The sequence below is a fragment of the Castanea sativa genome, chromosome 7, assembly GCF_040712315.1.
Source record: "Castanea sativa cultivar Marrone di Chiusa Pesio chromosome 7, ASM4071231v1".
NCBI classification, from domain to species: Eukaryota; Viridiplantae; Streptophyta; class Magnoliopsida; order Fagales; family Fagaceae; genus Castanea; species Castanea sativa.
Genome location: NC_134019.1, coordinates 13,449,275 through 13,520,339, shown reverse-complemented (window position 1 = coordinate 13,520,339; position 71,065 = coordinate 13,449,275). Strand labels below are relative to the sequence as shown.

At 34.5% G+C, this 71,065-nt stretch overlaps 7 protein-coding genes and 1 pseudogene across 19 annotated transcripts in view; 4 read left to right on the top strand and 4 right to left on the bottom strand.

Annotated features, from left to right (window-relative positions):
• LOC142642076 (chaperonin 60 subunit alpha 2, chloroplastic) overlaps positions 1–3,485 on the bottom strand; it is a 9,563-nt gene extending 6,078 nt beyond the window's left edge. Inside the window, exons 1-5 of one of the 3 annotated variants that reach the window (XM_075816429.1) lie at positions 3,326–3,485; positions 3,073–3,247; positions 1,152–1,273; positions 842–1,049; positions 534–679 (exon numbers count right to left, since the gene is read on the bottom strand). In XM_075816429.1, the coding sequence (XP_075672544.1) occupies positions 534–679; positions 842–1,049; positions 1,152–1,273; positions 3,073–3,247; positions 3,326–3,379 (705 nt within the window). In that variant the 5' untranslated portion in view covers positions 3,380–3,485. Of the gene's footprint in view, positions 1–533; positions 680–841; positions 1,050–1,141; positions 1,274–3,072; positions 3,248–3,325 lie in introns of those variants that run through there. The other 2 variants (XM_075816430.1, XM_075816431.1) reach the window with 2 other exon arrangements.
• Positions 3,486–5,633: 2,148 nt separating this feature from the next.
• LOC142642810 (zinc finger BED domain-containing protein RICESLEEPER 2-like) lies at positions 5,634–8,312 on the top strand (annotated as a pseudogene).
• Positions 8,313–17,481: 9,169 nt separating this feature from the next.
• On the bottom strand, positions 17,482–18,195 carry LOC142643995 (uncharacterized). Its single transcript, XM_075818690.1, has one exon. The coding sequence runs from the start codon at positions 18,193–18,195 to the stop codon at positions 17,482–17,484; it is 714 nt and encodes a 237-aa protein (XP_075674805.1).
• A 3,258-nt stretch (positions 18,196–21,453) lies between these two features.
• LOC142643994 ((-)-germacrene D synthase-like) lies at positions 21,454–22,014 on the top strand. Its single transcript, XM_075818689.1, has 2 exons — positions 21,454–21,582; positions 21,772–22,014. Exons 1-2 carry the CDS (start codon positions 21,454–21,456, stop codon positions 22,012–22,014), a joined length of 372 nt encoding a protein of 123 aa, XP_075674804.1.
• Positions 22,015–22,061: 47 nt separating this feature from the next.
• On the top strand, positions 22,062–25,921 carry LOC142643788 ((-)-germacrene D synthase-like). Of its 2 annotated transcripts, XM_075818501.1 has the most exons (5): positions 22,062–22,715; positions 22,813–23,031; positions 24,351–24,489; positions 24,584–24,832; positions 25,495–25,921. In XM_075818501.1, exons 1-5 carry the CDS (start codon positions 22,261–22,263, stop codon positions 25,786–25,788), a joined length of 1,356 nt encoding a protein of 451 aa, XP_075674616.1. In that variant the 5' UTR covers positions 22,062–22,260; the 3' UTR covers positions 25,789–25,921. The 2 variants fall into 2 exon arrangements, with proteins under 2 accessions (XP_075674616.1, XP_075674617.1); XM_075818502.1 differs by lacking the exon at positions 22,813–23,031.
• A 6,250-nt stretch (positions 25,922–32,171) lies between these two features.
• On the top strand, positions 32,172–43,878 carry LOC142643156 (uncharacterized). Of its 10 annotated transcripts, none has more exons than XM_075817701.1 (13): positions 32,172–32,422; positions 32,822–35,817; positions 35,908–35,994; positions 38,020–38,330; positions 38,431–38,784; positions 39,180–39,549; positions 40,060–40,169; positions 40,423–40,547; positions 40,773–40,863; positions 41,395–41,508; positions 41,584–41,737; positions 41,832–41,963; positions 43,335–43,878. In XM_075817701.1, exons 2-7 carry the CDS (start codon positions 32,845–32,847, stop codon positions 40,156–40,158), a joined length of 4,194 nt encoding a protein of 1,397 aa, XP_075673816.1. In that variant the 5' UTR covers positions 32,172–32,422; positions 32,822–32,844; the 3' UTR covers positions 40,159–40,169; positions 40,423–40,547; positions 40,773–40,863; positions 41,395–41,508; positions 41,584–41,737; positions 41,832–41,963; positions 43,335–43,878. The 10 variants fall into 10 exon arrangements, with proteins under 10 accessions (XP_075673816.1, XP_075673813.1, XP_075673818.1 ...); XM_075817698.1 differs by having other exon boundaries at positions 32,693–35,817; XM_075817703.1 differs by adding an exon at positions 40,945–40,975 and having other exon boundaries at positions 32,172–35,817.
• Positions 43,879–62,956: 19,078 nt separating this feature from the next.
• Positions 62,957–65,106, bottom strand: LOC142643992 (glycine cleavage system H protein 2, mitochondrial-like). The gene is made up of 2 exons (XM_075818688.1): positions 64,834–65,106; positions 62,957–63,399 (listed from the first exon to the last, which is right to left on the bottom strand). The coding sequence occupies exons 1-2, from the start codon at positions 65,104–65,106 to the stop codon at positions 63,274–63,276; spliced, it is 399 nt and encodes a 132-aa protein (XP_075674803.1). The 3' UTR covers positions 62,957–63,273.
• Positions 64,945–70,861, bottom strand: LOC142643470 (glycine cleavage system H protein 2, mitochondrial-like). Its single transcript, XM_075818116.1, has 3 exons — positions 69,632–70,861; positions 66,928–67,185; positions 64,945–65,085 (listed from the first exon to the last, which is right to left on the bottom strand). The coding sequence occupies exons 1-2, from the start codon at positions 69,708–69,710 to the stop codon at positions 66,956–66,958; spliced, it is 309 nt and encodes a 102-aa protein (XP_075674231.1). The 5' UTR covers positions 69,711–70,861; the 3' UTR covers positions 64,945–65,085; positions 66,928–66,955.
• Between the last annotated feature and the right edge of the window lie 204 nt (positions 70,862–71,065).

Below are 71,065 nucleotides of genomic sequence, written 5' to 3'. Positions count from 1 at the left end.
GGGTTGTGTCATCTCTTGGTTTTGAGGGTGGCCGAAGGGTGGTGTCAGTTATATGCACGTAGTCCTTGTTCAGTTTATGATACATTCTGTTGCTAAGAAAATGTAGAAATGAAAAGAAATACAAATTAACATGATTAAAAGTAGTAGTATCTACTTGTGAGCTGAGGAATGAATACAACAATTTTTCAATTGTATCTATTTGTGTCATGACTCTACAGAATTGGGACTTTCTGAACTGGGTACAACCTTTTATGAGTTTTATCTATCTGTGCCTTAAGGAATGAACTTACAATGATTAAGACTATAACCTTGATGTTGGTTTTCTTTAGTCTGTTTATTTTCAACAAAAAAAAAAAAAAAACCAAACAGTGGGTAATTAGGTCATTGCTGGTTTATAAAGTTTATTTTCATTCTAAAATTATGGTTCATTTCAAATTACATTCTGGCCCATTTTCTTTCCTTTCAAATTAAATTTTCCTTACTTTGAGATGGTCTTGAATCTTTTCAATTAAAAATCATCTTTAATGACCTACCTTCATTCCTTCTTCTATTATTACAGAGGTCTCAAATGATGAAGATGACTCAATAGAGATAACTCCATCAGGGCCAATCTTTTCTATAGCTTCAGCAATTAAGTTCCCAACAAATTCATCATTTCCAGAAGAAATTGTGGCCACAGCTGCAATGTGGCAAAAGACACTTTCAAGATTTTGTTTTTGACAAGTAATTATAATTTTTTATTAAAAAAAGTGCAAAGAGGGGCACAAACCTAATTCACAAGACATGCTCTAGATATTTCTGACTCTGATTTTTATTAGCAAAATGCAAAGGAAAGCAATACCTTTCATATCATCTCTTCCTCTTACTGGCACACTTTTCTTCTTCAAGACCTTGACCAATTCTTTCACAGTCTTATCCATTCCTTTCTTCAAAGAAACCGGGTTAGCCCCGAAAGCAACTGCTAGCATCCCAGATTTGATCATTGCTCGAGCCAAAACAATTGCAGTAGTTGTACCATCACCAGCCAAATCATTCATTTTAGTTGCAACCTGCAAGCAGGATATGAAGATTTACATATCTATGATTGCTTTTGTCTCGAAAAACATCAATACAACAACAGGGGAGAGAATTATCTAGCAACCATGAATGACCTCTTGGATTAGCATTGCTCCTGCATTCTCAATTGCATCTGAAAGCTCTATGGATCGAGCAATTGTAACGCCATCATTAATTACTTTAAGCGATCCAGACTCAGAAAGAATAACATTACGGCCTGCATATTTTCTTTTAAAATCAATACCTCTATCAAATTAGCAGCATAAAATTTAATAATTTGATTAAAAAATACTTATATTCTCTTCTGAGTATTTCAGTATGTGTTACATCTAGCATATTATACCTTTTTTAAAGTGTCAGAGAAGTCATAAAGGCTTATGCCGTAACACAACCAACCCCATAAATTGAAAAATAGAAGTCCTCAAGTATAACTATTTTACATAGCCAAAGTGAGGCCACCCTAGCTGGCTGAAGCTTATTAAGAAAAAAAGTAAATAAATACCTCTTCATAAATAAATTAATATCTCTTCAAGCAAAGCTTCAGTTACAAGCCTTCAAGGCTTCAACAGATCTTATGCCATATTCATGACGAACAGAGCTAGCTTCCCCTTCAACAGCCTCTTTACTTTGTTATTATTTTTTTTTTTAATAGACATGCCCCTGACACCATGAAAAGCCAAGACCTCATACCTACAATCTTACTAATTTAGGCTTCAACCAGTCCCCATCAATGGCATTAACACAAGTTACACAATTAAAGGAATATTTTGGGGTTCTTCCTTATAATTATGGTGTTAGAAGCATTTAAAAATAATCTCAATCCACCATCTAGCTCACTTGAGAAGGATATAATCAGGATTCCACTTGAAAATTATCTTCTCTATTTGAGGCTTCAATGGGCCAAGGCCCTTAAATAATATCCTTAAGTCTTGACATTGACAGACCCCAATTTGCAAGTCCCATAACAGCTACAGTTCAAGTATATGTACTTGATCTCATTAATATTCAGCTGCAATGTGCAAAAACCAGGCTGAGCCTGTTTTATTTTGCTTCCTAACCTTCACAGGGATGGCAATCCCCACCCCCACCACCCCCCCACCCCCCAAAAAAAAAAAACATGCAACAATTCTCAATATTCAAATTCACCTACTCCAATAAACACTCTGCCATTCAGTGAGAATGAATCTCATGATAAAATTTCGTCCTAGATTCAAAAAGTTTGTGAAGAAAATTTTCATGATAGAAAATAGCAAATACACATAAATTCAGGCAGCATTGCTATTCTGAACTCTTCCCAAATGGTATAGAATTTTTCTCAAACTCCATATAGTCTTAGAAAAACTCACATCTTTACCACCCCCCCCCCCTCCCCCCATCCTCCCTAGGGGAAAAGAAAAGGGGAGAGAAAAATTAAAATGATAATATAAATAAAATTTAGTACAACTTCTCAGACTAAATTGAATATACACATTAGAAGTGTAAGCTAAACCACAATCTCATGCAAATGCGAAATAAATAAAATTTGCAGTGAACTTGCAAATTAAAGTCTTGCAAAGTGGCACTGCAATCTTCCATTAGCCTAATTTTGTAGGGTGGCTCAACTACACCATGCACTGAAAATTTTCACAACCTGATAAGACAAAGTCAAATCTCTAGCTGGCTCAATTCACTGAAATAGATTAAATTAATTTAATGTGTAGCCTCCAGCACATTTCTAATTACTACTACCACTACATAAACAAAACAAATTAAACTTTGCAAACTATTACCAAATAACAATCATCCAATTGAAACTACTGTATGCATTGCCAATGATATAGCAAGAATCACCAACAAGATATTTTTTAACCCGTTGGCTTATTATTGATCCCTTCATCAATATAAGCATGGATAGAAAATGAAATAATCCCTCTTGTTCTCAATAACTAAAGTATAAAGAGAGTAAGAGACAGTATATAATGGTAGCAACCTAAAAAAAGCTATCAAAGGAAACAGAAATGAAGAATACCCACATACCTCTAGGTCCTAAGGTGAGAGAAACAGCATCAGCCAGCTTATCAATCCCATCTTGCAAGGCCTCCCTGCATTCTTTACCAAAAGATACCCTCTTTGGGCCTGCCTTAACAGCAATACTCCTCACAAAATTTGTACTTCTCCACAACCCAGTTGCCCTTTGGTTCCAATATAGGCTCTGCAACAATAACCCATTACTTCAAACACAAAATAATACAAAGAGAAAGACATACACACAGAGAGAGAGACTACTTACAGAAAAGACAGGTTTTTGATGGAAGAGCTGAAGGGAAGAGAAGGAAACAGACATATCCCTATAATAGTTGAAGAAGAAGAAGAAGAAGAAGAAGAAATGGTTTTGCTTTGGGCTTTTGTTTTGGAATTAGAAGCAGAACAAGGACAGACAGGTTTCTGAGGATTTTCAAAGGTTTTGGGTTTGAGGGGTTTTAGTATTACGACTCGGACCAGTTAACGTGACTCAACTCAACTCAACTGAGTCAACTCATGAACTAGCTGCATCATTGGAGCGGGTTTGGGCTCATAGACCCGATTACATTTTTGGGCTATCCTACAGAGCCTAGCCCAAACCAGCCTTTCACTTTTCCTCCAAATTATGGATTTATTTTTTTAATCTCATTCTCGGTAAGTTATAAAATTCAGCAATCAACTATCGATCGATAATAGAAAAATTAGTGAATTATTTTTCTAACCATCTCGATCGATATCTAATTTTCTAACAAATAAATCTAATTTTCTTGAATATATATGCTATATAATGTATTCCAATTATCTTAATTGGTATAATTTCATGTTTTTTAATAAAAAATTTAGGGATGAATCTCGCCTACACACAAAAAAAAAAAAAAAAAAAAAAACCTCATTAGTATGTTGAATTAACGATAAAAAAACAATAATCATGAAGCAGTTATCATATGTTCTAATCCTTTTGTATCTATATAAAAAATTATTCACTATACAGATAATAGAAAATGTCAAATAAAATCCGGTCTAAATAATGAAAAACAAAAGTACAAGAATGAATTTTTAAACAATATGCTAGAAGACTGTTGAGATAACCATTTGTTGTATGCGCCACCAAATAATTATGAGACAAATATCCTCAAGACTGGACAATTATTTATATCGCGTAACAAACATTTTCAAGAAATAATTAGGAATGGCAATTTAGATCCGACCTGCGGATACCCGGTTTAGCCCGACCCTAATAGGCCGAGTTTTACTCGGTCCGATAAAGAATAGGGTCGGATATGGGTTTAAAAAAAAACCCGAAGCGGGTCTGGGTCGGGTCCAGGTTTTATCAAAAAAAATCCAGACCCGACCCGAACCCGACCCAGATAAATACCCGGTTAAATACCCGATATATTAAATTACTAAAATACCCCTTATATATATATATATATATATATATATATATATATATATATATATATATATATATATTTTCTGATTTTGTATCGTAACCCTAAGTCTCTACTCTCTACTCACTACACACACATAGCCGCCTCTCTTACACTCAGCCCCTTCGCCTCTTGCCTCAACACAGCCCTGCCCTCTCACCTCAGCCCCCAGCCCTCTCGCCTCGCGGCCTAGGCTCAGCCCGGAGCTCTCGCCTCGCGGCCTCACCTCAGCCCGCAGCTCTCGCCTCGCTGCCTTGCCTTGGCCGAAATTCAACTTGGCCAAAAGGTACTGCACCCAAAACTCAACTTGGCCATAATTCTATCTGAGTCAAAACTATTTGTAGATCCTATTTATTTTTATTTTTCCAGCTTCAAAATAATAAGAATTCTAAATTAATCTTTGTACCGAAAAAAATTTGAATATTTAATTTGATTTATTTTTTGAGGAATCAAACGCAGTGTAACTTTCACTGCCAAATCTTGAAATTGTATCCATTTTCTTCTTATCAATTGCTTCATAGCTTCGTTTTGAGTAGTTATTGATTTTTGAAATACTTAGCTAAATTTAGCTGCTAAATAATGTAATATAAAATTAGCTAGTCAATCTTAGGTGGAAAAGTATGAAAATTTATTGGGTAATTGATGTTTTAGTGAAAGGGGGTGTTAAATTTGTTTGCATGGTTTTTGAAATTGCATATCTCTTCAATGTATACGCGATCGTGTTGAATTTTTATATGATAAGTCTATATGTGGGCTCATTGTATGAAATTTTATTTTGTAATAGATGTTTAGTGAAAGGGGATGTTAAATTTGTTTGCACAGTTTGTGAAATTGAATATCTCTTCAATGTATAAGCGACTGTATTGGATTTTATATGTTAGTTCTATATGTGGGCTCATTGTATGAATTTTTATTGTGTAATAGTAGATGATTAGTCAAAAAATTATACAAAGAAATCTAATGAAAATTGATATTATAGTGCTTAATATTTGCTGGAGTGAATACTTTTGGGTTTGGAATTTCCATGTTGGGTTTTGGTAATTTTGAATTTTGTGGTTAAACAGTTTGTTGAATTTGAAATATGGGGTATATGGGTTTTGGGTAATTCATGTCACATGATTTTGTGTTTGTTGTGAATGCAGAGCCTAAAACGGAGATGGAAAACACAAACAAATCTAGTTCTTCCTCGCCGAGCGGCTCTCCCTTGAGAAACAAATCTAGTTCTTCCTCGCCAAGCGGCTCTCCCTTGAGAACCGAACGTTTTCCCTTGCCAGCTATGTGACCTCCTTCACCATTTTCACGTTCACCCTCGCCATTGTCGCCTGGCAGCTCACCCTCAGGATCACCATCACCTTTATGCCCATTAAACAACGAGTAAGCGTTTGGAATTTGTAGTTAATCATGTTTAATTATGTTTGGGTTGATAGAATTTGTGAATCTGTGTATTTATGAATTTGTGCATATTAATCAATGAGTATGTGTAATAATAAATTTAAGTATATTTGTTGTGATTCTAACTCCTAAACTTTTGAACCAATTAGAAGTCCAAAATCCCCAACGGTGGACTTAGGAGAAGACTTAGAGTTAGAGGAACAAGAAGGGGTAGAGGGAGAGGGAAAACGAGAGCAAGAGCCTACAAATGAGGACTTGGAGTTAGATACAACTAGAAAAAGAAAGACTACCTCAGATGTTTGGGATCATTTTACAAGGAAGAAAGTTGATGGAAAAATTAAAGCCCAATGTCATCATTGTAGCAAACTTTACTTGGATGATTCTAGCCAAGGTACAACCCATTTACGTAATCATTTAGCAAGATGTCCACGGTTGAAGTTTAAAGATATAAGGGATATGCGACAACAAGTGTTAATTAAACAACAAAATAAGGTGGATGGAACTATGAGTTTAAATGCTTATCAATTTGATCAAGGCAAAGTGAGGAATAATCTTGCTCGTATGGTCATCCTACATGAATACCCCCTTTCAATAGTTGACCACATTGGGTTTAGAGAATTTGTGATTTCTCTTCAACCGTTGCTTAAACTTGTCACAAGAAATACTTTGAAGAGTGACATTCTTAAAATCTATGATAATGAGAGGGAGAAAGCTTTGAAGATGACGGACAAGAATGGAAGTAGGATGGCAATTACAACTGATATGTGGACTTCAAGTAACAAAAAGAGAGGGTTTATGGTCATTACGGCTCATTTTATTGATCATACTTGGACGTTGCAAAGCCAAGTTTTAAGGTAATTTTTTATCTATAAATTGAATGTTAAAGACTTTACATTTAGAATGTTTATTGAGTTATGTTATAATTATTCCTATTATTTTTTTAGGTTTGTTTATGTTCCTTCTCCACACACAAAAGATGTCCTTGTTGATTGTTTTTTAGAGTGGAATATTGATAGGAAGTTGTCCACAATAACCGTTGATAATTGTAGTACTAATGATGCTATGATAAGACTTCTCTTGAATAAGCTTGATACTAGTTCTCTTATGTTGGGTGGGTCTATGTTGCATATGAGGTGTGCTACACATATTTTGAATTTAATTGTTCAAGATGGGTTATCTCTTATTGGTGATAGTATTGAAAGGATTCGTGATAGTGTGATTTATTGGACTGGATCACCAAAAAGGAGGCAAAAATTTGAAGAAAATGCACGTCAATTGCGTGTTCAATGCACCAAAGAGTTAGTCTTAGATTGTAAAACTCGTTGGAATTCAACTTACTTAATACTTTCTACTGCATTGATTTATAAAGATGTTTTTCCGCGTTTGGCTAAACGTGAAACATCTTATTCTTCTTTGCCATATGATCATGGTTGGGAGTTAGCCAAAGATATTTGTGGGAAGTTGGAGTTGTTTCATAGTGTGACTGAGTTTTTTTCTAGTTGTAAGTACCCCACAACTAATATGTATTTTACTTTGGTGTGTGAGTTGAAAATTGCATTGAATGAATGGAGTTTGTCTTCAAATGAGATGATAGCTACAATGGCAAAAAGCATGCTTGCTAAATTTAATTCTTATTGGGTTAATGTTAGTGTTGTTATGACTGTTGCTGCTATCTTAGATCCAAGATATAAGATGAAGTTATTGGAGTTTTATTATCCTAACATTTATGGTGATAATTCAAATTTGGAGATTGAAAAAATAAAGAATCTTTGTTATGATTTGCTTGATGAGTATGGAGATCTAGATAAGTCCCCTGCAAATAATGAAGGAAGTTCTCATATTCCTGCAAGTAGTGCTTCAAGCCCTGCGGCTCAAATGAAGTTTAGGTTGAGTGGGTCAATGTCATGTTATGATTTGTTTGTGAACAATAGTTCAAAGAAACATGAGAGTGCTAGAATGGAATTTGATTATTTCATTAATGAGGGAGTGTTGAAGAGAAGTGAAGATTTTGATATTTTGGGATGGTGGAAAAGTAATGGTCTCAAGTATTCTACTTTACAAAGGATTGCAAGAGATATTTTAGCCATTCCTGTCACAACTGTTGCTTTAGAATCTGCCTTTAGCACTAGTGGGAGGCTTTTAAGTCCACACCGTAGTAGGCTACATCCGAAGACTATAGAAGCAATAATGTGTGCTCAGAATTGGTTATGGAGTGAAATCAACGGTTAGTAATTGTCTAATTTTTATTTATAAAATCAAAATTGTATTTTTATATTTGCTTGTTACAAATTGATGAAGTTTATTCCATTTTTTTAATTCATTGTTGTTTTAGGTTCTTCAACTATGTCTAGTGATTGTGATCTTCAAACAATTCTTGATGATGGGGAGCCTAATGAAGAGAATGGGAGTTGTGTCACAGTTGTGGACGATTAAACATTTTGTAATAATTTAGTAGCCCTTTTAATTTCTTAGACTTGTTAGATTAATTTTTTGGTTTGTAAGTATTATAAACCTTTTGTAATTTCTTAGTCTTTTTAATTTGTTGATTTGTGGAGAATAAGACATTTTGTAATTTCTTAAACTTGTGAGATTTATTTTGTAGTTTTTTAAGTAATTTATTGATTTAAAATCTTAGTTGTGATTTATTGATTTGGCTACCATATAATGTGGCCTAAATGCCATATAACACGGCAAATTTTGGCTGCCATATAAGATGATTTTGGGTGCCATATAAATGGAGGTAAATGATTTGGCTACCATATAACAAGGAAAATTTTGGCATTTGGGCCATGTTAAATGACTTGAATGGGCTTGAATTTAGGGAAAAAAATTTAATGGGCTTCAAATTTTTTTTTTGGTTGGGCCAAATTTGGGCCCAATAAGTTAAACGGGGCCCGTGGGGCCCACGGGGAGGGTCTAGGCCCCGGGAAAAAAACCCGATTATTATTCGGGCCAAGTTCGGGTTTCGGGTCTTAGCCCGCAGGTCGGGTCCGGGTATGCAAAAACCCGACCCGAACCCGACCCGTTGCCATTCCTAGGAATAATCAAAATTATGTACTGATGATGTCTGAACACCGTGAGGCACCTAACACATTAAGAGTATTCACATCAGTTTGTGTATAATAGAAAAGAATGTGTAGAATTTATGCAGTTTTGCTTAAAAATAACTTATATCAGTTCGTGTATAATTGTGTAAATTTACAAGTTTGCTACAGTAACTATGTAAATTTACATTAACACTATTTATTTTGCATTTAGTAGTTTATTATTTCTTTATGTATCTCAAGAATGAAGGAATATAGTGGATAGTGGTTGTTGTGTGTGGATAAAGAGAAATAATTAAAAAATATTAAGGAAAATTGATATTTTAATAAAATGTAGTTTAAAATAGACCATCTGATGTGAGGTGTTTTGAAAAGTGAATATGTAAAATAGAAAAAGCAAGTTCTTATGCCAAAATAAACTGAAATTTTTACACAAGTTGATGCGAATGCTCTTAACGAGTAACTAAACCCTTGAAACTTTTTTATAGTTCAAGACATGATTTTATTTAATTTAAGCTTAGAGGAACTACATTTATAGTAATAAAAAAAAACCATCATTGTTTTAAAAAATTCACATAACCAATCACATTTTTAGAAATCCCAATAATTGTTGATGATTCCACACTCTCTCATACACTCATACCCCCACACACATGTACCGTGAGCATAGCCAATGCAAGTGACACAACCATGAGATGCACCATGAGAAAGAGGGATCGTCATCCTATCTTTCCCACAAACACTGTCTCACCTTAAGGGTGTGTTTGTTTGGAGGTGAAATAGGATAGATGAAAAACTTTAGAGAGAAAATGGGAAGAAAAACTTTTTTGAGTGTATTTAGTTCGGTGGAGAGGAAGGAAAATAAATGATAGGACCCGGGTGTTATCTACCTGGGCTCACTAAAAATTTTTCTCCCAAAAATGGAGAGAAAATTGCAGGGAAAAATTGGGTTGTTTAATGGAAAAAAATGCCCATGTCCAATTCCTTTCCCTTTTTTTTTTTTTTTTTTTTTTTTTCTTTTTTTCTTTTGTGCTGGGCACATTGCCTCTTTTTTTTTCATAGACATTGCTTCTTTTTCTTTTTTTTGATTTCATGTGGGTGGACACGTTGCCTCTATTCACGTTGCCTATGTATCAACTTGCTTTTGATTTTTTTTTTTTTATAAAATTTATTCTACAATGATTAAAAAAAAGTTTTTTATCCTCTCAAGGAGAAATCCTGTTTCTGTGCATCCTTAAAGGAGAGGAAGCAATTGAATGATCTTGGAAAGTGTTATTTTAAATGTACCCAATGTTAAATTTATTCAAAATGAATTATTGACTGTGTTAAAATTTAAATGTTTGATATGAGTACCTTTTCAAATCCACCCTTCTAACTATCGACTTACTGGGAAAAAAGAGAGTATTTTTTAAGAAAGAAATACACACCAAAGAGGGGATAATGTTTTAACACAAAGACATATCGTGAACTTCACTCAAAAGACAAACTTATAATGGAAAGTACCACATGATACACTCTATTAAAAAAATATAGGATAATTACCTCTCTTTATTTATTTATTTATTTTTATTTTATTTTTCCTTTGAGAAACTAAGCAACTTGACTTAAGCAGAAAAGATTTTTTGAATGAAGGGAGGGGATACAATTTTTTTTCAATTTTTTTTACACAATTTTCTAAGTGGTAAGTTATATTGGAATAACATTACTTATAAATTGGTCCACCACTAATACAACTTTTATTATGTATCAATTACAACAAACCACGTTAACTGTCGTGAAAAAATTTATGTCTCATCAATTGTGCTCCACTTCATGCTCTACCAATAAAACTTGGACAACTGACCTCTCTCATTAAATGAGATAATTCTGACTTTAACAATCACGTTACTCATGTTACTGGCGTTAACGTTAGAATCCCATTCTTTTTTTCTTTTTTTTCTTCCGCAACTTTTGTTTCTACTCTCTATTTCCAGCTTTTGGTTTTTTTTTTTTTGGTCTCTTCTCCATGTGGCGGACGTTAACAAGAAAGAGACTTTGAGTTTTGTCTCTTGCTCTAGCTTTTGTTTTTGATTTGGACTCTTCCCTTTTCTTTTTTTGGTAAACTTTGGACTCTTGCTACAGCTTTCTCCCAAAGTTTTAGTCCACTACCACAGAGGTACCTTATCTCAAATGAAACACAAAACCAAAACATATCAGTCCAAGCATTCTCAGCAAATATCCATTAATCCAATCAGTCCTTATCAAATAGAGTTTGATAAAATAATAAAATTTGGAATTCAAATAAAATGTTATCCGTATATTCAAATCAAATTGTAATCTCTACAATAAGATATATACAAGAGAGCTTCTATGGAGGAGCTCCCTATCCCATTCACTCATTTAAGAATTTCAATAAACATTTAAGAATTTCAACAAAAGGTACCTTTGTGGTAGTGGACTAAAACTTTGAGAGAAAGCTATAGTAAGAGTCCAAAGTTTACCAAAAAAAAAAAGGGAAGAGTCTAAATCAAAAACAAAAGTTGCAACAAGAGACAAAACTCAAAGTCCCTTTCTTGTTACTGTTAACCACATGGAGAAGAGAAAAAAAAAAACAAAAAACAAAAGTTGGAAACAGAGAGAAGAAACAAAAGCTGCGGAAGGAAAAAAAAGAAAGGGATTCTAACGCCAGTAATGAGTAACGTGAGTGTCAAAGTCAGAGTTATCTCATTTATTGAGAGAGGCCAGCTGTCCAAGTTTTATTGGTGGAGCCTGAAGTGGAGCACAATTGAAGAGACAAAAGATTTGAACTCCCTTTCTCATTCTTTCATTTCCCTCTCTCTCTTGTCTTCTTTTCTCTTGTTTGTTTTCTACTCTTCAGACCCAAAATCATGTGGACATGAACGCCATCACCAAGCCACCATGGCCGGACCCACTGTCACAGGCCCCACCGCAAGCCACCATCAAGGCCACCACAAGCCACCGACCAAGCCACTAAACCGATCCCTTTTCTCACCAACCCAAACTACCGCCGCCGCCGCCATCGATCTCTTCTCTCTCATCAAACTCGGATACCCAACACTCATATGCTTCAACTCTCAGCTAAGTTTCTGTGTTTTGTGGGTTACTGGGTTTCAATTTGTGGGTGTAGATATTTGGATGTATGATTGTTGACCTGCTTTTTTTGGATTAGAGGGTGTCAATCTATGGTTGTCAGTATCAATCTGTGGCTGTGGACATCGATCTACCGATGCACCGCATCAAACCGAGTCCAAGAACCGCACTGCTGGAGGTCGGAGAACTGACCTCCGGCGGTGATGAGCAGAGCTGTTTACCTTGACATACGATGCGATTGTGCGTAGTTGCTTACTGATCTGGGGTTTTAAGAAAACAACTGTTTGGGTATGTTCTTCGTGGTGGTGGTGGTAGCAGGTGGTTGCAGAATTGTTTTGGATTTTGGGTTTTTGTTTTTATTTGGGTTTTGGATATATTATTTTATTGTGCAAAAATATTATTCTAATGTGTTGAATTGTAAAATTAAAGTTAGGATGCTGGAGAATTGTAAAATGATATTGTATAATTGATAAAGTAATTTTTTGGGATGGTAAAATAGAATAGGATATGATAATGGGTTGCGGATGCTAGACATGAATCTTAAAAAAAATTAAATTAAAAAAATCATAAGATCAGCAAACGTATTGGTTTCCAGCTGTTTAGTAGAATGCTAAAGGCTGTTTTTTATTATTTTTTAAAAAAATAGTGAGTGGTTGATAAGGTGTTGGTAACTTAACAATACAAGAGTAATATTTCTACTGTTTCTAGAATTTTTATATATATATATATGAAGTAAAGGATTCTTTTTGTACATACAAGAGGTGCTTTGACTTTCATATTTATTGTACATTTTACTGTTTACAACTATCCAAAATGTGAATTTTGTTTATAGAAAAATTATAAATAAATATTTTAATCCAATTTTATTTAAATATTAAATTTAATTCATTATTTTATATAATAGTAATAATATATATATATATATATATATATATATTATTTTAAGGAACTCTGAAACACTCTGAAACAATACGCCAAAATAGGCCGATACCGAAATATTCCGTTCTACTAGATAAACTGAAACGGGTTCCGAAACGAAATTAATAATATTGGGGGGATAGGAAAGGCCTTGCCAACTTGAAAGGGATCAAAGATGAACATCCACCTCAAATTATGTGACTAACAGATAAGGGTGGTATCACACCCACCAACCTCCACCTTAAATTATTTGGCTAACAGATAAGGGTGCTATCCAACCCACCAACTTGACAAGACTAACCTAAACTAATGCCCAATTTTTTACAACGCATAAAATATGTATGCACAATCTTTAACCCAACCCAACTAGGGTTTGGTTGATTTCTACTTTCTACACGTGATGGATTGAGTTGAGTTAAGAATTTTACCAACCTAACCCATACATACCCCTATTAACAAGGACTTGAGTAGGGCTTTCCAAGCAAACCAAGAACCCACCAGAACCGACCAACCCGATTGGAACCAACCCGTCACAACCCGATCCGACAGCTCCTATGGTCGGATGCGGGTCTCGAGCTTCAAAACCCGACGCCGGCAGTTTGGTTTTGGTACCCTTCCTTCAAAACCCGTTCAACCCGACCCGCCCGAAGAGAGAACGATCTGCTAAGATTTCAAGCTTTTCGACGAGTTTCCCAGCACGATTTGGCAGATTTCGGCGACTGAAACACCAGATCCAACGACTAAAATACTAGATTTAGGGGAAAAAGCATCAGATTTGGAAAAATCTCTGCCAAATCCAGCTACATTGCACTAGATCTTGGACGGATTGGGAGAGATCTCGCCGTTTATTTACTTTTTTGGTCCTCTCCAGCGGGTTTCGGCCTCACCCGAAACCGCCGCTCACCTGACGAGAAACCGACCCTAACACGGGTCGGTTGCGGGTTTGGCGCCTCCCCACCCGAACTCCGACGGGTTGGTTGCAGGTTGGGCACAAACTCGACCCGCCCGACCCATGGACAGCCCTAGTCTTGAGGTGGTGGTTTTTTTTTTTTTTACGTTGTTTTAACCTTGGACAACTAAGCCTCAAAAATTTAATTTATGCTTTATATATGTGTGTGTGTGTGTAAAATCTTTTCTCCCTTGTCCTCTCCCTCTTCTTCCCTTTCTCTTGTATGTACAATGATGAGAAATCAACTATAATAAAAAATACACTTGTTAATAATTTATTGGTTTAATTTGTATGCCAAATTTATTGTAGTCATACATATTATTCTTGATATTTGTGTACAATTTAACTTAATTTAATAAAATATTAAATGCACCTTAACTTATGCTTTTAGAGAACTTGATAATAATAGCATTTTTCTCAAATAAATGTCATAAAAAGTGGACATCTCTTTTGATAAATTACTGAATGTAGAATGAAAACAAGAATTGAACTTAAGATTCCCTTGTTTTGATACTAGGTCGAATTACACATTGTTCCAAAAGTTTAAATTATTAGAAAATAATGAATTCAATAATTTAACAATACATATAACTAATATCTTTTACATCCAAATTCCTGTACTAACTTAGTTTAATATGAAATTTATGTAAACCCTCCTCTCATATGTCATTAAGATGACACCAGAAAGGAGAAAACTATGATTCTCAACTCAAAGATAGAAGAGAAAAGGGAAGGGGCTGACTCCAATATATGTTTGTTCATTTTGCTTAAAATTTTTTAAAAATTCTCTTCCTTGTTCCGTATCGACCACAATTTTATTGCCATAAGTTTTGCTCACATGCTTCAGGAAAGTCAGAAAATACAACTGTATCGTTATCGTTAAAAAATTGTCCATGCCGGGAGCAAGGTTCCAATTCTTAATAAGTACGAGCCTTGGTTGTAATATAAGGACATATAAGCGCATAAGCTTTTTCCTTCATGCTAGAGTTTGAAGGACAAGAGGCATCCATTAAAGGCTTAAGCCAACTACTCCTTATCTACACCCCCAAAATGTTGTGATAGCTAGTCACCTGTGGAAGTGTACATACCTGTCATCTCTGATTTACTTAAATTGGGAGGCCATCTGTCCTTTTGTGCATGGGTTTTTTGTCTATGCACACGTATAGGGCCATGACCTTTCAATTTGTGTGAAAAAATCTTTCAAGTTCCATATCGACCACAATTTTATTGCCATAAGTTACATATTCTCACATAATTCTAAAATGTTAGAAAAATATCGTTATAAAGCTTTATAGTTGTGGACCATGATGTGGTTAATGCAAGATACCTATTAAGGTGGATGAAAAAAATTTCAAGAGAGAGAAAATGACTAAATTTTTGTTTTGTTTTGTTTTGTTTTTTGTTTTTGTTTTTGTTTTTTTTTTTAAGGAAAAGAAATTAAAGAGAGATTGAAACTCATAAGAACATTGTTACCATTTATTTTTGTCGTTAACTTGATATAGTTGTTCTGATTACCAGATGAGAATTAGGTTATAGTTTTCCTTTCTTTTCCAATATTAATATTGAGGCAAAGCTTGAGTTTGACGGGTTCTGAGTGGGAACAAAATACAACTTGATAATCTGAAAGGAAAATATTGTGGGAAGGTAATTAATTAGAGCAAAAAAAAAAAAAAATCCATGCAGGGAGGTTCTAAGTAGTAAGTACGTGCCTCAGTTATAACTTATAAATATCAGTACATATAAGCGCATAGTTCTTTCATTCATGCTAATGTTTAAAGATTTTAAATTCTATAAGAATGTAATGTAAAACTAAAATTTAATACCCTTCAATCCAAACATGTAACGTCATCTTATCACATATTAAAAAATAAGCACAACCACATTTAATCAATTCTAATATCCATTTGAAAATCCAAATCCACCATGTTATCTTGACAACTCATATCAAGATTAGTTTAGATTGCAACTCAAATTTAAATTCACTTATCAAGTAATCAATGGACCATATGCTATGGATTGGGTCAAACCAGTGGCAGAGCCAGGAATTTAGGTCAAGGGGCGAAGATTAAAAGACAAGATTGGAAGTAAAAAATTAATCAATATTAATAACAAAATAAGTAAACAACTATATGATAATGTAATTGTCATACAGAATCTAACATAAAATGTAAATTTTAATATATTTTTTCACACCTAGCTTATTTTACTCAATTGCCATCGACGATTTTTCATATTTTGAAACCACTGCATAATTTCTTCACACTTAAGCCGAATCAATTTCTCATTATTGAATGCTGAAAATAAGTTATCTGGGTTCAAACATGCAACACAAAGTAATAATTTATAATTTTCAAAACGACTATTAAGTTCCTAAAATTGCATATCTATAACAGTATAAAAAAGCTCCACTTGATAATGATGTGAATTTTTTATGGTTTGAGCTTTTTGTCGTGGCCAAGGTTGATATAAATCATCCATATCAGGAACATCAATATTATTTTTTGCACAAAATGCAGAAACCTCCTCTAGCATAGAGTTCCACTCATCATCTCTCATGACCTATAAATGTTGCTTTGAAATGTCAACCAACTTCATAGCATTCACAATATCTTGATCTTTTCTTTGTAATGCTTGTGACAACTCATTAGTTATGCCAAGCACACCTTTCATCAAATGTAAATCAAACATGAACTCAAATGTTTGGAGTAAACCAATTAAGATATTTGCTTATGCTCTCTGATCAGAATCTAAACCAACTTCTATAATAGTTTCTGTTAGGTTCTAAGTACTTTGGAACTAATGTATTAGAACTCTAATATGTATTGTTGGCAAACCATGTTCAAAACAGGTGTCTAGTTATGTTTTAGACTTGCTCAAAGTATGTGATTTATGTAAAGTTGGAATCAAGTTAACTGCAGAAGTTACTATGCATTTCTGCCTGACTCGATCGATTGAGAATTAGACTCGACCGATTGAAAGTCGTGCATAATGTTTTTTCTGCAGAATTTCCAACTCAGCCCTAAGCCCATATGACGTGTAGGGTTTTATGTTTTGCCCTAGATATAAAAGGTAAACCCTAATCACATTTTTGAGGTTGCTCATATTGTTGTTTGTGTGAATCTCTTGTGAGATCGGAGAGGTGCTTGCCTTCACACAAGCTTGGGATTATCAAGAAGAAGATTTCTTCGAGAACTTGTTGATCATTCAGTTGCTGCCATAAAAGCTTAAAGATACACAAGCGAGAGTGCTTGTACTTGCTGGAGAATCCAAGAAAGAAGGAGTCCGTGGTCTCGGAGCTTGCATGTGGTCGTGTCAGTAAGTTTCTACTGGTGGGTAGCAATAGGATGTTAGTGGTCTAAGTCGCTATTGTACAACTTCGATTCTTTCATAGTGGATTCAAGTTTACCTTAAGGATAGCTAGGTTAAATCCTCCCCAGGTTTTTTACTGGTATAGTTTTCCTGGGTCATCATATCTTTATGTTTTTATTTTCCGCACTTTGCATTGATATGATTATATGATTGTGTTAACCTAGATCTGGAATTTGGACTAAGTAATAACTTTGCTTTTTAACTAGGTTAATCCAATTGTGGTTTAAGGGGTCTAAATAAACTCTACAGTTTTAATCACATCAATTACAAAAGAAAACATGTGAATAAAATTAACAAGTGCACCATAATGAGAACTCCAACGTGTATCTCCAGGTTTTTTTAGATTCATTTCTTGATTCAAGCCATGACCATTTGAAATTTCATTATTTTTTAGTGCTTCTATAACTTCAGCATTACATTTTTTGCGAAGAATATCATGACATTTGCATGATGCTCCAACAATATTGAATACCTTTGCAACCAAGTTAAAAAAAGTTGCAATCTGGATGTGATTATTTGCTACTGCAACTAGTGTTAGTTGAAACTGATGTGTAAAGCAATTGACATAATAGGCAGAAGGATTATCTTTCAAAATAAGAGTTTTTAGTCCATTTATCTCACCTTGCATGTTGCTTGCCCCATCGTAGCCTTGTCCCCACAATCTACTAATGCTTAAGCTATGTTTATTAAATACTTCCTCAATTGCACTCTTTAGTGTCACTGATGATGTATTATTAACATGTGTAATGCCTAAAAAATGCTCATTCACAGGTTCCAATTTGTTCACATAGCGCAAAGTAGTTGCCAATTGTTCTTTAGTAGACATATCACGTGATTCATCAACTGTAATAGCAAATAGCGAGTCTCCAATATTTTTAATAATAGCATTTATTGTCTCAACGACTACGACATTTGCTATTTCTTTTTGGATATCAAGAGAGGTCATTTGATCATTTTCAGGAGCATTTTCAAGGACTGCCTTATCAATTTCTTCATTGTGATTTGCAAGAAACCATAATAATTCATGAAAATTTCCTTGATTATTGGAGTCTTTAGATTCATCGTGGCCACGGAATGCTAATCCTTGTCGTTGTAGAAAACAAATACAATCCACGAATGCATTCAAACAAGTTCAATATTCCATTTTCTCAACATCCGATTGCTTGTTTATAACTGTTTGAATGCTTTGTCTCTAGTTTAACAAAGCTTCACATTTTCTTTGAGCTATATTATGTGCACTGTTGTGATCCCCAACGTGATTCTGTAATTTCTCCATTTTTTTCCAATTTTTGAATCCTTTAGTAACAAATGAGTCTCCCCCTCCTTGATCACCAGTATCAGGTCTAAATAGATAACAATATAGACAATATGCAGCATCTTTCATAATGCTATATTCCAACCAACTAGGATATTCTTTGTTTGCATTATATATACTCTTTTTTTTCGTGTAGGTTTAGCAAAGTTGTTATTTTTTATTTTTATTTTTAATCATTACCAAGTGGGACTCACGATTTTAGTGAATAATGTGAATTCATTGAATAGTAGACTTCTACAGGCGGCTTGGTATAGAGCATAAAAAAATTCTACAGGTGGCTTTGTCTACTCCCATCAAGTTTACTAAGTGGGCCCATTGATTTTATATATAGAATTGTACTACTACTAGGAAAGCGTAACGTGAATTCACTTAATTGAGATTTTTCTTTTTGTCTTTTGTGTAGGGGGCAAATATGGTATTTTAGGTCATTATTAGTCAAAACATTTGAAAGTTCAGGGGGGGTCTCCGCCTTTGGGTCAAACTGACTCAATTACTAACACTTAGGAATCAAATTGATCATCTTGACATGAACTTTCTTAGATTTTTATTTTTTATTTATATTAATGGGAGAAAAATATTTATTCTGAATGTGAAATTGCACATGTACCTGTCATCTCCCACTTGCTCAATATGTCCTTTTGTGCATGGTTTTGTCCACTTACATGTAGGGATTTGACATTTCAATTTGTGAGAAAAACACATAAGAGCATATAATTCTAGATAAGAGAGAATGGCTTTTGTGAACTATTCTTTTACACGTATTAGGTGAGTTGGAAGCTTATCTAATTTGCATTCTAGATAGAGGTAATTAATTAATTAGCACAAGAAAAAGGTCTATGAAGGGAAGGTTCTAATTACGTGCCGCAGCTGTATCTATAAGTGCCTAAGCGCATAATCTCTTTCGTTCATGCTAGTGTTTGAACTTTGTAGGACAAGAGGCACACATTAATAAGGCTTAAGTTATGCCTCTGCTCCATTTGCAAACATTATGGGGAGACAATTTCCTCCCTTATTCTAATGGCTCCGAGGTGTGCGTGTGTGTGTATATATATATATATATATATTACGTGAAAAATTATCATTAATTAAGTACATATGTAAAATAGGATTGATAACTGTTGCTTGTGTCTTTGGATAAAATAACAAGATAAGGTATGTAACCAAAGCAAACTGTTTTACATCTAAAAAATGAAGACGTTAAAAGTGACGTCTCTTTTGACAAATTACCGATTGTAGAGTAAAAAAATGAATCGAACTCAAGACTCTCTTGTTTTAGTACCATGTTAATTTACCCATCATCTGAAAAGTTATAGCTATTAGTGATAATTCTAACATCTTTACATTCAAATTCCTATACTAACTTAGTTTAGTATGAAATTCATGTAAACCATCTTCACACGTATCATTCAGATGACATCAGAAAGGAGAAAACTATGATTCTCAACTCAAAGATAGAAGAGAAAAGGGGAGGAGCTGTCACTGATATATGTTTGTTCATTTTTCTTTTAGTCCAAGTAGTAGCGGAGCCAGGATTTCAACTCATGGGGGGCAAGATTAAATGACACTTCGATACTCATTATTATGATCATGTTTCTTCATAAGCTCAATTAACTACATGTGTGTATATGTATTTCATATCATTAAAATAAAGAAAACAAAAATAATCAAATTATAGTAAATAAAAAAAAATTCTAAATACATAATGTTGAAATTAAAATAAATTGAGAAAATAAATTAATGTAGGAGTGTTAGGAATATAATAATATACCTATAAAGTTGTATTAATGTTTCAGTGCCTTGCATTCTTTTAAAAAAATTTGTAGAATTAAGCATATGTTTCTTTATTTGTTTAAGTAGTTAAAATTAAGATTTATAGAAAGAGTATGAAACTGTGAAAAAATTAGAAGAAAATATAAGTCATGTCAAGGATACAATAAAAATTCACAGCAATTTCAGAACATTCCTCAACTTAGCACATCATCTCATACATGTGGGTCATTAGAAAAAAAAAATTAAATCATATATTGTGATTTACATCCTGAATGGAAAGAACACAAAGTATACTTTTTTAATGCTCTATACACAAAAAGAAGGTGATTTCAATTTTTTCATCATTGACCTTTTTTATTTCTAAAAAATACCAGTTTGTAATTTGTAGTTTGTATTATATAATGTGATATTGTGAGAAGCAAAGAAATTCTATAATAGAATTTAACTATTTGGCCCATTAAGAAAAGACGAAAACTAGTATGGTGATTTTTTTTTCTCTTATAGTAACATGCTTTCTGATATGTGTAGGGGCAATTTAGGCTTTCTAACATCAAACTTTATTATTATACTATTATATAAGCTTCTCAAAAAAAAAAAAAAAAAAAAAAAAAAAAAAAAAAACTAAACTATTATATACAAATTCTGGGCAGGTCCGGGGGCAGCTGCCCCCCCCCCCCCTTGGCTCCACCCGAGTCCAAGAAAAATTGAAAAAATCTCTTCCAAATTTCATATCGACCAGAATTTTATTGCCATAAGTTTTGCTCACATGCTTCTAGCTAGAAAATCAGAAAATAAAATAGTCAATTGTATCATTATAAAGCTTTATAGCTGTGGCTAATTAATGCAAGATACCTACTTAAAGGTTGAAAAAAAAATCAACCTTCATTAAAAGTTCCAAAATAACACCGAAGATAATCTATTAAAAAGAAAATGAAGGAATGCATTCTCAAATAGACTTACCAAACGTAACCAAAGTGCATGCCTCAGCTTTATCTATAAATACCTAAGCACATAAGCTCTTCCTCTCATGCCAGTCTTTTGAAGGACAAGAAGCATTTATTAAAGCTTTTGCTAATTGCACCATTTCAACACTAAGTTGTTCTCTCACCCCCCCCCAAAATGTCTCACCAAATTTGCATAGCTACTGCTCAGACCCAAAATCCAGATGCTAATGTACATCGTCGCTTAGCAAATTTTCGTCCAAGCTTATGGGGAGACCATTTCCTCTCTTATTCTAATAAATCCGAGGTATATATGTCTTCCACCTGACATGTTAGGCTACATAATAAAATTAATATTCTAATATAAATTGTGATTCATTTCATAGCCAATATTCAAATGTCATGGTCTTAAAATACATAATCTTTAAATGACAAATGATGTTTATAATTAAACAGTGGTAACATGTTAATTTTTTATTTCGATTTCCAATTTTAGGAAACCATTGATGGCTTGGAGCAAGTTCAACGGTTGAAGGAAGAAGTACAAAGGATGTTGATGTCTCCCATCGATAGTCTTCTAGAAAAGTTGGAGTTGATTGATGCAATCCAACGCTTAGGTGTGTCTTACCATTTTGAAGGTGAGATTGATGAAGTATTACAACAAATTCACAGGTATCATTATACGTGTGATGTCCAAGAAAGCGATGATGCTCTTTACACCATTGCACTTCATTTTTGATTACTTAGGCAACAAGGTTATAACATTCTAAGTGGTAAGCACTCTTTTGGTTGGTTATTTGTTTATTTAAGAAAACTCACTCTATGTTTAGATGGAGGGAGATGAGAGAAGGGAGAAGGTGATTGGAATTTGCTAAATTTTAATATATTCGGGCTTCCTTAAATCCTTCCCCTCTATTCTCCTCACCTCTCCCTCCATCTCCTTTCATTCCAAACATATCCTTAAACAAGCTAAAAGTTAATTTTCATGATGAAGTATTCACTTCCATCATTATTTTCATATCATCTACTAATGGCTCACTCATGTCTTGTGCTGGGTGGTAAAGTAGATGTCTTCAACAAATTCAAAGATAATATGGGAAACTTCAAGGAATCACTTACTTACGATGTGAAAGGAATGTTAAGCTTTTATGAAGCTACACATATGAGGGTGCATGGAGAAGATATACTTGATGAAGCACTTAAGTTTACTACCACTCACCTTGAATCAATGGCGATTAATTTCAGCCATCCTCTTGCCACACAAGTAAGCCAAGCTTTAAATCGACCTATTCGAAAGTGCTTGCCAAGGGTAGAGGCTAGGCAATACTTTTCTATCTACCAAGAAAATGCTTCACATAATGAAGTTCTACTAAACTTTGCAAAATTGGATTTTAACATGTTGCAAAAACAACACCAGAAGGAACTTAGCCATATCTCAAGGTAAGTTCATTAACTATATCTCACTACATTGGTGTTGTAATTAAGCTTTCATTAGACATGATTTGACCACCCAGTTTTTGTTGAAATTGTAATTTAGGTGGTGGAAAGGTATAGATGTTGCGACAAACCTATCTTTTGCACGAGATAGGGTGGTGGAGTTATACTTCTGGATTTTGGGAGTGTACTTTGAACCCCAATACTCTATTGCTAGGAGGATACTTACCAAAACAATTTGCATGGCATCAATCATAGATGACATTTATGATGCATATGGCACACATGAAGAACTTGAGCTCTTCATAGATGCAATTAAAAGGTTGAATGCAAGCATATAGGATCCTCTTCATCTCCATTTGAAATGGATTGATATCATGATTCAAATTAAATATTATAAATTTAAAGATGTATCCAATACGACGTCACTTAAAATTTTAAATGATGGAGTACTTTATGCACTATCAAATTTTAAAAAATAAAATCATAACCATGAAATGGATTTTCTTAATTTCTATTAGAATGGAGAATATCATTTTTCAAGGTCGTATCTTTACCAATTAGGATGTATCTTTACTTGTAAAAATATTAATTAAGCCCATATTAATCAATAGATGAAAAATAATGTTTTTAAAAATTAAAACGCTAAATCTATTACCACTTTTATAAATAAATAAAAAATTACCTTCTTTTAATGTATAACTAACTGTTGGTTTTATTCACGTGGAAGTTGTAGAGTATAGAACTCATAGTGTTCCAAATACAGAAGATAGAAAATCACTTACTCTCTCTTTCTCCCTCAACAAAACAAAATTGAAATCTGCAATTTAAAAAAAAAAAAATCTCAAACCTCATTTTTTTGGGTACATATTGCTGGAAATTTTGCCACTCTCTCCATTTAAAGAATAAAAATTAATTTAATTAAGCTTCTTTGTAGCTACATTGGACCTTCTTTTTTGTTCCTTTCAGGTTTGGCTCAGCTTCAAATTTCTCTCTCTCTCTCTCTCTCTCCTTGTTTTTATAGGAGATCTTTTACTTTGTGTTTGTTTTACCCTTGGTAGTGGTAGGAGATAAAGAAAGAGACCAATGTTTTATCCTGATAAAATAAATTTATTTAGTCACTCTTGTTTAGCTTAGCGTTAAGCTTTTACACAGTCCATATTTATTATATTGTTCATCATTCACTGTTTTTGACATAGCCCATTCAGCCATTCATAGTTTTGGGGGTGATGTAGCATGAGTTTCATAGTAGTTGTTGACAAATTTAAAAATTAATTTTGTGAAAAAAAATCAATTAAATATAACATTTTAAGAAAGATTAAGTGACTTAACTATATTATTAATTTAAAAATAGATGTTAGTAAACTTGAATAAAACAATTTAGTTCATAATTTTTCATCTAATTAAACAAGCAACTAGAATAATTTTATATTAAAAATTATTACTTAATTAATATATGTGTGTATATATATATATATATATATATATATATATATATATATATATATATATATATATATATATATATCAATTTAGTTACTGCCTTAAGCCTCAAAATACATGAAGCCGGCCCTGCCCTATTTTTAGAATTTTGGGGTATAAGTCAACATTGCAAACATGATTCAAACGTTTAAATTTCAGGTGGGATATAAGTTGCATAGACCAACTCCCAAAATACATGAAGCTGTGTTATAAAGTACTCTTGGATGTTTTTGAAGAAATTGAAGAAGAGATGTGCAAGGATGGAAGATTATACTGTGTTTACTACGCAAAAGTTGCAGTAAGACACTATTAATTCACTTGAAACCACTCTATTTTTTCCCCATTAATTCTCATTTTATAGTTATCAATATTTTATATGTTAATGTAACTAGATGAAAAAACTTATTCAAGCCTACTTTGAAGAAGCCGTATGGTTGAAAGAAAAATATATTCCCACAATGGAGGAATATATGAGTAATGCACTAATATCTTGTGGTTACCTCACGCTTAGCACCATATCTTTTATTGGCATGGGAGATATCGTGACCAAGGAAGCATTGGAATGGGTCATCAAGGAGCCAAAGATTGTTAGAGCAGGATCAATCATAAACAGGCTAATGGATGATATTGTTTCCAATGAGGTACATTTAGCAAATGTTATATAGCACACATATTATTAGTGGATCTTATTGAGCATTGTGACTAAAATCAAGGGACGTTAATTATTCTATATTTTTTTTAAAAAAAACTTGAGAAAAATCACTAACTCACATTTGTGCTACACCTTAAAATAATTAGTCAAATCACAAATTCACAATTGAGTTTTTTGTTATTATTATAAATCCTAGATCAACCCAATGTGAGACTCAACACACACCTGCATAACACATACTCAATCAATATGCAATCAATTCGGAGCATCACAATTTTAGTCCAATTAAAAGATCCTCCTATATGCAGTATGTACAAAAATTATAAAAAAAAATATAGAGAATATACAAATTCACTCGTAATAACTATCTTCTTTCTTTTTCCAGTATTTTTACTTCAACAATGTATATGAGAGACTAGTTCAGTACTACAAGGAATTAGATCCACGTCTACGGATTGATGACTTCGTTCAAATTTTGTTTTTGAATCTAGTAAATAATAGTGTATATATTGTTAGGTCTTAATAATACGGTATTAGATACACCTGTAAATTTTTACCATTTAAAGCAAGAAATTGATTCATTTCAAATGGATCCACAAACCTACAAAAAATGACACTCATTACATATTTTGGGAATTTATTTTTTTACAGTTTGAGCAAGAGAGAGAGCACGTTGTCTCGGGCATCGAATGTTACATGAAGCAATATGGTGTCTCAAAGCAAGAGGTACATGACGAATTTCGAAAGCAAATCGTGAATGCATGGAAGGATATAAACAAAGAGTGTATTAGACCTACTGAAGTGGCAGTACCTCTCCTTACACGTGTTGTCAATCTTGCACGAGTTATGGATTTACTCTACAAGGATGAAGATGCATACACACATCTTGGAGGAGTGATGGTAGAGGGTACCACCTCAATGCTTGTTGATCCAGTACCAGTTTGAATATATTGATGCCGGTGTTCATTATGAGCACAAAATTATAACTAAGTTAGTTGGTTCCTTAAATAAAGATTTGATAATCTGTCCTACGAAGTCAATAAAATAAATGTGTAAGCGTCTAGAGTGAAAAATTTACTTGAACTCTAAATCAATATATATATATAAAAGCAGAGACCTCATACAGGAATGTATGAGGTCTTGCTAAGTGGTGTTCTAACTTTACATTTAGCTTTTTTTTGCCTCTTTCATTAAGTTTTTCTGTATTAATACATGCTGTGATGGTCCCAAGCATTTTCACTTTTCATTTTTTCTATTAAAAAGTGAGAATACACAATTTGATTGATTCACCAATATTTAATACTTTTTTTCTTTTTTGATGAAGTTTCATACTTTTCTCACAACCCATAATTTTGAGAAAAGTTTGTGTTCTAGAAATTTACTTAGCATGATCCTTCAGATGCTCCCATTATTTTTTCAAAGAAGACATTTTTTTTTGAAGAAATTGTTTAATGCAATCCTTCTATGTACAACTCTCTCTTCTTCCCTTTCCCTTCCCTTACTTTTTCCCCCCTTCTTTCCTTTTCATCTCCCGTACAACCAAACAGGATATTAGTTTCCAAATTCAGCTAATAAAAAAAAAGTGTTTTGAGGATATTAATAAAAAGAGTTTGAATTTGGTAAGAATGGGGTGTAAAATTCATATTTTACACCATCCAATAAGAGATGTTATATAAGCTTTTTACTTAAAACTCGATACATCATACCACAATTAATAACATTTTAATAAACTCCCAATTTGGTTGAATTTTCAGATGTGCATTATAATTGATTAAGTGTGGTTGTTCTTATTCTTTAATACGTGATAAGATGTTGTGGCATGTTGGAACTGGAGGGTGTAAAACTTGAGTTTTAAACCACATTCTTATAGAATTTAATCTTTAATAAAAATATGTCAAAAACATGTTTAATTGCCGTTTTAGTCTTTAACACTTGTACTATGTATCAAAATGGTTTTTAACATCTTAAACGTGTCAATTTTGTTTCTAAACTTTTGGTATTGTGTCAAAATAATTTTATTATTAAGTGGTACACATGAAAAGAATCCGCAATTGCAGGAATAGGTTGACTTTCTTTCATTTTGGTTATGGAAAGTGAAATTAGTTTCGTTTAGTACGAGATCGCTTCACACCTCATGATGCTTACACCTCTCGCCTATCAAAATTTTATTCAAAAACCCTGTCCGAAAAATTGTATAGAGAAGGATTTCCCATGGCGCAGCAGTTCTTCCATACCAACTTAGCTGCCCGGCGCTGCTATTGGCATAACAATTGGTACACCATAGGTTGGCCCAACCCAGTCCTCTCGTACTACGGTTGGCTCCTCGCAGTTCTCCCTTTAACACCAACGGTAGATAGGAACTGAACTGTCTCACGACGTTCTAAACCCAACTCACATACCACTTGAATTGGCGAACAACCGAACCCTTGGGACCTTCTTCAACCCCAGGATGTGATGGGTCGACATCGAGGTGCCAAACGACTCCGTCGATAAGAGCTCTTAGGAGTCATCAGCTTGTTATTGCCAGCGTACCTTTGATCCGTTGAGCGAGAGCCCTTCCACACAGGACTCCTTGATTACTATGGCCGACTTTCGTCTTTGTTTGACCAGTCGGTCTCACATTTCTTTTTATGCTCCATTAATTACAAACAAAATTTATGGGATAAGATTAACATAATGATCTTGTTGGAAACAATATATACATTTCATACTTGTTTTCACTAATTGATTTCATTTACCACCACTCCTCATTGGTGTGGTGGTCATTCTATAAGTATAAATATTTGTATGGTGTGAAGACAAGGGTCAGGGTTCAAGTCTCTAATAACTAACAATAGTTTGCGTGCTGCTTTTTTTTTTTTTTTTTTTTTAAATTTTTATGAAGAGCTTTGTGATGTTTTTGTTCTCTTTTGTTACTTACTACCTTCTCAAAAAAAAAAAAATTATTAGTTACTAGAGACATTGAAATGGAATACAACACTTATGTTGTATGGAATGTGTTATTCAACAACAATGCAGAGAGAGAGAACTTATAGTTTTTTTTGGGTCTACTTAAATCAATTAGAATATTAGCATTAATAAGAGTCTTTTTTTTACTGTTAGATCTACTTAAATCCAATGATTTAAAAAATATAAGAGTTACACCAGGTGTAACTTTGATATATATAATACATGGGGTATGCTTTAAAAAAAAAAAAAAATCTATTACAGTGTACCAAACGTGCCTTAAGTTCTTTTTATATAGCTTGTGTTATTTTAGTATCATGATTATAATTATTTGGTTATAAATTTGCTCTTATTTATGGTGGTGTTTTCTAATGCTCAATTTAATAATAATGGTAGTAATTAAAAAAAAAAAAAATCCAACCCATAGGTCCAACTTGATCCACATAAGTTGAGTTGGGTTGGACTCTTGTAATAGATTGGGTTGGGTTGGGTTGGATTGGATTTTTTTTTTAACCCACCATGGTGGGATAGGTTGAAAATATCTCTCAACCTGACCCATGCACACCCCTACAATAGAGTTTCTAACTCCTCAAATTAATTCAATGGAGTCTCTGATTCCCCAAAATGATTTTCGATGGAATTTATAATTCTTCATTCAAATTTGGAATTTATAACTCCCAAAAATGATCATTAGATTTATTTGAAAGAAAATTTCTATTCTTCAATTCCTAAAAATGACCATAAAAAATTAGCTTCAAAGAAATTTTCATTTCCTCAAATTAAATTTGGAATCTCCAATAACTAAGACAAAATATCATTATTGGTTAAAGATCTTACAAAGAAAAAAAAAAAAGAAGGAAAAAAAATTTGTTTGGACATTTTAATTTCTTAGGGGAAAAAAAAAAAGAGCCTTTGGTTCAAGTTCCACAATAACATGAGTCATTGTCTTTTCCTTGAGATTAAATGATGATCACACTTAAAATAAAATAAGGTCAAAACTTAGTTAAACATCAAGTATTTAACTTAAATGTCCATCATTTAATTAAAGTTTTTAGAAATTGGACAAAAACAAAATTGAGGGATTTAATTAAATCTAAATTAACAAAATCTTAATATAAGAACTACAAATTAACGTGATCCTCGCCGAGGGTACATTGGCAATGCAGCCGCAAATAAATTAAAAAACCCATATCTCCCCTCCATACAAAACTGAAATGATGTACAAAGATATCATGGTGGGTATCAAAGGATCTTCTCATGCATAAAACAAAAGATTGTAATTAAAAGATACATTATCTTGAATAGACACTATTCAATTTAATAGAACTCATATGACTAAATTGTATATGGGTGAAATTATGTTCAATAGATTTTATTTGAAAAACACAGTAGCAATTTTTTGTTAAACAGTCTATGTCTTGCTTTATTTGATGGGCTTCTATTTCAATTAAGCTTAATGATATTTTTCAAAATACCATAAAGTAAACTTAAATGATTAAGTCAAAGGTGAATCTTTCCCACGTTGTAACTTAATTAATCTTTAATGGTTGAATTAAAACATATTTGAACTCAAGATTAAAAGTAATTCTTGATGATTGATGATCACGTCCTTTCTTATCAGAATTGAGACTTGAAGGTAAATAAGATAAGATTGACATTTAAAAAAAAAAAAAAACAGTAATGAGGCACTCAAGATTTGATGAAAACATCCATTCAATTAATGTTCCCCTTACATAAAACTTAGAATTAATTCAAATTAAAGATCCAACTCCTTAAATGGCACTCACATGCTTGGTTGTTTATATATGGATATGTTGCTAACATGTGGTTGTTCACATAATTATAATATATTTTTAATCAATACACCTATTAATCACGTATTTTTCTTATACTGCAATTTTTCTAATCAAAATTTCATTATCAAAGTACAACTTTAGATTACATCCATATGTTCTTCCGGGCGCACTCATATAAATTTGCACTATCAAGAGTAAAAACACAATCTAACTAATGTGATTGAGTAAATGAGTCAATTATTATATAAGATATCTATTGTGAAAACTCATAACTTTAATTAAAAGGCAAAATCCTATAACCAAAAGCTACCATAGTTATTTATCAAAAAATTTCTAATAAATTACATTTTTTTTCCTTCTTATTTCCTCTATATTTATAGAAATTTTAGAAGATTAAAAATCAATAGTTATATCATCACTCAAATGTTAAAATTTAAGTTTTATAATCTAAAATTATACATAAAAATAAGTTTATGAGTCGAATAATAAATAATATATGATTAATATGAAGTTTGACATGGATTCATTTTTGTAGAGGAAGTTGTAGCCAAATTTTGTCCTTAAGTTAATACTCATGGTGACACTAACAAATAACAACAAAATAAAATTAAATATAAACTTAATGAGATATTAATCAGGAGGTATATTATGTAATAATTGCATACAACACCCTTCCACATAAGGGCGAATCCCATAGTTGTGGAGTGCACATCCATATTAGAGGGATACTATATAATATATACAACTGTTACACATCATAACAAATCTACTAATCATGAACATTGTGGAGCTAAAACTTCTTCACTCGATAAGAAACTTTGTTATTATGGGCTCAACTTCTTCCACTTTTATTGATGAAATTTATTAAATTAAAATTAGTATATGTTTGTCAAATTTATTTATTTATTTATTTTAAGTTTGACTCGTTTAGGATAGTTTTTAAATTCTCTCTCTCTCCCTCTCTCTCTCTCTCCCTCTCTCTCTCTCTCCCTCTCTCTCTCATTAGCAATATCACTTATATTCAATTGATATTTTAGATCAAATAAGTTAAAGAAAATAGGCTATCAACCCATACCAATCTTTATTTAATTTTTCCAAAAGCTCAATTTGTATATTCTAATATTTCGAATGGGGATATTCAAGATTCAAATCCCTTTCCCACCTCTTCAATTACACACACACATGTTCTAGAAAAAGAAAAAAAACATTTTTAAGGGTTTGGTTGCGTTTCTAAAAATACTATAGAAATATTTTTAGGTGTTTAGGTGTATTTCTTTATGCAAAACAAATATTCTATTACTATCCCACATTTTCTCATTCACAATCACATATATAATAAAAAAAAAATGAAATTTTTTGAAAAAAAATGGTAATCGATAACCATCGGTGGTGACAATGGTTTGGTCATCAAAGACATTAGGGGGTGGACAATAAGGGGCAAAGGTGAAAGTTAGGTTGATAAGAACGGTTTATGAAAAATGAAAGCGTAAATCAAATGTCTATATTTTAGGGTTAACAGTAAAACAATTTACATTTTTATTGGCCCCAGACACTGATAAATATGAAAAATATTTCTCAAAAAGTAAGTTCTATCAAACCAAACACAACAAATTTTAAATGATTTAGCAAAATATTGAGGTTAGATTTGTTCAACTTTCAAAATTAGGCTTTATTTATTCGATGATGGAGATAGAATTAAATTAAAAGAAAAAAAGAAGAAGAAAGTAGTTATTAGTTGAATGAAAGAGTTAAAAGGCAAAAATGAAAGGATTATAAAAATAAGAATAGTGCGGGTGTGTGGATGGATGCTGCTTAATTCTTGGTGTAAGGACACGTTTTGGGACTTAAGCCTAAAAGATAAAAGAAAATAGGCCTAAAGAGTCTGATACAATGAATTTGTAGAGAGTGGGACCTAAACTCTAATGAGTTGGACAACAATTGTAGTGGGTCAAGATGGCAATAAAATAAAGATGTACTGATTTTTTTTTTTTTTTTTTTTGAGAAACCAAACTGGGTGCAGCCTAGGCTTTATTAATAAAACCATGAGCATCAAAAAAGACTAGAGGAGCAATGTCAGCTGGGATATCCTCCAGCAACACTTGCAGCCCCATACAAAGTTTGGCCCTCTTTGCTAAAGCATCAGCTACAGAATTACATATACGACAAGAATGACAAAATTCTGAAAATGTACTGATTTTATCTAAGGTAAATTATCTTTGGACACAATCCGAGGAGGTTGGTTCTTATATATATTCCTCTTTGATCTGTTTACAAGTATTATTCTTATTTCTACGGTGTTTTTCTCTCCGTTTTTGATTCCCTTTCTCAAGGACCTCTTTTTATTTTATACTCTCTTCTTCCTTTCATCTCCACCCTCCACATGTAAATTAGAATGCTAGCGTTAATTCTTGTCTTATCAGTACTTTTTTAAAGTCTTTGGAGGTAGCTATAAATTTGAAAAGTACTATTCAGACATCACTTATTTATTAATACGGTCAGGAAGTTAACTACAATTATTCAATGCAGCAGTAACTTTCCCTTATATATTTTATAGCTTCTATTTGCTCTTTACGTTCATGATGCATGTCATTATCACTAGAATTCCCGGGAATGTTACTTTGGATGACAGAACGCAACTTCTGACCCCTGCTCCGCTTAGCCGAGGAGACATTCCTCCTCGCCCTACCTTCCCAGCCTTCCCAGTCGTAGTTTGCTCTTGGAGTTCTGAATCTTATGTCAATCCTCCTCCTGCCGTAACCCACGCCTCTCTTTCTCTTTCTCTTTCTCTTTTCTCATCAAATTCTTCGTTTCAAATCTCCAAAAACAGCAACCAACAGGTACGCTCATACCATTTTCCATCTTTATCAATGTTCTTGATTCTCAATTTTATCCTCTTCTTTCATTGATGGAAGATCTAATCTAAATTAAACAAATATTTTTGTTTATAAATTTTGATTGGGTTTGGTTTCTCGGGATTCCATGATCGGATTTTTGTGATGTATGCATTATTTATGATCGATCAACACAGATATATGTATAATAAATTAATTTTTTGTTGTTGTTGTTGGCGCAATTGAATTCTGAATTTGATAAAATTTACGGTAAAGGAAGAGAAGTTGAGAGTTGAATTTTATGATTGTGAGGAGGTTTAGGCGATATGGAGGATCATTGGAAAGTGTATGATTAAATTTGGGGGGTGAATTAGTAATTGAGAAACGAAAGTGTTGGGTATGCAGATAAATATAAGTCTGATACTCCAATGGCTGGTGAGGCGCCTAGCCCATCAGCTCAAAGGATCCATCAACAACAACCAACTTTGTTCATGCCATATGTAAATAACAATGTTTCGGTACGGACGGGGGAAGAGTTTTCGTTGATGTTTCTTCAGGATCGTGTTGCTGCTAGAAGAGTTCCTGCTGTAGCTAATTCGGGTCAAAAGCGTGAAAAGAGGGCCGTGTTTAATTATGATCAGAATGGCCAGCTGGGGTTTGAGGATCTTACTGGTATTCTTGGGTTGAGGAGAATAGATTCCGAGAGTACTTCTGATATGTCTATGCCTGAGCATGCATCTGCAAGAACGTCTTTCAATGCCAAGGAGATGGAAAATGGGGCTTATGTTGATAAATCAAGCAAATACTACAAGGAAAATGGTGATAGTGGACATAGGTCAAGGAAGGCTTTTGGTGAATTGAATTTCGATCGGACTGGTATGGGAATACCAATACCTCCACCACTTCATAAATCTGGGTCCCCTCATTCCAACAACTATCCTGGGTCAGGAGTATCTGGTGGTTCTCAATTGGGGAGAATGAAGTTCCTTTGCAGCTTTGGTGGAAAAATTTTGCCCAGGCCCAGCGATGGGAAACTCAGATATGTGGGTGGTGATACACACATTATTTCAATCCGGAAGCGCATTACACGGGAAGAGCTTATGAAGAAAACGTTGGGTATTTGCAACCAACCTCACACTATAAAGTACCAGCTTCCTGATGAGGATCTTGATGCACTTATATCTGTGTCTTCTGATGAGGATCTTCAGAATATGATAGAGGAATATTGTGGGCTTGAAAGGCATGGGGGTTCTCAAAGACTCCGGATCTTTTTGATTCCTCTTTGTGAATCTGAAATTTTATCTTCCTTTGATGGAAACACTATTCAACAGAACAATCCTGATTACCAATATGTTGTTGCTGTGAACGGGATCCTAGATCATACTCCTAGGAAGAACACTAGCGGGATGAGTTTGGCAAGTGAAGCAAATAAGCTCGGAGCTAATTTGGACTGCATTCCTAGCTTTCATAGAAGTTCTCGAACTGCCCCAGTTCCGTTGGAGTTAAAGGGTGGTTTTAATGCTTTGCATCCTGCTCAGTTCTTTAATCAGTCCCAGAATATGAGCAGGTCTCCCAATCATTCTCCTTCTCATTCTCCAGTCCCACTTCAGCAGGAAGATTCAAAGAGTGTTCATATGCAATTGCATGGTGATAACTCACACAAGAGTAGCAATGAGATCAGCAGTTCCTCTTTCACTACTCAACTACCACCTGAGGGCTCCAGCACTAACACTGCTGGTTCCAAATACCTTCCGCAAGGGGAGGTTACTTTAATGAATCATCATCACCCTAATAAACAAGTTGATGTCAGCCAGCCAGAGCATCCTCATGGAGAACATATTCACAACCGCAATTCTAGAAATGAAACGACTTCTTCCGTTGATCGAAATGATAGTGACTTTGATGGATTCTCCTATGAGAAACCAAAGCATAAGGAAAGGACATTCCACTCTGAAAAGCCAACCTCGCGTCCACAAGATCCACTGGGTCTCTTTTCCGGATCAAGTGACTGCATTGATTCTCATCGTAGGATGTCACATGCATTTTCTGATTCAAAGCTGAATGAGAATGGAGGAAGCTCTGCATACTGTTCGCAAGAAGGAATGAGCCCATTGTCTCCTCTGAACTTTCCAAAGGCTCAACCACCATTACACTTAAGTGCCTCACAAGAAAAGCCACTGCAACGAAATGAGAATATGGGTCTTGTCTACCCTCAGGTACAGTATATGTTAGTGGATGTTGACCCGACTGGATCTCAAAGTAGACTGGATTTGCTGAATTCTTCCTCATGTTCAGAGATACCGAGCTGGAACAAACCTATTTATAAGGTTACTGGTGGTGTTGATGACAAATACCCAACACCTGGAAAAGATTTCAGTAAATCTGCTTTCATTACACTGAACCACTTGGAAAAAAATTCATCAACTTTGGAAACTATGGAAAGGCTTGATGAAAAATATCCCTTTCTGTATCAAGGTGGAAAAATTTATGAGGAGAGATCTCCTGCCACTGGATTGGAATGTAAGAACATATTGCCTAATGTAAAGTCCAACCTAACTTCCAGTTTTGGTGTTGATACATCTACACAAGAGTTGCAAGTCTCAGGCAATGTGCTTCCTGCATCCTCAGCCATTTATTTCAAGCCTTTTGTAGATAACATAATAGAGCACCCCAAAAATTTCCAAGTAGAGAAAACCCCTCCTGATCTTGGCATGAGCCAAAGAACTGCCAACAATCAAGACTGTGATTTGACTACAAGAGTGATTGGTGAACAAGAAAAATATATTTCAGGGTTTGGGAATTCTGAAGTTGCAGGCTTATGTCCAAGTGCCAGACAGCAGTCTTATGATCTGTCTGATCTAATGGCTGGGTCAATTTATGGCCTAGCTTCCCATGCACCTCCATTGTTTCAACCTGTTGGAAGTCAAAAAGACATGGCTGTTAATGAGCCCAAGCTAATGAGCTCTATAGATTTGTACCCATCTGCTGTCCATGATGATTCTGATTTGAGCTCAAACTTGAATAAGAATGACCATACATTGATTGGGAATCCAACTGAAGATGCTTTGTTTCTGAGAGAGTTTTCTCTCCTAGATGCTGACTTTGTTAGTTACCCTTATCAGAAGGTTGAGAATTTGGGCTATGGAGGATCTGTTTGTGAGAAGTCAAATGTTAAAGATAGCACATCGGAAAATCTAAATTTCCCAATTAAAAGTCATGAAAAAAATCAGCTGGAGTCAGTTATTGGGGAAGATGTGAATGAGACTATTCATTCTCATGTCCAGTCTTTGTCAATAACTGTGCCATACATCCTTGATGAAACCAGCAGCTATAAAATCGATTTTAGATCCCCTGCTGCAACAGAGGTGGAGGGCAGTGTCATTCCAGAGTTCGAGTCTGAGGTGAGATTGCTTGAATTTGGTTAGAGTCTGTGGTTTTGTAAATTGCATATGTACTATAAAGTATGAGTTTCTGCCTGCTTTGCTTTGTAGGATGCTAAGGCTGATGACGAAGACATTACTTATTCAATTAGTGGTGCAATGATAGCTGAAATGGAAGCCAGCATATATGGCTTGCAGGTTTTATACTACTCTCTTTATTTATATATGGTTCACAATGAGTTTAATTGTAAGCTCTTTTGATTGCAAAATCATATTTTATCTTCTTATTTGCTGACAAAAATTGCTCTGTACTGCTGGAGGCTGTGGCAATACATTAGTTTTGAGAGACATCTAGGTCTTCATGGTTAACGTCTAGAATACTATTCAGTCCTTTTTATTTATTTATTTATTTTCATTTCCAAATATTCTTGGTGTGTTTTGATAATTGTTACACTTACGAGGTGAGTACAAACATGCAAGTTGAGTTAGCTGTAATTTAAGTTGAAAGTAATAAGATCTGTAACCTTTTCAAAGCTCTTAATGAATTGTGTTATGACCATAGAATTAAGTTAAAGATGGTGTACACCCTTCTAAATTCTAATAACTTATGAATGGCTTTAAGATTTGTACCATCTAAAGGCGCATATTGCTAGCTGTAACTTAGCTAATGATTTACTTTGAATAAAAGAATAGAGCTCAAAAAGAGAACAAAATCTTTGTTGAGCTCCAAAACCAATTTACCTTAATATTTATATTTAATTATGTTGATTCAACCAAACCATGGGTTATGGTCTTGATCCAGTGTACTCAGCACAGAAAAAGGGATCTTATATGTGCTGATTCTAATTCTTGCCGGAAGAAGTGAAACAACTTCATGAGCATTCAACTTATCTTTGTTTTGTCATGAATGCGTAATTTTTCCTTTAATTCTTTCATACTATAAAGTTTGAAAAGACATTGTGATGAAATTTAATACTTCAACTTAGAAATGTAAAAATTTACACGCTGTGTTGGTTTTGAGACTAAATTCTCTGCCAAGGAAGGTGCTCTATTGTTATAAAGCTTGGTTCACAGTTTTACTATAGTCAAGTACCTGTTAAGTGAAATGTTGATTTTTCTGTTTATAATTGCGTTTAATAAATTTTAATCTTCCGTAATAAGTGAAACCTTTTATGTGAAATCTACTAAGGATTCAACCTTATGTTTGGTATGAACTTGTCAATCTTGGTGGAAGTTTACACTTTAAAAAGGAGTAGAATTAGTGAAGGTTTTGGATTTTTGACACCTAGGTACTGGGTGCATAATGTGAATAGTCTATCTTGGTGGAAGTTTGCACTAAAAAAAGGAGTAGAGTTACTGAAGGTTTTGGATTTTTGTCACCTAGGTGCTGGGCGAAATCAATTAGAATATTAGCATTAATGAAGATCTTTTTTTTACCGTTGGATCTACTTAAATCCAATGATTTAAAAAATGTGTAATTCTTTAGAGTTACACCAGGTGTAACTTTGATATATATATATATATATATATAAATATATATATATATATATATATATATATATATATATATATATATATATTACATGGGGTATGATTTAAAAAAAAAACAAAAGGAGTATTTATTTAGGGTTTTTTTTTTTTTTTTTTTGAGAAGGGAGTATTTATTTAGGTAGATTTTCATATATTGTAATTACCTGTTGATATGAATGATTTTGATTTTCCTTTTACAGTTAACGTAACTGATGCTTCAATAACTGCTAGCATATACAAATAAATTACAAAAGTACTAAAAACAATACTTAGTTTTTTTGATAGCTTTGAGAATTATCTTAAATAGTATAGTTGACATTTTCACAGTTCCCCCACTTTTTTCTTATTCTTAAATTACACTTCTTATATGCATGTGTGTGATTTTACTTTCATTCTTACTATACATCAAAATCCTGAAATGAAATGGTAGTTTTTTCTTCATCTTGGTAAAGTTTTTTTTGGAAATGCACACTCAAATTTAGACCACTTTCATATGACTGTCCATGATATTGATCTTTATTTCTAATCATACTAATTAAACCAAAAGCATATCTAAAAAAATCATAATAAATCATTCTTTAAATGTAAATTGATAATTGATTAACTTATCTTGTATTCACTGCACCTCCCTAAATTGTTGCTTTGCTTTCTATTTTAAATTGAAAGTTGTGCATTCTTCTCTATTTACTACAGGAAAAAGGCACAGTAACACTTGAGTACAAAATTTCAAACACTGGTGGAGATGTTTGTCATGGTACCTTGAGTCGTGATGTTGTATCATTTATTCGATATGATACTATTGAAAAAGCTCAGATGAGCCAAAGTCTTCTCCAAAGACTTCGCACGGCTGAATTTGTTAATCCTCTCATGGTTATAAGTAGTAAACCCAACGTTTGGCTAGTGGTGCCGAAAATAGATTCCACGTTAGACCAATTTAAAAAGAAAAACACCAGGATTTGGTCTTGTGATGATCTATTGGATGATAAGTACAAGATCGTTGTAAGGTATGAAATAGCTTATAATTTGTTTTCATGATCTTTGTAAAATTACCATGTGATATAATGATTTATTGATCACTTTTTTTTTTTAATTTCATATTTGAAGGGACATTATTGCTGGTGTTATTCAATTGGTGAATCAAGGATATATGGGAGAACTAAAGATTCAAGACATTGCTATTATTAATGGTCATGCCAAATTGATGAGAATCTCAAATGAACTTGCAGTGAGTAAGCTAAGGGACGTTATTCAATTGGTGAATCAAGGATATATGGGAGAACTAAAGATTCAAGACATTGCTATTATTAATGGTTGTGCCAAATTGATGAGAATCTCAAATGAACTTGGAGTGAGTAAGCTAAGGGACCAACTACAAAATCTATTAGAAGACTTATTGGGAAATGATCCTAACAATAAGGAGTTGATCAATTTCTACTCTCATTTGAAATCAATGCAAATGTAAGTACTCATTTACATTTAAACCCGTTTGGCTTTGTATAAAGTATTTTCTTGAAAATATTTTTCTTATTTTTCAATATTTGGTACACTGAAAATCGTAGTCAACAAAAACATTTTTAGGATTAATTGAAAACACCAATAAAATCTTCGAAAATGGTAATAATTTTTTTAAAAATAGATATCTTTTATCTTCATGTTGTAAATTTTTTCAACCAAACAAAATCAACTAAAGCTCTTCTTCCACTTGAGAATAACATATTTTCCTGATAAAATTTTAGTTCAAAACTTTTTTTGAAGGGAAGTATTTTATGTTGAAACAAAATGTGCATAAAATTATGTTTTCAATGTCTAAGTCAATTTCTTTTCTGATTATTTTTACCTTTTACTTTTTAAAGGTGCAAACTCATTCATTTGAGAAATCATCCGATATTATTGACGTCTCAAGAGAGATTGCAAATCCCAGTATTATTACCTCTGTTGCTAAAATATGAGAAAAAATCATCAAATTGGAAACGTAAATATGATCGTCAATATAGAGATGAAGAAGTTAAGAAAGCAAAAAGACTTGAGAAAGATCAAGAATATAAGGTGGTGTATGAGTACAAAAGTGACCAAAAGAGGGAAGTTAATTACATAGCAACAAAAGTTGAGAAAGATCAAGACTATAAGAACGTGTACAAGTACAGAATTTACCCAAATACTGCATCAAGCCAGATTGATTTATCTCGGAATATCATAGTACACATTAATGATGATGGGCAATGTGTATGTACTCTTATAAATCTATCTATCTTTTTTTATTTTTTTATTAAATGAGTATTATTTGATTACCCTTTAACTTTCTTTTATCAATTTCTTTTATATGAGTCATATGTAGGTTAATATTACATGTGGCAGTGAGAGTGAGAGAAGTTCTTCAAATTTTTTATTATTATTAACTAAATGCAAATTATATGATTGTCCTTTAACTTTCTTTCAGCAATTTCTTTTGTAGAAGTCATATGATAGATTAATATTACACATGGCAATGAGAGTGAGAGTGAGAGAAGTTTTTCAATTTTTCTTTATTTATTTTTTTGTTTGCTTATTACAAAAGTAGATAGAATGCTTATCAAATTTCCAAGAGATCTCCAAGTTGATTTGGGTGTGCGTATGATCATAAAGGAATGATCTATACTTAAACTATTTTTAGTAATAATACTTTTCTATCATTTTTTAATATGTGTTTATCACTTTATAAATACTATACAATGAAGTTTGTTTATATTGTTACAGAGAACCAACGAGGAAGTTGGGAAAAAGTTGAAGTATTTCTTCCCAGATTTGTGGACGAGATTGTTCTCACTTATGATTAGTGAGGGAATAGATATTTAGGATCAATGCAAGTAAGTGTTCTCGTAATTAATTGTAAGAAACATGATTCAATATTTGTAAATTTATATGTGTATCAAAAGTGTTTTGTAATATATAAGGTCTCTTAAAGAATACCTTCCTAGGAGATAGATAAATGTACCCACTGTTGGAAGAACAAAATTAATAAGGTGCTAAATCCATTAGATTGAGTTATGAGATATTCTTTAATAAAAAGCATTTGTTTTCTTGTACTAATTAATTGATAATTGTATATTAATATATTAGTGAGAAGTATGGAGGAGATCTTCTCAGCCATTGGAGAGCTACTTTGAAGCTTTGCATCTTGGAAAATGATGATTTGGCAATAGAGCATTTCTTGAAAATTTACAGATCATTTCTCTCCCTTATAGGTATGGTAGTTCATCTCTTGATAATACTTTGTGGTGTTTGTGCCATGTAAAACATCCTCTTTGAAGTGAGAAAGATGCAATGACATTTAATTAATCTTTTTAACCCAAATTGGCCTACTAGGAAAATGACAAAATTGGGAAGGACAAAGCTATGTAACAAGTTATTATAGAAAACAAACAGAATTGAGTCTATTATGGTTTGCTTGATTAATCTTCCTTCACCAGGTGTTTGAACTTTGAACTTATACGACAAATAGTAAAATCGGGAAGTGGACTCTATCTATATCTATGCATTTTGGCGTATGAATTCCTTGAGGTCAGTTTCCATTGATTATTCAAACTCTATCTATATCTACATGACGTATATGAAAGCTGATAAAAGTGTAGCCATTTCAAGTCTTGTGACCGCAATCAAGAAACAAAATATTGTAAGTTCATCCCATTAACTATTGAAGCTCAAATTATGGGTCTAGATTTAACGTTGTTTCGTACGGGCCAACTCATTTTGCAATGCAATTTCTCATCTAGCATATGATTGGTCCACCTTGGCCCTATGAGAAGCATCAAACCATATCATGCCAAATACTGAATACATCCTATTAGTTCTTATTCCAAAAGTCTTCTATTAATTTCTTCTTCTATCAAAGTCAAAACCTTCCATCAAGCATACTCATCTCTTATTTTTGTTACCAGTCATATCCTACATTAATTAGATCAGCTCTAGCAAAATGCCATTGATAAAATATAAATGAACAATCCAGTCAATCACCAGTGGAACTCCACTAAACAAAATTGACCGTCATTCACCGTTGGAGGAGTTGAGTATTAGTGTTCTTCCTTATTGCAGACAGTGGAATCAAAGTTTCTACAAGATCAATTCAAATACAGAAAATTGGAGGAGATATTCAAAGATGACAATGTCAGCGGCACATCTACAAAATGCATCAAATTTTTTAATGAGGTAAATATGATTGGTAAATTGCTTTTTGCCAATAAATGCTCATATACCACTCATAATATCTGTAACATATTTCAGGTTTTTAAAGTTCATAGCACTTTTTCTACACAAGTATGCTCCGAATGCTGATGTTGATGTAAAAGGAATGTTTGAAACTGCCTATAGCAGCTTATTAGAGGACGATCCAGACTCGAAAAAGAAAAGAAAAGAGGAAAGTCTAAAGAAACACAGAGTATGCTTCCATCAAAATTCTATTCCTATCTGCCCTTTTCCTTGTGTACCTATCTAGCATTTGTCTTATCATTTTATATATATTGACCTTGCAGAATTTACTTCAAAGTGTTCCTAGTAATGAAGAATTCAAGTCATTGCTAGGCAATCCTAAAAACATCAAAGATTGTGGGATAAGTGTAACAGAATCCCTTACGATTTTGACAGATCGTTGGGATAAGTTATCGGTAAGTCCTACTTTATTGTAATAAGCATTAATTCTATGCAGTGTCCTGTCCTTTTTTTATTTTATTTTGATAGAAGACAAAAAGTGTTTGATCTACTAACAGCAGCATAAGAACAACAACTATACTAGCATTTGCTTCAACCTAAGTGAATATATGTGTGAAATTTTCTCTTAGAGACTTGAATCCCGACCTTACCTCCACACTTCACGAACACTTATTATTTAAATGTTTTATGTTTTAACACAAAGTATCAATGTTTGACTTTTGAAATAAATAAAACTAGGGAATAGATAATTTTCTGATAAATTACATTTTCCAAACCCGTTAACCCATTTAATAATCCACTAAATTTGGTAAATCTTAATCCAATTCAATTAAATATTTGAATTAAATGGATAAGACCAAACGGGTAATTCAAGTTCAACTAATAAATACCCATCTAAAACAGCTAAAAGCCTAAAACATAAAACCTAACATGCTAAAAAAAACTGCTAAACTAGCCGTCACTTTCTCCACTTCTTGCATCTGACGGAAACTTTTCTCCTTCATTTTCTAGGGCATTTTCTCAACTACCAAACAGACAAAATCTAAACCCCTTTCTTTGAATACACCACAAAATTTCACTCACTCACACAAAAAGAAGGAAATCATAGAATGAAAATCGTTGGCAAATCATTGGACTATGATTTGGATTCCATGTCGTCAAAAGCGACATTGGAGGGATCCAAAATGTCGTGCTCTAATTCAGACACTCAAATCCGCTTACCAATTTTTAATTACTCTATTTTTTCTTAATTTTTTACTAATCCTATGTTTGGTTGCCGAGAAAATTTAGGGGAAAGGGAAAAATCGTTAGATTAGGTTTAGTTTGGCAGTTGTGTATTTGCTATATTGCTCTACTTTAGGGCACCATTTGTACTGAGGAAAACTAATTTCTGGGAAAATTTGAAATTGTTTTTGATTGAAAATTTTATGTGGTTTGCACATTTTAGATCAAGATGGATAGATTTGAGAATAATTCCTCAATTCTTATGATATAATTTTTTTTTTTTACTTATCCTCTAATTGGTTGCCAAGAAAAGTTAGGAGAAAAGAAAATCTACTACTTAGATTCAGTTTCGGTGTTCTTATTTTTGTTCTCCTAGCTCTGGTTGTTTTGAGAGAAAGGAGGATTAGTTTTGCCTATAAACCCGACTCATTTATGACCCAACCTAAAAGCTATCCAACCTACCCAATTGCCACTCCTAGTTGTAGGTTATATTGTAGGTTAAATAACAATAATGCAATTGTTATAATGTAGGTTTAATAATAGTTTAATATGATTGTTGTTTACTCAACTATAACTAATTTAATGTTGTGATACAAAAAAAGAAGAATGCTAACAAAAAGTAAGGTGCTGGAGGTGGAATTGTTGCTACTACAAGTGTTGTTGCTGTAACTAAAACAACTGCAGGGGTTGGAGAAGCAAGGGTTGTTACTGCAAGTTCTTGAGATTCAAAGGTTTCTGCTACAGGTGTTGGAGATTCAATGGTTGCTGCAAATTCGGGAGATTCAATGATTGTTGCAAGCCGACTGTGGAAAAGGCCATTCAAAGGGTGCACTCCAAGAACAAATGGAAGAATAAGGGCATTAACAATATAAGGGCAAGACTTAGGTACAATACTTATGTGTTGTTCCTTAAGTTTCCCTCTTAAGATTTTGTCATGTGAATTTTTCCTCGTGGGATAATTTTTTTTTTTTTAAGTAGCCACATAATTCAAACTTAAGTGGGAAACCTAAGAAACGACACTTAAAATATTGTACTTAAGTTTTGTCCTAACAATAATATGTTTTATGTAATCCATGTACATTTGGTAGTGATAATTATGGAGTTTTAAGTGATATAGATTTTGTAACTAAGGGTACGTTTGGTACACTGAATGGAGATTATGATAGGAATTGTAATATTTCTTACTAATAATAAAGTGTGTTGTAATGTAATAACTAAACCTATTCATTAGTTTGGTTATGAGTTATAATATTAGAATGAAATTTAACGTTCATTTTAGGAAATATCTTACTCATACAATTATATCTCCTTAAAAAATGTTATTTTTAAATTTAAAAGAGATGTGTTATTTTTTATGATTTTTTATTTTTATAATTGTTTTTTTTATACAGTATATAATTTCTACTCTAGTCTAATCTAAGTGTATATGTGTGTGAAACTCCCTCCTGGAGACTTGAACCCCAGCCCTTACCCCCCACACCTAACAAGTATTTATAGTTGTAGAGTGACCATCGCACCAAGAGAGAGTGTTGGTATTTTATAATTGTTGGATATATATGGAAAGTTTGTTTATTTGAAAATATATTAAGTTTTGAAACTATTGCACTTACTAAAGAATAACTAATACAACCTTTTAAAAAGGAATAGTTATTTTTCATTTTGAAGAATAGCTATTCATAAGGAATGATTATTCCTTATAATAAAAACATAACCAAACTAAAAAATAACTAAATCATAATAATAACTATTACATTACAGCACATATTACAGTCTACTAAACATGCCTTAAAGATAATTCTAGAATTATTTTTTTGTCCTGAATATAATTCTGCAACTTTATGTGCTGCATGTTTGCATATTGCATATTTAGATGATATATATGCCTATTGCTACATCAATAGCATGGGCAACTCTTATGGGAATACATTTTTTGTTAAACTTGAAAATATAGGTCATTGTAGAGTAAAATACTTATTATGTCAAAGCTTGGTAAAGATTTTTTTTAGAAACAATTCTGGAATTTAGATTATATACAGTGTTGTTATTTGCCTTACTAATTGGGATTTACATTATATAAAATGCAACAGTGTGTTGTTTACCTACCTTAATTATTGGTGTTCTTGTTTGCCTTAAGGTGATGTAGATTTTGTAGGTAGTGGTAACCAATGATTATCAAAGTTAATATTAAGCTAAATTGTCTGGTAAACCAAAAGCTAACATAAAAAAGGTTACATTTTTTCTTTACACCAAAATATAACATAAAGCTACATTTTTTGAGACATTCATACACCATTATTATGGACATCAATATTCAAAAAGTTGCATCAAGGTAATATCATATAGGCTGCTTTTGTTTTGCCAGCATACATAAACACACCAAACAAACTTAAAAAAAAAACATCCAAGACCCTATTGATGCCAGCTTCAATTTATTCACAACTCCTTTGTATTTGCCTACTTCCACATCCATCATCAATTGATACTTCAAAGCTTCAATTTATCTCATTGTTTCATTTTTGACATCTTCATCCTTCTTCATCGCTTCTTTTCTCACAAACCTTTCATGTTGGTTTTTAGATGATTCAACACATATTGGCCATACACACAAATTTCGAGATCACACCAATAAAAAAAAAAACTTAACATTATTGATGACACTCCCCCCCCCCCCCCCCTACAACAATCCAATAAGAAACAAAATTCTAATCCATGAAACAAACAACAATACCAGATTTTCTTTTTATATAAGTAAATAAAACTTCACTCCAAATATGATAAAAAGGTACAAAGGAAACACGTTTATTGCTTTAGATAAGCTGTTTGTTCTGCACAATGCCATGCTGCTTGAATCGCGATAAATTAAAGCTTTCTTTGTATATTATCTATCAATCTTTATCATCTACATTTTCACTAGCACAAAGCAAAGGCCAAATTTGCCAAATAGCACAATTATAGGAAAAAAATCACCCCGATAAGTTAGTTATGTAGCACATTTTTGGAACTTGAGTTCCAACTCAAAATGGAGTTTGGCAAACTCAGAGTTCCATGCAGTATGAGTTCTATTGCTTGGCGTGCCATGTGAGCTACTTGGAACTCGAGTTTGACATACAAACTCAAGTTCTAAAAATGTGCTACATGACTAAATAACTTTGGCTTGATGTGTTTCTCCTAGAATTTTGTTAAAATTGTGCTATTTGGCAAATTTGGCCCAAAGCAAACACGCAAAGTAAGAACTTGGCTATATATCTGTATGTCTACTAGTTTTATACCTTTTTTTATTTGGAAGCCAGTTTTACCATAAAATTAATTAATTTTTATTTTTTCAGGGCTTTGTGCTACAATCGTCATAGAAATTGACAAGTGATAATATCGAATGAAAATCATGGATAATAAATTTGTTCAGGTCACTCTTTGTGCTTATTGCCTCAGTTCAAATTATTCATGACATATGCACATACATGCATGTTGAAATGACGAAAAATGACCTGAGAAAACACAAAATCATTGCTCCAGAATTGAGGGAGAGACCAAGTTCAGGTTTTCAATTTGTGGTAATTTCAGTTAAGTGTTTTTTAGGACTGGGGTATGGAACTAAGGGAGTGAGCCAAGAAAATGAGAGGGACTGAAGGAATCAAGAGACTGGAGAGGAACTAATAAATTACTACTTCTGTAGCATATGAAAGCAAGAGATTGACAAATGAGGGTCAAGTGATGTTTTAAGAGATTAAAATGGGGGCAATTCAGTCATTTGATTATTGTAGTGAGTCTAAATTAGCTAACTAAAAGGTGGGATGTAAATTTTGCAGAAATAATGGTTTAGGGGGATTAAGCATAAATTTTCATTGTTGTGTAACCATCATACTTGTGATGCACCAACACTTGTTGTACTTGGTGTAGGTGTTTGCTAAAGTTTTGACCTTTGGTAAGACAATGTATCCCTCATTATAACAAACAAAACAATATATACATAAGCATCAAGAAATTAAACATAACATAGAGAACAAAACTAACCTTGTCTTTTTTTCTTTTTCTTTTTTTTCATAAAAAAAAGTACCTTGTCTTTTTTGGATTTTAAAGGACATGTTTTGCTATTACATCCAATCCTTCTTACACTCAGAGCACTTGATGGTACCAGCTTTGCTTATCCTATATTTGTTTTTGGGTTCTGAAGGATCTCTCTTTCTCTTCTTCTTGCGCCTGCTAAGTTGCACCTTATCCTTGGGTGATGCCAAAAGGATCTATTGATGTGCTTTTCCACTGGTCCATGCTAGCCACATGACTTCAGGGGTAGTTTCAAATTTATTTACACACACACACACACACACACACACACACACACACACACACACACACATAAATCATAGATTCAAGCAAAACTTTTACACACAAATTCAACCAAATCTCAACATCATCATCATCACAAACACAAATACAAACTGTAAGCAACTTGTACCTAAGCCCAACAAGAGGAAGGGTATAGGTCCAAAGAACCCAATACAATAAATTTATAGAGAGTGGGTCAGAAATCTTGTTTCTAATGAGCTTAAATAGTAACAACAATGGCCCAAGATTACAAAATGATAAGGATGGATGGGTTTATATGATGAAATTTATCCTCGGACTCAAGCCGAGGAACAGATTCTTATATTTCTCCTCTCTTAAAGATTAATTATAGATATCCAATCTACAGTGTTTTCTCTTCCTCTCTCTCTCTCTCAATCCCTTCTTCTCAGGGACCTTCTTCCTTCTTATACTTCCTCATTTTCCTTCATTTTTGCTCTCCACGTGTAGGTCTAGACTGCTTCCGTTGATACTTGTCCCATTAGCACCTTCTTGAAGTCTTTAGATAATAGCTGTAAGGCTGAAAATCACTATTCAGATATCACTTCCTCGTTAATGCGGCCAGAGACTTAGGTACAAAGCATTCAATGCGGTGGTAACAACTTTTTCTAAGATATTTCCCAACTGTTCTTGCTCTTTATGCCCCTGTGAAACATATCTTTGTCGAGGGCGGAAAAGTTCCCTTTCCGAAAAATAAGATTTATGTTGGGTCGGGGGTCTAAACCGAAACTCGATGATGGGCCCAATGCATGGCCCAATGCATGGCCCAAAGGCTATCGGCGAAGATCCAAATAATTCACCGTATTTTTATGCCTTGGGCCTAGATTCAGACTTACAAGAATGTCCCATAAATAATCCCTACAGTAGACACGTTAGTGCGGTTAAAAATATACTGTATGAAATAGCCTAGTAATAAAGTGTTTCTGCAGAAAATAGCCCAGCGGTAAAGTACTTCTGCAGAAAAGAGTAATCCAGCCGTAAAAATATTTTTGCAGAAAATTAATCAAGCGGTAGAGTGCTTTTGCATAAAATAACCCAGTTGTAAAGTACTTCTGCAGAAAAGAGTAACCCAGCCGTAAAAATATTTCTGCAGAAAAATAACTCAGCAGTAAAGTTTTTCACAGATTGAGGGAAACATCCATATTTTAGGACTCATCATCCGTTAGCTCTGAAGAAGAATCTTCTAATACGACAATGTGAGGGAAAAATTCTATTGTAACAGTTACATCATAACCATCAATAGTAAATGAGTAAGTAAATGTCATGGGTTCCATGATAACAAACAATGAGGAAGGCTTAGTGTGAGATGAAGGGAGAGAGAGAGATCCCAGTTAGTGTAGCAAGATCATTATGGTGCAAAAGCATGCTCTTGGGTGTAGTATATATAATAAGTAGAGAGAGACATTTGTGGGCAAGTGAGTGAGAGTGTATAGTGGGCTGCTGGAACTTTCTGCTGGGGAGGAGCTGTATGTTTTTTAACTAGAGGTATGAGATGTGTTTTTAAGCTAGGAGTGGGGGAACTCAGTTTCCATGCTTGAGAATGAGAGTTTTGTACTTAGAACTTTGCTGGGATTTTGAGAAGCTGGAACAGAAGGGTTTTTGTGGGAGTTTTTCTCTGTGAGTGTGTTTCTTGGTATGTTCTTGTTGTCCCCCCTTGAGGCATTAATGGAGGGTTCTATTTATAGTTGAGATTTAGGGGGCAATTGGCAAATAACTTTTGCTAAATCTTCCCCAATCTTCAGAAAATCCTTAGGGATTCGTTCTTAGAATGTTAGCTAAGAATGGTAAGATTAACATTTTGGAAGACTCTTGCTATTTTTGGGTAATATCAGCTGGGATTCTGACTTAGCATTAATGCTGATTGGTCTTGGCTGATGGGGGTTAGAGCATACATTAAGCTAATGACCTTGGTTGTGCTGCTTACTAGATTCAGAGCTTCCAAAGGTAGGTTGCATCACCCCAAGCTAGGTGTCAACCTTGGAGCCTTTGCTGAGAACTTTGCTGGGATCCCCTTGGTGCCCTCCAAGCCACATTTCCCTAAGTTCCCCATAAGGGGTTCATGTGCTTGGTCCATGAACCAGAAAATACATATTACGTATTTTTAACATGAAAAATAAGCTGATTTCAGCTTGCTTCAGGAGCTTTAATGGCCTGGTCATGGCTACCTTTGATGTTTGACCGAATGAGTTGGAGGAGAAAGAGGAGATGGCTGGCTGAAGTGCTTCAGCTCCCTGTTGAGTCTTTTCAGCCTTATGTCAAGTCTGTTTCAGCTTTATGTCACATAATAAATGATGATGTTTCAGCTTGTGGAGGAAGGGTTCAACCCTCAATGGACATGTGTCCTGTTCTGACCTGATGGGACAAGCTGAAACTTGATAGCAGTGGGCTCCAGCTGTTGACTTGTGCTGGATTTTGGCTAATTAGCTCACGTGAACTTCAGCTGCTGGGACCTGAATTTGGGCTAGGCTAGTCGAGCTGGGCATTATGTTTGAGCTGCCTTGGGCTTGATTATTCCTACAAAATGAGGAATTTTGCCATGGATAATATTCATGGGCTTTTATAAACTTTGCAAGAGAAGTATTCCTTGAAGGATGAATACTAATATTTCCCATGAGTAAGGGATTTGGTATATGTGAAATAATTGGTAAGATAATATTTAAGTTTTGTAAATATGTGTCGAAAATAGTATTTGGGCTTTTAGAAGTGCCAAAAATAATATTTGGGCTTTTAGAAATAGTTGCCAAGATAATATTGGGCTTTATGAAATAGTTGCCAAATAATATTTGGGCTTTAGGAAATAATCGAAATAGTTGCCAAATAATATTTGGGCTTTAGGAAATAATTGAAATAGTTGCCAAAATAATATTGGGTTTCATGAAATAATTGCCAAATAGTATTTGGGCTTTAGGAAATAGTTGAAATAGTTGCCAAATAATATTGGGCTTTATGAAATAGTGGAAATAGTTGCCAAAATAATATTGGGCTTCATGAATTAATTGCCAAATAATATTTGGGCTTTAGGAAATAGTTGTCAAATTATATTTGGGCTTTGCTAAAATAGTGCCAAATTAGTATTTGGGCTTTTGAAAAATAGTGCCAAATTAATATTTGGGCTTTTGCAAAATAGTTTGAGATTTTTGTAAAAATATTGCCGTGTAGCAACGGGCTTAGAGAAGATGCCGTGTAGCAACGGGCTTAGAGATGCCGTGTAGCATGGGCTTAGAAAGGTGTCATGTAGCAACGGGCTTAAAGGTGCCGTATAGCAACAGGCTTAGTGAAGGGTTTTGTTGGGCTTTTTGGGTCTTGCCCACAAGTCAAGTGATTTTGGGCTTTTTGTGGAGGAAGCATAATTTTGTGGCCCAACGTTGGTAGTAAGGTGATGGGCATTTTTTTTTTTTTTGGGTGAAAACCCAAGTTGGACAATATATGAAATATAGTGCGTAGTATTTGTGAAAGGGCCCAAAGCAATTTGTAGGGCTTATATATGTAGGAAATATTTGCGGGAGCCCAATAGCATGGAGAATATTTAAGTAATATGTGGGAGATATTTATGTGGGCTTCAAAATAATTATTGGGCTTGTGTGGGTATTTTGTGAGTGGGCTAAAGAAATTAGGGCCCAGAAATGTGTACCTCAACAATCTTCATCCATAAGACCTCCTCAAATATCATTCTAGTCAACATGACATATCATTTGACTCTTACTTCCATTAACTTCTTCCACCACATTTGCTCATGGGTTTTTAAGTTTGACATCCTTATTACCATCAATCCGTCCTCAGACCAGTAAATGGCCTCGAACTAAGCCCATGGCCCAAAAACGCATCTTGGGCCTTTTATACCCCACAATAACCCCTCAAAACTTCATTTTTCTTTCCCATCGGGGAGAAAATTGAGGTTTTGACCCAACATAATAGCTTCTACATGTGAGAATGTCGTTTCCCACTCTTGTAACTGTTTCTGAAACTTCGAAGTCCATGATGCCTCATTAAATGCTCCAGGCGGTGCCCTGTCCTCCATATTCAATGGTGCGATGCAAATCCTACGGTCAAAATTTCTCCTTGAATTTTGAGCGGGATAACTCCCACTTAATCCTGCCTCTCATATAAAATGTTTGGGAGATCACCATTTTCCCATTACTTCATAAACCGGTTAGCCCTTAAGAATCCCTCATTTTCCTAACTCTCAAGAAGTTCCTGAAGAGTCATTTGTTCTTTCTCTTGTAAGTTTTCATGCTCCTAGGTTCTTTTTCTCCTCAACCATTCTCCTCGACCTCTTACTTTTTCCCCTTTTCCAAAATCTTCATTTTTATTTTGTTCAAATGGGTAGATTCAAAGACTTAGTAGACACTCCCACCGGTATGGATGGCTTTCGAGCCAAATACCACATTCCCCAGGGAGTTGGTTTAAGGTATTATGCCCCAAACCAAATACTTACCCATAGGAAAGAAGGGGAGGTCATCATTCCTATAATCGCATTCATAGAAGAAGGAATGACGCTTCCCATAGGGAGTGTAACCCAAGACTACTTGTATAACCATAGGTTATGCCTTCACCAATGTGCACCTAATGTATTTAGAATTTTAGGTAGCGTCGACGCTCTCAATGAGCAAATGGGTTTAAGACTCACATGGCGCGACGTTGTCCATATGTATGAGTGTCACTCGTTTGCTGACTTGGGGTATTACCTCAAGTCTAGGTCTAGCGTTGTTAGGCTTATCGTGTCTTCCCAAGTCCAACAAGGGCATGAAAGACGACTACCTAGTCGCCTCTGGGGAACGGTACGACGGTCTTCACTGCCCAATTCAGGAGGGAACACCAGGTGTAACTCCATAGGATTAGGCCCCTTGGCACGAGATTTAGTTCTTTTAACGTTATCATTCATTTTTTGTTTTAAATTCATTTCCTTTTAGTGGCAGATTTTATTGATCTGACCATGATTTGCTCCTCGGATGTTTTTGCAAACAAGCAACACGTAGCGCCCCGCTTAAGCCTAGCCAATGTCAAAGACTTAAACAGAGTTTTAAGGTCCGAGGTGTTTGTGAGTAAAGACGGGCAGCTAAGGGCAGTCCATCTCATCTTGGGCTTTGAGCCAATATTGACCGTCTTCCAAGACGTAGGTAATGCAATCACAGCGGGTGACCGTAGGCGCCGAAGAATAGACGTCTTTAAAGTAGGATTTCTTGCCCGACAAGACCTGTCCGACGAGTCTCCTCCCCTCCTTCTCGCACACCCAATAGCAGCAATCCCCCCTCCTGTACGTCCCGAAGTAGCAACTTCTAGGGAGGAATCTACCTCCTCACGCTTGTCTCTCAAGGAGGAAATAGACCAATTCCAACTTGAGAAACAAGAAGAGCAGCAAATCAATCCAATCGACCTCTTAGACTCCGAGAGTGAGCTCGATAGATCAACAGCTCATTGCCCTCCTTTGATAATCGTTAAGGTAGATAGCGAGGCTGAGGAAGAATCAATGGCTTTGAATCTAAGGAACGGCTTGAAGGATTTAATGGCTGCTAGGCATAAATGGTCATCATCCAAAGAGGCCCCTAAAACCCAACTTCCACCCACCCTTCCACCTAACCGTCCTCCTCCTATAACCACAACCAGCCTACTTCCTATGGATAACTTGAAGAAGAAGAGGAAGGAGCAAGAACTAGAGGAGGGAGAAGTGGTCCCTCCAAATAGGGCTAAACAACAAAAAATTGCAAAAGATAAACGGGTCACTCCCGCGGACCACAAGGAGGATCCAACTGCAACCGAGATGCTCCAGCAACACGTTTGGGCTCCTCGACTGGAGTTGGATGGCACCACCATCCCATGGGATTCCTCTATTAGAGAATTCCAAAGGGGGCATTCTGCCTACCTTGCTAAAGCTTTGGAGAAACCCATTCTCTTGCCAAGAGACATGGATGCTTTGAAGAACATGAGGCAGCAAGACCTCTTCCTGTCGTTGAAGAGAGAACTTGGCATGGTAAGTTCTACTATTGCTTATGTTAGATAAATTTTAAAGCTTCCTTTTAATCTTTTATTCTCTTACCTGCTCTCTTTTTCTCATTTATTAATTCCTTTGTCTTTTTTATACAGGCTATCCAGGAATTTTATATGGCCAAGGAGTGGGTCAAGGATGCTCGGAAGAACACCCAAGCTGAGGCCCAACTCCACGCCCAAACCATTAAAACCCTGGGGGCCGTGAAATAGGAAAAGCAGGAGCTGGCTGACAAATTGATCGCCGAGGAGAGGGCGCGTAGGAGCGCAAAGTCTGGCTTAAACAGCGTAGAGACCTAGGTTGAAGACCAGCGCAAGCAGCTTCATTTGAAGGAAATTGATCTGGCCAAGCAGCAGCAACTGATTCTGGAGCTCAAGGCAGAATTGGAGAAAGCCAAAGCCTCTGCTTGGGCGGCCGAGGAAGTTGTGGAGGCCACAAAACAAGCATCCTACAACCGCAGAGTAGAAGAAACAAAAATTCGGTTAGCTAAAAAGCTGGCCGAGGTGTGTAGGGATTACTACAAGGAAACTTGAGAGAAAGCCCTTGACCTTGCAGGGATCTCTGCTTCCTTAGAGTGGAGGCAACTTGGGAAAGTGTAGTTCCATCTTGACATTCATAAGATCCCAGTTGACCCTACACCTTCTCCTACCACTGCTCTAGAATCTTCTGGGCAGCCCCTTGCTACATAGGGTCTTCCTCCGCCCCCTGAAGCTTCCAAAGGATCCACCTAAACTAGTGATGAAGGCCAAAAGGGCAAGGTTGGCAAGGATAAAGGTAAGGGCAAGGAGGCCAAGCCCCCCTCCGAGGCCAAGGATGCTGCTAAGGCCAAGGACAATGCCAAGGCCAAGGATGCTGCCAAAGCCAAGGACAATGCCAAGGCCAAGGATGCTGCCACGGCCAAGGATGCTGCTAAAGACAAAGCTAATGTGGTCAGAGTAAAGGAGGTAGAGGCCAAATCCAAAGAAGACCATCCCCCTCCAGCCAAAGAAGACCTTGCTCCTACAGCCAAAGCTTAGCCCCTAGGATTTTACTTCTTTTGTAATTTTTTCTTTATATCTTTTCTTTGATGATGGCATTTTGCCACTATGTAATCATGTTTTTGTAAGCAAATTGCCTCTTACCGATAGTTAAGTAAATGAAAATTACAAGTTCTTTGTTCATGATAGTTATGTTTATACCCTTTCCTTGTGTAACTCTTGTCTTTCTTAGTACCTAACTAGAGAGGCAATGAGAAATTCTCCATAAATAATAATTTCCTATCTATTCAACAGATCCAAGAGTTACTAAGTCAACAATATTAATAAATCACCCTTGCAATTTTAAAATCTATAAATTACAACAGAGTAATCATTCGCATCATTCCATATAGACCTGAAGCTCTTGATGAAGCATCCAGATATTGACCAGACCACAAATATATATATGATATACTTGCAAATGCTTTAAGTGATGCTCATGAACCTTAGTTTGCCCAGATCACTATGGTCCGAGGAGCAAAATGTAACTAACATCAATTTCCACACTTAGAAAAATAATAGAATATATAGTAATTTTTCCCAAGGCATGTGGTCTGAGGAACCAAGCATAACCAAGGTTCTGTTTGATACTTAGAGAAATAGCTGAAGATATCAATTTTCTCAAGGTATGTGGTCCAAGGAGCCAGGCATAGCTAAGGTTTTGTTTGACACTTAGAGATAATGGAAGATATCAATTTTCCTAAGGTATGTGGTCCGAGGAGCCAAGTATAGCCAATGTTCTGTTTGATTCTTAGAGAAATAACCGAAGATATCAATTTTTCCAAGGTATGTGGTCCGAGAAGCCAAGTATAGCCAAGGTTCTATTTGACACTTAGAGATAATGGAAGATATCAATTTTTCCAAGGTATGTGGTCTGAGAAGTCAGGCATAGCCAAGGTTCTATTTGATTCTTTGAGAACTAATAAATGTAATGCATGAAGTAATAGGCTATATATAACAAAAAATATTTTCATTAATAATAATAACTTCGTAGGTTATTTACATTCCAGGGACGTGGTACAACATTTTCATCCAAGTCTTCAAGATAATAAGCCCATATTCCAACTACTGAAGTGATGTGATATGACCCTTCCCAGTTTGGCCCTAATTTTTTCCAAGCTGGATTTTTTTGCAGTACCCAAAACCTTCCTTAATACCAAATCCCCTGGCGCTAGTGGTCTTAACTTCACGTTCGAGTCATAACCCTATTTAAGCTTGTACTGATAATATGCTAGTTAAACCATGACTCTTTCCCTTCATTCTTCAACCTAATCCAAATTCATTTCTAACAACCCATCATTGTTGCTCAGACTAAAAGAACTCGTCATTAGCATTAGGAAACCTATTTCGAAAGGAACGACTACCTCGGCCCCATAAGTCATTGAAAATGGGGTCTCTCCTGTGGACCTACGAGGTGTAGTCCTGTAGGTCCAAAGGACATGTGGCAACTCTTCCACCCATCTCCCCTTAGTATCATCCAACCTCTTCTTAAGCCCATTAACTATTACCTTATTAATAGTGTCGGCCTGTTCATTCCCTTGCGGATACACCGAAGTGGAATATCTGTTTGTAATACCCAGATCACAGCAATATCTTCTGAAGGCTTTACTATCAAACTGAACGCCATTATCTAAGATAAGGGTATGAGGAATTCTAAACCGGGTGACAATATTTTTCCAAACAAATCTTCTTGCGTCCAGATTCCTGATATTTGATAGTGGCTTGGCTTTAGTGAAGTAATCCATGCAGACCAGCAACCATCTCATATTCCCTGCTGCCTTGGGGAAGGGCCCTACAATATCCAAGCCCCATTGAGCAAAAGGCCAAGGACTAGATAGAGGGTTGAGGACACCCCCTGGTTAATGAATGTTAGGAGCAAACCTTTGGCATTGGTCACACTTCTTTACATATTCCAGTATTTCCTTTTGCATATTAGGCCACCAGTATCCTTGGGTAAGGGCTCTATGAGACAAGGATCTTCCTCTTGTATGACTTTCACAAATCCCCTCATGCAATTCTTCTAGAAGTAACTCTGTTGCTTCAGGGTGTATACATGGCAAGTATGGTCCAGAAAAAGAGCGCTTGTATAACTTTTGATCCTCAGACAGTCAAAACCAAGGAGCCTTCCTACGTACTTTGTCAGCTTCAGATCTTTCCTCAGGTAAGATATTCTCTTTAAGATACAGCACAACGGAGTCCATCCAGCTAGGTTCCACTCTGATCTGATAAATACGAACTGTACCCACATTCATCTTAGTAGGCATACACAAATCTTCCACTAAAATGATCTGAGGTAAAGTCTGTGCCAAGGATGTTGGCAATGTGGCTAAAGAATCAGTATAAGTATTTCTGTTTCTGGAGATTTACACTAAGGTAAAAGATTTAAAATTTGATCACAGACGTCTAACCTGACTTAAATACTCCTACATCCTCAGATCTCTAGCTTCTAACTCCCTTTCCACTGGACCTATAACCAATCTTGAATCTGAGAACATTTCCACAGTTTTCCCTCCCATTTTCTGAACCATGGTCATTTCTACCAAGAAAGCTTCATACTCGGCTTCATTATTTGTCGCCAAGAAACCCATTTTCAAAGATTTTTCAATGACGATACTTTCTGGAGATATTATAATTAATCGCACTCCTGATCCTCTTTGATTTGCCGCACCATCCACGTACACCTTCCACCACAGAGATTCTTTCCTGGAAATCATGCTAACTAATTTTTCATCCATGTTTGACTTCTTTGTATTTTCTTCTAACGAGGGCTCCGCGAATTTGGCCACCAAGTCAACGAGGACCTGGCCTTTTACAGAATTGCGTGGCATATACTTGTTCCCCACTTGGCAATCCTTCCCGTAAGCACTCCGAAGTAGAGACTTAAGCGGGAGTTGGGTTAAAACCAAAACTGTGTGAGACTGAAAGTAATGGGAAAGCTTTCGCGTGACATGCACTACTGCCAAAATGACTTTTTCTAGTGGTAAGTAACGAACCTTAGCTTCATGGTATGATTTACTTATATAATAGATTGACCTCTGAACACCGTTGTCAACCTTTATCAGCACCAAGCTAATAGCATGGGAAACCACAGCAATATAAACAAACAATACCTCATTTACCTCGGGCCTAGATATAATGGGTGGCCGAGAAAGATTATCTTTAAGTTGTTGAAAAGCCAAAGCACACTCTTCAGTCCATTCAAATCCCTTCCATTTATTCAGCAACTAGAAAAAAGGCCTACATCTATCTGCAGACCGAGAAATAAACCGGTTTAAGGCAGCCATCATTCTTGTCAATCTCTAAACTTCCTTGGGATTATGAGGTGGCTGTAGTTGTTAATCGCCTTAACTTGATCAGGATTAACTTCGATTCCACGATGTGTAACCATAAAGCCCAGAAATTTACCAGATCCCACACCAAAAGAGCATTTGGAAGTATTTAGGCGCAACTTATGTTTCCTTAGTGTCTCGAAGACGTTTCCAAGATTCCTAACATGCTCGGACACCAATTTACTCTTTACCACCATGTCATCCACATAAACTTTAATACTCTTCCCAAATTGCGATTCGAATATCCTAGTCATCATCCTTTGGTAGGTAGCCCCTGCATTCTTCAAACCGAAAGGTATTACCTTGTAATGATAGTTTCCTGTAGGAGTGACGAAGGCTGTTTTCTCTTGATCATCCAAAACCAAAGGTATTTGGTAATAACCTTGAAAATCATCTAGAAAACTCATTCGAGGATACCCAACCGTGGCATCCACCAACTAATCAATGCGAGACATGAAGGATCATTGGGACACGCTTTATTCAAATCAGTAAAGTCTACACATACTCGCCACTTTCCATTCTTCTTCTTAACCACCACCATGTTGGCCAACCAATTAGGATAAAATACCTTTTAATAGCTCCTGCCTACTTAAGCTTAATTACCTCTTCCTTGATAGCTTCAGAATGTTCCTTAGATGGTTACCGAGGTGGATGCTTCCTTGGTGCAACTGCGGGGTTGACATTCAAATGATGACAAATGAAGCTCGGATCAACCCCAAGTGCCTCATAAGCATTCCAAGCAAAAACATCAAGGTTTCCCTTAAGGAACTTCATCAATTCCTCCTTCTCCTAAGGAGGTAGCTAAGCACCAACCTGAAAATACTTCTCTTTATCCTCACCTATAGAAACTCATTCTAAAGATTCACATTCTGCTTCCACCGATAGACCCCCTGATAACACCGGCTCCTTTAATTTGAGCACATATAACTAGGCAATAACAATAATATGTTTTATGTAATCCACATACATTTGGTAGTGATAATTCTGGAGCTTTAAGTGATATAGATTCTGTAACTAAAGATAATTCTAGAATTATTTTTTTGTCCTGAATATAATTCTGCAGCTTTATGTGCTGCATGTTTGCAGATTGTATATTTAGGTGATATATCTACCTATATTGCTTCATCAATAGCATGAGCAACTCATATGGGAATACCTATTTTGTTAAACTTGAAAATATAAGTCATTGTAGACTGAAATACTTATTATGTCAAAGCTTGATAAACATTTTTTTAGAAACATTTCTTGAATTTAGATTATATACAGTGTGTTGTTGTTGTTTACCTTAATAACTGGGATTTAGATTATATAAAATGCGACAGAGTGTTGTTTACCTACCTTAATCATTGCTGTTGTTGTTGATATAGATTTTGTAGGTGGTGGTAACCAATGATTATCAAATTTAATATTAAGCTAAATTGTCTGGTAATCCAAAAGCTAACATAAAAAAGTTACATTTTTTGATACGCCAAAAGATAACATAAAGCTACATTTTTTGAGCCACTCATACATCACTATCATTGACATCAATATCCAAAAAGTTATATCAAATTAGCATCATATAGGCTGCTTTTGTTTTGTCAACATACATAAACACACCAAAACAAACTACAAAAAAAATCCAAGACCCTATTGATGCCAGCTTTAGTTTCTTCACAACTCCTTTGTATTTGCCTATTTCAACATCCATCTTCAATTGATACTTTAGAGCTTCAATTTATCTTATTGCTTCATATTTGACATCTTCATCCTTCTTCATTGCTTCTTCTCTCACAAACCTTTCATGTCAATTTTTAGACGATTCAACACATGTTTTCCATACACAAATTTCAAGGTCATACCAATAAAAAAATCTTACATTATTGATGACCCCCCTCCCCCCTCCCAACACAATCCAATGAGAAACCAAATTCTAATCAGTGTAACAAAAAACAATACCAGATTTTTTTTTTTTTTTTTTGTTTTATAGGTAAATAAATCTTCACTCCAAATATGATGAAAAGGTACAAAGGAAAAGACAAAGCAGACATTCAGTGTGCTAAGAACCATAAAAGCAGAAAACTAAGATATAAGAAAAGTACAACTATCTAGCAAAGCCGGTAGGGAATTAAAAGTAAAAATTTCCAAAGTACAACTATCTATTTTGGCAGCTCAGGTTAGCATTTTCTTCTGAGCACTACTATCATTAGAGTTCATAATTTTGACATATGATATATCCATCTCTGCTTAGGAATCTTTTGAATCAAAGCAAGCAAACATGTATATTGCTTTAGATAAGCTGTTTGCTCTGTACAATGTCATGCTGCTTGAATCGCGATAAATTAAAGCTTTATTTGTGTATTATCTATCAATCTTTATCATCTACATTTTCACTAGCACAAAGCAAAGGCCAAATTTGCCAAATAGCAAAATTTTAGGAAACAAAATCACCCCGTTAAATTTATTTAGTTATGTAGCGCATTATTGGAATTTGAGTTCCAACTCAAAATCGAGTTTGGCAAACTCAGAGTTCTAAGCAATATGAGTTCTATTGCTTGGCATGCCACGCGAGCTGCTTTGAACTCAAGTTTGACATACAAACTCAAGTTCTAAAAATGTGCTACATGACTAAATAACTTTGGCTTAATGCGTTTCTCTTAAAATGTTGTTAAAATTATGCTATTTGGCAAATTTGGCCCAAAGCAAACATGCATAGTCAAACCTTGGCTATATATCTGTATGTCTACTAGTTTTCTACCTTTTTTTATTTGGAAACCAATATTACCATAAAATTAATTAACTTTTATTTTTTTCAGGACTTTGCGCTAAAATCGTCATAGAAGTTGACAAGTGATAATATCGAATGAAAATCATGGATAATAATTTTGTTCAGGTCACTCTTTGTGCTTATTCCCTCAGTTCAGATTATCCATGACATATGCACATACATGTATGTTGAAATGAAGAAAAATGACCTGAGAAAACACAAAGTCATTGCTCCACATGAATTGGAATTGAGGGAGAGACTGAGTTCAGGTTTTTAATTTGGGGTAATTTCAGTCTAAGTGTTTTTATGACTGGGATCTAGAACTAAGGGATTGAGCCGAGAAACTGAGAGAGACTGAAGGAAACAAGAGATTGGAGAGGAACTAATAAGTTACTGCTTCTGTAGCAGATGAAAGCAAGATTGACAAATGAGGGTCAAGTGATGTTTTAAGAGATTAAAATGGGGGCAATTCAATCATTTGATTATTGTAGTAAGTCTAAATTAGCTAACTAAAAGGCGGGATGTAAATTTTGCAAAAACAATAGTTTAGAGGGATTAAGCGTAAATTCTCATTGTTGTGTTACCATCATACTTGTAATGCACCAACACTTGTTGTACTTGGTGTAGATGTCTTCTAAAGTTCTGACCATTGGTAGGACAATGTATCCCACATTATAACAAACAAAACAATATATACATAAGCATCAAGAAATTAAACAAAACATAGAGAACAAAACTAACCTTGTCTTTTTTCTTTTTCTTTTTCGTTTTCTGTTTTTGTTCATAAAAAAAAATAAATAAATAAAAAATTTTAATTTAAAAAAAAAAAAAAAAAACCTTGTCTTTTTTGGATTTTAAAGGACATGTTTTGCTATTACGTCCAGCCCTTCTTACACTAAGACACTTGATGATGGTACCAGCTTTGCTTATCCTATATTTGTTTTTGGGTTCCGAAGGATCTCTCTCTCTCTTCTTCTTGCGTCTACCAAGTTGCACCTTATCTTTGGGTAGTGCCAAAAGGATCTATTGATGTCCTTTTCCACTGGTCCATGCTAGCCACATGACTTCAGGGGCAGTTCGAAATTTGTATATATATACAAATCACAAATTCAAGAAAAACTTTAACACACAAATTCAACCAAATCTCAGCATCATCATCATCACAAACACAAATACAAACATAATCGCTACAACAATCACCTTTTTCCCATCCATGGAAAAGTGGAAGTGAAAAGTGGTATAATTAGTGAAGCAAAGTTTGTGTAATGTCATCAATATTAACAGAACTTTCTTTCATTAAGAATTTCTTGTGTATTCTGTTTGAATGTTGTGAGATTTTTTTTTTTGTTGAAGGAAGTGTTGTGAAACTATATAAATTATTTGATAAGATATTTTTCTTCCTAAGTTTAAAATTTATTATTTTGACAAATTTCTGTACTAAAAATATCTCAACAAATTTCTCATCAAGTTTCAATGGCTGCTACTCAAATCCTAAATTCAAATGCCACTGTACTTCATGGCTCAACAAATTATTGTCCTACCTTTGGGGAGAATTTCCTCACTTATTCTAATGACTCCAAGGTATACATCTTCCACCTCACATTTTAGACCATATAATAACACTATTTTTTTAAAACAAAATATAAATTCTACTCTATCCTAATTTAAGTGTATATGTGTGTAAAGCTCTCTCTTAGAAATTTGAACTCCGGCCCTTACCTCCCACAAGCACTTACACTTGTGAAGTGACCATCGCATTAAAGATGTGCGGTGGTATTTCATATTCTATATTCAAATCTCCTAACCTTATATATCATCTTTAAACGACAATTACCAGTTAACTTAACTAGTAAAATCTATGATGGTTGAAAAAGAGATCTATGGTTCAATCTCAACCTCTACCAAAAACTAATTAGTGTCTTGGTCTGATATGCTCAAATAACAATGTTATATATTCTTAGCCATAAACCCTCTTTTGGTTGGGTTTTTTTTTATTTACTTTAATTTTAAGAGAGTTCTCAATTTGAATTCACAATCCAGTTAAAAAACAAGGATGTGTATTCCAATTATAAAAAAAAACAAGAATTAATTTTTAAAATGAGAAGTAGCGCCAATCTCAAAAGCTTAAGGTGATAAAAAAGTATAAATTTAAGAATGGGAGGTAGCGCCACTTCCAATAAGTTTGATTACAAACTTGGTTGTAGCATAAAGCTACAATTTTATTTAATATCTCTTTTATTATATGTGAATTTTGACAAATTCAGGGTTAGATTACATTTTTTATTCGTATATCCTCCATGCTCGCAAAATTTCCAAAAGATCTAAGATTTACAGCTATGTCATTAACTAATTGTTTAAATTGAAAATTTTTGTAATATAAAATTATGCATAAAAAGTAAGTTTATAGATCATATAGTAAATAAAACCAGGTAATTTTAATGGTGGTGCCTAGTAATTTTAATCCGGGCCCACCAAAATGCATCCCTCCAAATTGGAGAGAAAGCCAGGTAGAAAATTAGAGAAGAAACCCAAATGGTAAAGTGATATATCCTGGAAAAAAGAAGTAGATGGAAATGGAATAATTGAATAAATTAATGTGATTGAGTTATTATAACCTAACACCAAATTTGGGAGAATGATACCACTGACGAGATAGTAAAATGGAAATACAGGTTGCAATTAGCGAACGATGTTATTTAGCAGTAATGATTTAATTCCAAAGAATATAAATTTCTTTAGCATCCCTAGAAATCCACCTTCTGAACTTCATGTAACTAACAAGAGAAAGTGAAAAAGAAAGCGTTCACCATGCATCAAGAAAATGAGATCCCATATGTTGAATAAGTATTCAACTCAAACGAATATTATGAAAATGGTTCTCAAACCACAAACCTGCCTAAACAGCACCAATAGATGAAACTATAACCCAGAATGATTATTTGCTTAGGCTATCCACTAAATTTATAGCCCTTAGGTAACAAAAGAAGAACCTTGAAAGCACATGTTTGGATAAAAATAGAAAGAAAGATATGTGCACCACACACTACAAGGATTGTGTAATTTATCGTGAATATCCATGGACAACCCCTACATGAAAATTGCCCAAAGTTCTTTGTGGCCAGTCACTCAGTGAAAATCATCTTCTTCACAGAACTTGGTGTACTTATCTGCATCCATCAAGCTCTTCAGTTCACCACTATCGCTCACCTCAACCTTAATTATCCATCCTTTGTCATATGGGCTTGAGTTAATCTGCATCAAGACAGATACATCAGAAATAAGCAAAAAAGAAATGAAGGAAGAAACATATTCTTGATGGCAGAAAATAAGTCAAACTTAACCAGTTAAAGGAAACTGGAATTGTGAATGAATTTTTTAATACAATGAAGGTGGTTAACCAACATTTTCAGAGACATAAATTTGTTCAGATGACTACCAGCATCAACCTTAAGCTCAATAAGTTTAGTAGCATGAGAATTTCCCTTATGGTCTATTCTGCTCTTGATTGTTCTAAATATTGGCTACTAGGGACATTGCCTAACAACTTGCATACTAGAAGGGACTATATTTAACTATAGGCCATTTAAGGTAACTAAAAAAATAATTAAGGAAGAAGAAGGAAACTTGACTTAGAAGCCCTACCCAAAAGAAAGGGAAAGAAGAACCATGCAACACCAGACAAAAAGCAACATGGGGACAAGAAATGCAGGGCAAGATGAAGACAACAAAGAGAAATAGTAAAATATGCCCAGCTTTAATAGCTAGCACACAATTCAGGAGGTAAAATTTGTTCATAGTCAGACCTCTCTGAATTCAGAGCATTTAAATAAACAGAGACAAAATTTGAGCCTCTGACATGTTTCATTTATGCATTGATGTCAAAAGATGAAGATTGGACACGGTTCAAATCAGTTCATAACCCCTCCTCCCCCAAAATCTTAACTCTTAAGTGCATTAGCACAGAATTCAATTTTGAAATTGGAAAACCAGATTCCTTTTTTTTTAATAGATATTTTTTAGTTATCTTAAAATATTATCAAAACCACTTTTTGCAATTTCTTAGATTACAAAAATTGAACATTAGCTACATTAAATAAAGCAACACAAGGTATTTATCAGAACCACCAATTAAGTGATAGTAATTTATCACGAGAGTGATTGAGAAAATCAGAAATGAAAGGCATAAAAATTAATTGTAAGATTAGTAACATTTTAGGGGCAGTGGTACCTAGCACAAACATGGAGAAAACTAGTGCTGAATTGACCTATCACAAGCAATTGCAGCCCAGTGGTAGCTCTTCCCCTTAATGGGAAAACTATAGATAGGAAAAAGGCACAAGAGCACTTGCATGTACAATAAACATAAAGGACATTAGGTATCACACCCTTAACAAATGCAAAAGCAAGTTCAAATTGGCTGGCATTGTACTGAAACTCTAGTGTAGCTCCTAGTCTTAGATGATTCCCAATATTGAGACATTCAGTTACAGTCAACCATGAAAAAGAAAATACGGTTATCATTTCTCTCCTGTTCCAATCTATGACTTTACTTGCTGATCCAGACCCAATACCAAAAAAAAAAAAACACACACACACACACACACACACAAAACACAACACAACAAAACACAAAAATAAGAAAAAAAACATACAGCACTGAAACTCAAATTAGAAAAGGAGACTCACCAGACCAGGGGAGTCATTGAGCTCTTCATTTACTTCAACCACTATCCCTGAAATGGGAGAATTAATATCATTAGTTGCCTTGACACTTTCAACCACACCAAAGCTGTCGCCCTGTGATACTTGAGCTCCCACTTCCGGTAATTCAATGTAGACAACATCACCTAAATGATCCTGAGCATAGACGGTTATACCAACAGTAGCAGAATTCCCCTCAACTTTCACCCACTCATGAGAGTCAAGGTACTTAAGATCCTTCACAACCACATGTAACATGGAGAAAGCAGATCAATTTTCTAATAATCCAAAAAAGATCCCATCTCAACAATTATTTTTTTGATAGAAAAGAATACTTTATTTAAAAAAAGAAAGCATAAAGTAGCCAAAATAATTATGCCAAAAAAACAGAAGCTATGTACAGCAAGAAAGAGACTCTAAAAACATGGGAACGGAGTCACTAGATGTGAATCCCTAAGCATGAGACCAATCAAACAAAGTGTCTACAAATGAGGCAATGAGCTTGTCCCCCATACTCTCCAAATCCTCAAACGTAAGCTTGTTTTGTTCCTCCAGATTGTCCATATCAAGCATAATGGCACCAAGTTCCTAATACCCGAGGAGTGCTTCCCCAACCAATTGCACCACCCAAAGAAAAGGTCAACCACTCTCTCAGGTAAAACAAGAGACACAAAAAGATCTCAAAGCAAAACTCCACAATTGCAACCTTGCAGTGAACCAAAAAGTGATCCACTGCCTCTCCACTACACCGACACACACAACACCACTCCACTATAGTAAAGCCTCTTCCCCTTAAGTGATTCTATATCTAGAAATGAAAAGATATTGCTGCATACTACAAAATCAATGAACTAGATTATCATTTGTATTGGAGAACCATCTTTATTCCATTCGGATATATCAATTAGAAATTTTATCAGATAACTTCCTATGAGAAAACAGGACACCAATAAAATAATTGAGAGAGAGAGAGAGAGAGAGAAGAGCAATGCACTGACAAATTAAGAATTTGGCGTGTTAGGCTTCAGAAGCATTTAAAACCCTTTTACATCTATAAAATTCCTTCTTTGTTCTTAGAAATTCTCTTAAAAAATGAGCCACTGGTATCTTTAGTCCCATGACATTTTTTTTTTTTTTTGATAAGTAGTCCCATGACAAATTTAAATCTCAAAGAAGTGTGTTCAATAAGTCAAATAATAATCATGGTAATAGTGTGTTCAACAATCATATTACATTTGAGATATCACACATCCTATATTTCATAGGATTTAATTAAAAAAATATGCACCGCACTTTCCACCACTGTAGCAACAGATCATTGTCCATACTGACAGCAACTACCTCCAAACAAACACACTTGGGTTTGAATTTTCAACAAATTATATGTGACAGACAATGGCTTAGGTTTCATTTTTCATTAAAAAGAAACAATTATAGGAATAATGAACCTAAGATTAATCACAATAATCGACCTAAGGAATAATCCCCTTAATGGGAAGGCTATAGATAAGCAGAGGGTATTGATAAAAAGAAGATAGGTATTGGAATGAGCTACTTGCATTGAATAGAGAGAGAGAGAGAGAGGGGGGGGGGGGGGGGGGGGGAAGAAATAACAGGCTATCAGAAAGCAACTGTGTATCAAAGTTTCAACACATGCTAAGAAACGAAGAACCTCCAAAAAAATAAAAGATGAGAGAGAGAGAGAGAGAACGAGAGAGTCAGCTTAATGTGGTAAGTAAAGCTCGTTGACTGACTCTACAATCTTTTATTGTGGAAGAAAAAGTCTCTAGAGCACTTGTGCTTGGGATCTCATGTAAAATAAACAAACATAGGCTATCACATCCTTAACAAATGCAAAAGCAAGTTCAGATTGGCTGGCAATGTACTAAAACTCTAGCATAGCTCCTAGATGATTGGCAATAAAGAGTCATTCAGTTTCAGTCAACCATGAAAAAGAAAATATGGTTATCTTTTCGCTCTTGTTCCAATGTATGAGTTTACTTGTGAATCCGGGCCCAAAAAAATAAAAAACCTACATAACATAAGGCACTGAAACTCAAATTAGAAAAGGAGACTCACCAGACCAGGGGAATCATTGAGCTCTTAATTACTTCAACCAATTTCCCTGAAATGGGAGAATCAATATCACTAGTAGCCTTAACACTTCAACCGCACCAAAGCTGCTGCCATGTGATACAGGAGCCCCCACTTCCAGTAATTCAACATAGACAACATCACCTAAATGATCCTGAGCATGGTCGATTATACCAACAGTAGCAGAATTCCCCTCAACTTTAACCCACTCGTGAGAGTCAAGATACTTAAGATCCTTAACAACTGCATGTAAAATGGAAAAGAAAAGTATAAGCAAAATAGGCACGACAATTTTCTAAGAATCCAAGAAAGATCTGATTTCCACAATTACCAAAATCAATATTAACTAAAGTGATTCTGTATCTAGAAATGAAAAGATTAGAACTATCTTTATCCCATATTTATACATCGATTAGAAATTTGATTGGATAACTTCATATAAGATAACAGAACTCCGATAAAAATATATATATATAAAAAAAAAATTAAAAAAAAAATTGAGAGAGAGAGCTGAGCAATGCACTTACAAATTAAGAATTTTTTTGGTTAACCTTGCAGAAGCATTCAAAACCCTTTACATTTTCTTTGCAATACTCTTGACACCCCACATGCTGTTGGAGCGTGTTTATGATTACATTTTCATTAAATAAGCTGCTTTTTCTATAAGTACATACCTGAATGAAAAATGCTAGTGCCACAATAGGTGCACAACTTTTGCCACAACTTGCCCACATGGCAAATTGTGAGTGGCAAGTTGTGGACCCACATAGACCCACCATTTTTTCTCCACCACTCACAACTGTCCAAATGGGCAAGTTGTGTCATTTCTTGTGGTCCTAGCAATTTTCTGCTTAAATTGAAATGGAGAGAGGTCCTTGAAATCAGAGTTTGACCACCTAAAAAATAACAGCCTATTGACTTTACAGAACTTTGTACAAACACATGCGTTTGCAAATGATGAAGTGAGACGAACCATATTGTAAGCACACTGTTCAACCTTTTAATTTTATTGACAAGAAATGAACACACTCAGTGGGTCTTAAACCCACAAACTTACCCTCCACCATGATTTTACAAAGATAAGAAGGTGTCATTTGGGCTAGAGTTCATTGTGCCAAAAGAAAATACAACACATATTTTTTTCAAAGTGTGGGGAAAAAATTAATAAAGAGTTGAAAAATAGCTGAACGAAGAAAATAAAGGAAAATATTGCTGCAAGCGCCAATTTTGCCTTGGTGAGGACCATTTAAATTTAGAGAAACAGAGGAATCTGTGAACGAGTTGAAATGGAGGTAGAGATGATTATCAGAAAAATTACATCTTTATGGTTTTCTTGCATAACAACCTGTACAGGAAAATTCAACTACATTTTTCATACAGAATCATGGAAACAATAACAATAACAATACAAGTACAATGCATGCCAGCATCCATTTCTAATGAACAAAAAATGCATTGATAGGAAAATAATATTTAAGATAAAAAATTCAGATTTAGTACATCATTTTGAACAACCTTTAATAGTTGAAACTTTTTAATAAGTAATCAATATATTTCTCCACTGACAAGCCAAATTAACATTCTGAATTTGGTCGTATTTCATAACCATCATCATCTTTCTTACAAAGACTCTAAGAGTGTATTAGCCTAAATTCGTCCATATCAATAATAACAGTAAACCCTGTAAAGTGCATTACTTTAAGGTAAAGCTTAGATTTGTACCAGCAGTAATATTCTATACACTTTCCAGTGAAGGTAATTGCAATTATAAAATTTGGACCCAAAATTCACAACAAATTTTTATGTGAATAAAAGGATATCTACAACTGCTCATACTCTTTCAAATTTTTAAACTCTGGACATAAAAATTGAAGCTTAAATTCCTTCTGGAAAATTTTGACTTCAACAATGGTAGAGTAAACAATTTCCACATCACTGATAAATATAACTGTCTCTTATAATGGTACGCCTAAAGGTTATTCTATGTTGTTCTATACTTGTATTTGTCTGTGAATGTGACATCATGCAACAAAGTGAAAATGAACAGAATACATTAGATTCTCACAAATTGAAAGTCCAAACATCACACTATATCAACCAACTTTCCACCACTGTAGCACAGATCATGGTCCATACTGACAGCAACTACTTCAAAACATTCAGACTCGGGTTTGAATTTTTGACAAATTATGTGACAAACAATGGCTTAGATTTCATTTTCATTAAACATAAAAATAAAAATTATAGAAATAATTGGCCTAACATTAATCACAATTCCAGAACAACAAAAAATTGATCAAACTATAAAAAGTATAGCTTTCACAGACACACAAACAAACACACACAGTATATTGATATAAGAATGCCCAGATTCAAGAACTTATTGATCTATGCTGTAAAAAAGTCCAAAACTTTGAAAATACGATACCAATCACAACGACAAACAATCCAAAATTCAAGAACCCATCATCTCAGCAGTAATAAAAACCAAAACTTGGTAGCTAAAGATGATACCAATGAAAAAAATAAAACAGACCCCATTTCCAAAAACCAATATTCTGATCAAAGAATCATAGATCAACCATTTTTACTAACTAACACATAAATGAGTGATCCAAATCCACATTTTAATATATACATATAAAAGGAAAATAAAGAACAATCCATCAGAGCAAAGTCTGATATATACCAGAAGCAAACCCTCCGTGGAACGCTGAGATCCTGAGGTATGAGGCAGCCCTTGAAGCCCACAACAACCTTGAAGCCATGTTGGAAACTTTAAACCCAAAAACAAAAAACACAGCCCTTTCTGTTTCTCTCCCTCAACACACAACACGCTACACAAATATTTGTTTCTCTTATAAATTCTAATAATACAAGGTGGGTTTTGGAGAGTTGGTGGGGGTGTTCCAAACATCCAATCACTATATTTTTAAGCCACCAGCGAGAAGAACTTTGGAGCCAGTTGAGAATTTTGGGTAGTTTAGAATGTTCTATAAGGAAGGGGAGAGCATGACCCTCAACATGTGAGGCTCCCTTCAATTCTGAATCAGAACATCCTTTGCCTACAGAACAACTTTTGCTTAGGCATTGGGTTAATGTTGATGTTGGTGCATTGCAGGATGGTAGTATATCACTCAATTTAATGGAATAGATGATATAAGAGGAAATGCCCTTGTACACAGAGACAAACATACAGAAGCTTATAAAACCCTAAAATTCAAAAATCCCAAAATCAAAAAGAGTCATAAAAATAAAGCCAATTAAACTAAAAAGTCAATGAAATAATTCAACCCCAGCCACCCTAATACAAAACCATCAAGCCGAACCCAATTGCATAATAAAACCCATAATATTATGCCTTTAACTGCAAGTAATTTATCACGAGAACAATTGAGAAAACTAGAAATGAAAGGCAGAAAACTTAATTGTAACATTAGTTCTGTTGAGCTACTTGCATTGGAGAGAGAGAGAGAGAAGGAGGGGTGGTGAAGGATATAACATGCTATCAGAAAGCGATCGTGTTTCACTGTTTCAACACATGCAAAGAAAAGAAGAACCTCCAAAAGAATAAAAGATGAGAGAGTCAGCTTAATGTGGTAAGTAAAGCTTGTTGACTGACTCTACAAACTTTGATTGGGAAAGAAAAAAACAGGCTCAAGAGCACTTGTGCATGGATTCTCACGTAAAATAAACGAACATAACATCAGGTATCACATCCTTAACAAATGCAAAAGCAAGTTCAGATTGGTTGGCAATGTATTGAAACTCTAGTGTAGCTTCTAGATGATTGGCAATATAGAGACATTCAGTTTCAGTCAACAATGAAAAAAGAAAATATAGTTATCATTTCCCTCCAGTTCCAATCTATAAATTTACTTGTGGATCCAGAACCACCCCCCCCCCCCCCAAAAAAAAAAAAAACCCTACATAACATAAGGCACTAAAACTCAAATTAGAAAAGGAGACTAAACAGACCCAGGGAGTCATCGAGCTCTTACTTTACTTCAACCACTTTCCAAAAAATGGGACAATAAATATCACTACTCACTAGTTGCATTGACACTTTCAACCACACCAAAGCTGCTGCCCTGCGATACAGGAGCCCCCATTTCTAGTAATT

What these genes read in the sequence shown, in the direction of transcription:
- LOC142643156 (XM_075817701.1), top strand. Translation starts at nt 32,845, where the DNA reads ATGGCTGGTGAGGCGCCTAGCCCATCAGCTCAAAGGATCCATCAACAA. An exon ending in AAGTACAAGATCGTTGTAAG is followed by an intron (nt 38,331 to 38,430) that starts GTATGAAATAGC and finishes TCATATTTGAAG; the next exon opens with GGACATTATTGCTGGTGTTA. An exon ending in TTAATGATGATGGGCAATGT is followed by an intron (nt 39,550 to 40,059) that starts GTATGTACTCTT and finishes ATATTGTTACAG; the next exon opens with AGAACCAACGAGGAAGTTGG.
- LOC142643992 (XM_075818688.1), bottom strand. Translation starts at nt 65,106, where the DNA reads ATGTTACATGTGGTTGTGAAGGATCTTAAGTACCTTGACTCTCATGAG. An exon ending in TCAATGACTCCCCTGGTCTG is followed by an intron (nt 63,400 to 64,833) that starts GTGAGTCTCCTT and finishes GTCTTGATGCAG; the next exon opens with ATTAACTCAAGCCCATATGA.
- LOC142643995 (XM_075818690.1), bottom strand. Translation starts at nt 18,195, where the DNA reads ATGACCTCTCTTGATATCCAAAAAGAAATAGCAAATGTCGTAGTCGTT.
- LOC142643788 (XM_075818501.1), top strand. Translation starts at nt 22,261, where the DNA reads ATGATGAAGTATTCACTTCCATCATTATTTTCATATCATCTACTAATG. An exon ending in TTCATAGATGCAATTAAAAG is followed by an intron (nt 23,032 to 24,350) that starts GTTGAATGCAAG and finishes TTTAAATTTCAG; the next exon opens with GTGGGATATAAGTTGCATAG. An exon ending in TTTACTACGCAAAAGTTGCA is followed by an intron (nt 24,490 to 24,583) that starts GTAAGACACTAT and finishes TAATGTAACTAG; the next exon opens with ATGAAAAAACTTATTCAAGC.
- LOC142643994 (XM_075818689.1), top strand. Translation starts at nt 21,454, where the DNA reads ATGTCTCACCAAATTTGCATAGCTACTGCTCAGACCCAAAATCCAGAT. An exon ending in CTTATTCTAATAAATCCGAG is followed by an intron (nt 21,583 to 21,771) that starts GTATATATGTCT and finishes TTCCAATTTTAG; the next exon opens with GAAACCATTGATGGCTTGGA.
- LOC142643470 (XM_075818116.1), bottom strand. Translation starts at nt 69,710, where the DNA reads ATGGCTTCAAGGTTGTTGTGGGCTTCAAGGGCTGCCTCATACCTCAGG. An exon ending in CCACGGAGGGTTTGCTTCTG is followed by an intron (nt 67,186 to 69,631) that starts GTATATATCAGA and finishes TTTTACATGCAG; the next exon opens with TTGTTAAGGATCTTAAGTAT.